The 60,948-nt window shown below is 56.6% G+C and overlaps 3 protein-coding genes across 4 annotated transcripts; 1 reads left to right on the top strand and 2 right to left on the bottom strand.

Annotated features, from left to right (window-relative positions):
* Positions 1–1,574: 1,574 nt before the first annotated feature.
* Positions 1,575–20,998, bottom strand: GGA1 (golgi associated, gamma adaptin ear containing, ARF binding protein 1). Of its 2 annotated transcripts, none has more exons than XM_030320563.1 (17): positions 20,588–20,998; positions 16,801–16,885; positions 15,508–15,583; positions 13,987–14,085; positions 12,801–12,924; positions 12,276–12,376; positions 11,509–11,589; positions 10,499–10,639; positions 10,339–10,420; positions 8,994–9,101; positions 8,112–8,264; positions 5,230–5,294; positions 4,612–4,778; positions 4,011–4,204; positions 3,000–3,169; positions 2,670–2,780; positions 1,575–2,576 (listed from the first exon to the last, which is right to left on the bottom strand). In XM_030320563.1, the coding sequence occupies exons 1-17, from the start codon at positions 20,628–20,630 to the stop codon at positions 2,466–2,468; spliced, it is 1,911 nt and encodes a 636-aa protein (XP_030176423.1). In that variant the 5' UTR covers positions 20,631–20,998; the 3' UTR covers positions 1,575–2,465. The 2 variants fall into 2 exon arrangements, with proteins under 2 accessions (XP_030176423.1, XP_030176424.1); XM_030320564.1 differs by lacking the exon at positions 20,588–20,998 and adding an exon at positions 18,050–18,138.
* Positions 20,999–41,963: 20,965 nt separating this feature from the next.
* Positions 41,964–47,889, top strand: LGALS2 (galectin 2). The gene is made up of 4 exons (XM_030320562.1): positions 41,964–42,076; positions 46,001–46,083; positions 47,226–47,382; positions 47,557–47,889. Exons 1-4 carry the CDS (start codon positions 42,071–42,073, stop codon positions 47,701–47,703), a joined length of 393 nt encoding a protein of 130 aa, XP_030176422.1. The 5' UTR covers positions 41,964–42,070; the 3' UTR covers positions 47,704–47,889.
* A 469-nt stretch (positions 47,890–48,358) lies between these two features.
* Positions 48,359–56,175, bottom strand: CDC42EP1 (CDC42 effector protein 1). The gene is made up of 3 exons (XM_030320561.1): positions 56,143–56,175; positions 50,874–51,603; positions 48,359–49,568 (listed from the first exon to the last, which is right to left on the bottom strand). Exons 2-3 carry the CDS (start codon positions 51,334–51,336, stop codon positions 48,970–48,972), a joined length of 1,062 nt encoding a protein of 353 aa, XP_030176421.1. The 5' UTR covers positions 51,337–51,603; positions 56,143–56,175; the 3' UTR covers positions 48,359–48,969.
* Between the last annotated feature and the right edge of the window lie 4,773 nt (positions 56,176–60,948).

Raw genomic sequence — 60,948 nt, 5'->3', positions numbered from 1 at the left:
TCCAGAAGACCTCAGCAGGGCCTTGTAGTTCACTGGGCCCCTCCCCACTATCACAAAGGAACCTAAAGGGGGCGCCTGGGTGGCTCCGCTGTTTGAGCGTCTGGCTCTTGGTTTCAGCTCAGGGCACGATCTCAGGGTTCATGGGTTTGAGCCCCACATCGGGCTCTGTGCTGACAGCACGGAGCCTGCTTGGGATTCTCTCTCCCTTTCTCTCTCTCTCTCTGACCCTTCCCAGCTTGCACTCTCTCTCTTGAAAAAGAAATAAATTTTAAAAATTCTGTTAAAAAAAAAAAAAAAAAAAGGAACCCAAAGGCCAGAAATGGAAGCACCTTGCTCAAAAATCACACAGCAAGCCAGGGACCCCGCTGAGAGCAGGCCCAGACTCCCAGCTCGAAGCTGCACACATTCCCACCCCAACCAGCAGCCCTTCCACAGCTGGTAAGAGACGGTACTCCAGGTGGTGCCCCTGGGACGCCAGGGCATTACAGGGAGTAAAGTTTTGTTTCATTTAGAAGAACCTTCCTACTAGACACTGTCGTTCAGAGACCTCACAACTGTCCGCGCAGAGTCTGGCCTGGTGGGGAAGGATCAGGAACCAGGCCGTGTGGCTGGGGTGGGGGTGGGGGGGCGGAGGGTCAGGGCGTCTGGAAGCCTTGCTGCAGGAGGGCTGTGTGTGTGTGTGTGTGTGTGTGTTGGGCGGGGGGGGGGGGGCCTCCATAGGGATCTGCGCCGATGGAAAGCTCTCACCCTGTGCGTCCAGTGAGGCCTGGCACAGAGAAACATGCCTCATTTGCTCAACGGAAAAAAGCGCCCAGGCTGTTCTCCAGCGCGTCCCGATGGTATCCATGGGCAAGGGGTTCAGCCCGGGAAAGACAAGGTTGGGCAAAGTGAAACCGGCTTGTTAAATGCAGGCCTTCCCATCATCTGCTAGGGAGGACAAACGACAGGCAGCCTTGCCCAGACTTTTCGAAACGGGAACCCTCTCCTGCAGAGCAGCATGTGGGGCCGGCTCCACATCACGCGGCAATCCCCGGGGCTAACTCCCCCTTGCTCTGCTCCGCGGTGGCCACGCCATTCCCCCCTGCGCCTGGACCGGGGCCTAAACTCCGCTCACACCAGGGGTAAGTGTGCTGCAGCTGGGGTTGGCGGGGGGCCCAGCGCAGCATCCCCGGGGCCTGTCTAGAAACCAGCTGCAATTAGCACCCTGCTTCCTGGGAGCAGTCTCTGGGGAAGCCGAGGCAAGGCCCTCCGGGGCGGTGCTGCGCCACAGTTGTGCGCGGAGGGCCGAGAAGCGGCAGGAGGAAGTTGTGAGCAACCGGGGGCCTCCCAGCCAGCGTCTGCAGCAGCTGGAGCTCCTGGCGGGTCTGAGCGGCCGGCCGCTCACTTCCAGCTGGGACGGCTCTCTGGTGACTCAGCACCACCTCTTCCGGTGAAGGGCTCGGGGGTGGTGAGGACAGGAACCACAGCTTGATGGCCACAGACAGAGCCGGAGAGGTCTACAGGGCGGCCCCAGGGACCTCCCACTCCTGGCCCCCCATCACCCTCCACCTCAGAAGGGCCAGGAGAGCAGCTGGTCCAGGAAAAAGGACGTTTTATTTCCATAAATACTCCTGCTCTCACTCACACGCGGACCCCACTCTGCCCACAGACAGACGGACAGGCAGAGGTGAGCTGCCCACAGGAGGCCCCGGCAGAGGCCAGGGACTGAAGGGGACGCACCGGGAACCCCAGTGGCCCTGAGCCTCCAGCTGGGGCCACCCGGCTCTGGCGTGACCTTCGGAGGGCCAGCAGTCACAGCCCCCACAGCCCCGCAAGAAGCCTGATGGCCAAGGGGGCGGGCGGGTGGAGCGAAAGCCCCACGAGGAGTGGGGGACGGGTGGGGCTCCCCCAACCGGGCCCCCTGAGATGGTGACCACAGGGCCACTGAGAAAGAAAAGCAAAGAGAGTCAAACCACACAGCAGAGAGTGCAAAGAGCTGGGGGTGCAGGCGTCACCCCCCCGCCAGTCACCCGGTTCCTACGGAGGAGGCCTGAGCTGGTTCCCGCTCCAGCATGGCCCCCAAGTTATGGCTGGGCCTTCCCATAAGGCATAAGAGACGGGTGGGGATGACCCCACCCCAGGCTGGGGTCAGGGCCGGGCCTGAGGTCCTGGCCCCTGCCCGACAGCCATGCTTCTCCCCCATGACCCCAAGTCCTTCCAGGGCCAGACAGCCGTTCCCTGCTCTAGGCTCTCCCCTGTGGCCAAGGTCCCCAGCAGTGCAAACCCAGGCCCAGTCTTCGGCTGGGTCCATCTGCGCAGGGGAGGAGACGAGTAAGGAGAGGGCCGCAGGGGTGAGGGGAGAAGCACCAGGCCCAGGGAATGTCGCCGTGGGAACATAGGGTGTCCTAGGCCACCACGGCCTTCCCCCCGCAGGCCAGACAATGGCCAGTCCTGTTCCCCCCTCCTCTCCCCCGCCCCTCCCTGTTCTAGAGGCTTCCCCAGGTCTCAGGTGGGGGGAACTGGTCCACATCCCCCATCTCGTTGTAGGTCTGGTCGCCCATGGTGAAGAGAAGCTTGTAGCGGAGGCGAACCTTCTCCTGGGGCAGAGACAGTGAACGCAGAGGGTCAGAGCGAGAGAAGGGGCCGCCCCCACCCCCACAGCGGCGCGTCGTCACAGCCGGGCCCCTCACCTTCTGGGGGTTGGCGAGAAGCAGGACCTGGGTGATAGCCGAGGGGTGGACGATGGGGTTAAATGCCGGCAGCTCCGTGCCTGAGGGCGGCTGCAGCTTTACTCTCATGACCTGCGGACAGCAGGGCGGGACGGGGCCCAGCTGAGCCCCCGGCTTCTTGTCCCCACCCTCTGAGGGACCAGGCCCAGTCTCCCTGCCAGCTCCTCTAGGGGGCCAGGGGCTCTGTCCTTGGGTTCCCGTCCATCCCCTGCCCCCTGCCCCCCACCGGCTGGCTCCCCGTCCAGCCCCGGGTCACCCTGCCTTGAGAGGAAGGAGGCACGCTCCTGTCACCTTGGGGACAGCCGACTGGAAAACGATGTTGCGAATGGGCTGGGGGGCGGTGCTCAGCATGGACACCACCACCACCAGCACGTCCGAGCGTCCGGGCAGCGGGTCGCGGGCAAAGTGGAAGAGGACCCGGAAGCCATGCTGGTCATACACCGTCACTGGCAAGATGCTGCCTGGCAGGGGAAAGGGGACCGGGTGATGGGGGGGAGGGGTGCCAGGCCCGAGCCCAAGCATGTCCAGCCGGCTCCCAGCAGGCACTCGAATCCACAAACTCAGGTCCTCGCCTTTACCCCGGAAGCAGTGGGGCCACTGGTACAGACCGGCACCCGGACGGGGCGGGCGATCTTCTACCGTGTCGGTGGAGGCAAGACACGCACGCCCCGGGCTGAGTGACGGCGGGGGATCCCCCAGGGCCGTGGGACTATGCCCTGGAGTACTGGAGTGAAGGCCTATGGGTGAGCTGGAGTCAAGCTCTCACCGTGTGACTCTAGCACAGTCACTCCGGTGTTCGGGGCCTTCCCTACTGGTAAGAGAGGGGCACCACTGGCCACTTCTTGGGGACACTGAAGGGGCGATGCCCTCGGTCAAGGTGCACCCACAAGACGGACAAGGCCGAGACGACCGGCCAGTCTTCGTCCGGCTGACCTGGGCTGTGAGTGGTCCCCAGCTGCCCCTGGGCAGCAGAAGCTCGGACTTAGACCTACATCCTTATCCTGGCTCGGTTTCGTGACCTGGGAGAGACCCGGGACCTCTATGTCCTGGTCCTGCCTTCTTGGGGAGGGAGCACCCGGCAGCCAGCGTAAGGAGTCGTCTTGCCTGTGGAGGCCTGGACCGTCGCTCTGGGAAGGATGAAGCAGGGGGCCCGCGAAGGACAAGCGTCTTGCCCAGAGCTCCTCCCTGGGTCACGCAGTGGCACGCGCTCCCAACGGGACAACGGGGGTGGGGGTGGGGTGCTGCTGGGCGGCGTGCTGACCCGGCCCAGCCTCGACCCGCTCGCACCCCCGGCCCACTCACTGGGTTTGATGGACTCCAGGGGCACAGTGATGTTGGCCAGCGACAGCTCGGTCGTCGTGGGCTGCTGCGGAGGCCCAGGGGGCTCGGGGGACGCCGCGTGGAGGAGGCCGGCGGCACTGGAGCTGGTTGAGCTGCAGTTGCTTTTATTCTGTAGGTCCCGGAGTGTGAGCCGGGGGGCTGGCTGCTGCTTCTCCCTTGTTGGGGGACGTGGCATTGGCGGGGGGTGAATCTTCGGGGGCCGAGAGATCGGGGGCACAGGAGAGGCCGGGCTTCCCGGCTGTCCCCGGTGGCCGGCTCAGAGGCCTCCCTGTCTCTCTGGCCTTGGTCTCCTCACCTTGGAACAGGCAGCTCCTGTCCCCCGCCCCTGCCCGGTGGGACGCGGCTCTGTGCTCCGCGGGATGGGCCCTGCACCTGCCTCGGGCACCGCTGCCTCCCTCAAGACCAGTGCAGTGCTGGGCACGCAGTGGTCCGTTAGCCACGGCTGCCCACGGGAGCACGCGGGCACCGGGCCTCTGGCCGCGGGGCCTGGGAGAGCCCGGAAGCGGATGCTGTTGGGGGCGGGGGACACTCCCACCCCACCCCAGCCAAGCTGTGCCCTCACCACCGCACTTGTTGGGACTCCGGGGGCAGGGACTGCTGCAGGAGGGTCTTCCCCAGGAGGTCCAGGTCGTCCAGACCGCTGCTCGCCGGCAGAGACGTCGGTGCCGGGGGCTGGCTGTCCGCGCTGGGGACCCGAGGCGGGGCGGGGGGTTCTGCGCCATCAGACGACTGTTGGGCACACAAAGCACGCAGGTGGGTAGGGCGGTGCCGAAGAGGGGTCGGGGTCGCCTGGCGCTGCCCTGAGGCCCCTGCCCCTCCCTGCGGGTGACATCTGGGGAAGCAGCAGCAGGGAAGGGGACGACACTCCTGCTGGCCTGCGCCCGTCTCATGGGCCGGCCTGGTCTGCGGGGTCTACTCTAGAAACCAGCACGTTCCAGGGACCTTAAAGTCACCACCAGGAGAAAAGGAACGGGAACCTCATCTCATCTCCACGCTGACTCGCAAGGAGAGCGTGTGGAGCTGGGGAGAGAATGCCTGCCCGGGGACCCCCAGGTCAGGACAGGAGCGGCAGCCCCGGGGCCCCCCGCCCCGGGGCCCTCTTTCTGCACTGCCCGCTGCAGGCTGCCTGTCCCAGCCACCCTACCTCAGGATGGGTCGTGCTGGTTCCTGGCCCTCCTACCTGGAAGCTATTCCATCCAGCACCATCCGAGCCTGGGCCCGAAGGGGGTGTGGGATCGCTTAGGCCTGAAGGGAAGCAAGACAGACGTAAAGGAGCTGGAGGTCTTCCGAAGCAAGGGAGCTGGGGGGCTGCGTGCTGGCCTGGGGTCCGTGGCTCCCGCCCTCCCCCCCGTATCGCCCCAAGAGGCTTAGGTCAGACGAGAAAACCCACTTTCAGAGGGAACCGGCGGCAGAGCAGAAGCAGGAACCAAAGATCCTGAAGGCCCATTCCCCACGCCCACTTATGCTTCCACTCCTGCACTCCGAAGCCACCTCAACTACGGACGGCGGGACTTCTGTCTTCGCGGTCAGCCGGCGCCGGGGACCCAGGGGTGGCAGGAAGAGAGGACGGAGTGGGAGACGCCGGGGGAGGGTCCACGGGCAGGGGTCGGCATTCTGCCCCCACGCGGCCACGGCCTCCGAGCGCCAGGGGGCAGGCGGCGCCCCAGACTCTGAGCAGCCAGGCCGGGCTGGGCTGCCGCGTCCCCGGGGACACGGCTGCAGGGCTGAACGGGGGCAGGCTCTAAAGGCCCCATCTGCCCCGGCCGCGCCGACAGGGCTGGCCGGCTGGCGCCAAGGACAGCCGTGGGCCCTCTGGATGGCTCCGCTCGTTAGCCTGCCGACTCGCAGAGGGCAGGGGGTCACCCACCCGGTCTGACCCGAAGCACGCCCTGGGCCAAGTCCGCCATAGGTTTTATCCACAGAAGACAAGTTAGCCCGTGGCCAGCGAATCCCGAATCGGTGAGGTGCAGCCTGAAGAGCCGAGAGGCACCGGCCAGGCACCGGAGGCTCTGATTGCCGGGCCTCTTCCTCTGGGCACACCTCTCCGAGAGCAGGGACAACCGAGCGGTGACTGTTGTCACACGCCCGGAAGCGTCGGGCACCTCAGACGCGGGGCTCACTCGATCCTCAAACAATCCTGACGAGTGCGCGTGGGGCTGTCATCCCTCTTTCGGGGCTGACAAAGCGGATACTGAGGCCGGTGAGTAACCTGCCCAAGGCCACACAGCCGGCAAGTGGCAGCATCCGGCCCCGGACAGAACGTGGCCTCGCTGCTGGAGTCTGAACACAGCTCTGCCGCTTGGCCGTGTGACCTCGGGCGGGTGCCCACCTCCCTGGGCCTCATCTGTAAGACTTGAGGGGACCGTCTTGACTAATAAAGGAGGCCGATGTGATGAAGTGCCTCAACAGTGGCGGACGGGAAGTCCCCGCTGCCTGCCCCGCCCCCACCCTTCGCCCTTCCTGCCACAAAGAGCCGGTTAGGACGAGCCCCCCCCGACCCTGTGGTCCCAGGGCTTCCTCTATTCCCCCAGGCTGGGCGGGTGCTGCCCTGGCCCTTCTGGTTCCTGTTCCCACATTTCCTTTCCCTTTGAGTAGAAACCAACAGATGCCGGAGGCTCAGGGCTCTGCTGAAGCAACTTGGGGACAGGAAGTACGAAGCACACCTTGCTTCTCGTGAGAAGGTGGCTTTGCGGCAGCCGCTCGCTGGGGGCCGGGCCCAGTCGGGCAGCTGCTGCCCGGTCCCGGCTCTGCTGGGGAAGATGAGCCCGCGTGCGCTCTGTCACCAGACCATCCTTCCCTCTCTGTAAGACAGGTCAGGCCTCCCTCTCCCTGAGGCACCCCCAGCTCGGAACGGAAAGGGGGCAGGCGGATGGGATGCGTACGCGGGCCCACGGACACGCTGTGGGCAGACCCCCTTGGAGAGGGCGCCAGCCACGGGGCCCAGAGGGGAGCTCGTCCTGCTCTGCCGTCCCCTCATCCCTCACGATGCGCTCCTGGTCCTTATGTCCCTTTCCTGGCCGCCGAGTAGAGTCAGAGCAGCAAAGAGGCTCAGAGGAAGACGTCAGAAACCGAGCGCTTCGTCCTGACTCGCGTGCCCCCCTTTGGGCACGTCACCTAGCCTTCCTAAAGCCTTGGGAGCCGTCCTTTCGCGTCTGGAAAGCGGGGACGCTGGTGGCACCCACTCCCGTGGTGGGAGGAGGGTGGTCTGCGTTCAGACGGTGCGGCAGCAGGGGTGAGGGAAGCTGCTCGCCCGGCATGCGGGAGCACCGACGCTTCTGGTCCGTCGGGTCTGGTTTTTACCTCAGAACTGGCTCACGGTCTGACTCCTGGCTTCCAAGTCAGTTCCCCAACGTAACTTTCGAGATTCTTTTGACAGACCTCAACCTCTCTCTCTTTTTTTTTAAGTAACTTCAGGGCCCTTGTGAAGAGGCTGTCACCGCGTCCTCCCGCTTCAAGCTCTCAGAGGGGGCTGTGCTGGAAGCTGGAATCCTGAGAACTGCCTGGCCGGCTGGGTGCCCCCTGCGTCCTCCCCAGGCGTGCGCCTGGTTCCCTGTGGCTCTGGAACCTGTAGTCCGGGACCGGCTGGAGGCGCGGGGCGCCTGGTGCTCTGGCACCGGCTTCCCTGGAGCTTCTGGAGCTACGGGGCCTGGCCTCTTCCTCTTTGCCCCTCTCCCTCTCAAGTGGGGGTGGGGGGGGGAACCGTCTGCCGGGCGGCTCCCAATTCTAGGCTCTAACCTGCCGCGGAGACATCTCGCCGGCTTTCCCTCAGGCCACCAGAGCCGAGGTGTGGCGGGCTTGGCAGAGGTCGGTTTAGAGGCTGGCCGGTCTCACCCTCTGACTGGAAGATCTGGTGACAACTCCTTAACTTCCCTGAGCCTCAGCCTCCTGGGCTGTGAAATGGGCCTAACGCCCAGAACACCCTCCACGGGACTCGTGGGATCCAGGCTGCCTCACATGCTGCGGGCATGTCCCCCCCATCCCCCCCATTCCCCGCCACCCCCCCCCCCCCCCCCCGCCGCCTGCAGCCAGCCCGCCCTCCTCTGGGCCCAGCCCCCTCCTCACCCAGAGACATGAGCTCATCGTCGAGCAGGGAAACGGAGGTGCTAGGCTGCTCGGGGCTGGCCGGGTCACCGGGGCGGGTGGGCATGACTGGGTAGGTGGTGCCCGCGGGAGGGAGATCCAGGCCTGAGAGGTCCAGCAGGGCCGAGGTGCTCCCTGGGAGGAAAGGAGAGTCAGGCCCGTCCTGCGTGGAGGACGCTCAGGCTCTTGGAGGCCAGCCTGCTGCCCCCCCTCACCCCCGCTCACAGCCCTCCTGTTTCTTTCCCCCTCCTTGGCCAGGCTGCCCTGCCCCCGAAATCTGCCACCAGGCCCTTTCTCTAGCACAGGGAGTTCCTTCTGTCCAGAACCTATTCGCTCCTTCTCTCCACTTGGCGAACTGCCTCCCATCCTTTGAAGCCTCACTTACACGCGGCTGCTTCCGTGGTAGCGTCCACCCCCACTGCAACCCAACTGGGCCCGTTCGAACCCTTTCTGTGCGTCCCCAGGGCTGTCGCTTTACCCTTACTGGGGCCGAGCCTGCCACGTTTAGGTGTCAACCCCTCCCTCGCACCTCGTGGTAAGGAAACCAAGCATGGAGGGTGCCATCCAGCCCCGCACAACAGGTGCCAGATTTATCAAGTGAAAGAAAGGCCTTCCTTCTTCTACTCGTCCTTGCCAAACCCTGCCTCCCTCCCCCTCTGCCCCATGTTCACTTCCTCCCCCCACAGCTGCAGCCCTGGCAGAGACTCCCCCCAAGCTCTGTCCCCGGGGGCCTTCCTCATCTTAAGGGGCCAGGGTCACCCTGGCACTCCCAGCCCCCAGCTCTGGAGCCAGTGCTCCACCCTGGGCTCTGTGCCACTCCCGCCTGGCAGCCCCCCCGCCCCCCGCCCCCAGCTGTCTCCTCACCCGGAATGGAGCCCACTGCGGCGTCACCGTTGACCTCCTCGCCCCTCACCAGCTGCTTGTACAGGTTGATGACCTGGGTAAGGTTGTCGTTGGCCTGCAGGATCTCAGCTGGAAGGGGCAGGAGGGGAGACACTAGGCTGAGGGAACACGGGGGCCTCTGGGGGGAGAGGAGGTCCCTGCGTCTACCGCAGCCCTGGCGAGGGGCTGGGGGCGTCCCATCTGCTCGACTCACTCAGAACCTCTACTGCCCGTCCTCGTCCACCGTCCCCACCACCCCGAACATGGCGGCATGCTCTGGCCTCAGCCTCCACACTGGTTCTGCCGTGCGGATGCCCCTCGCATCTCTGCGTGGCTTCGTTCCTTCCTGCCTTGGGGTCTTTGGAGGCCTTTCCTCACCCCCACTCCCCAGTCCCCTCCCTGCCGGCTGTTCTCCATGTCACTGACCACCATCTGACAAACGGTCACTGCCCGCTGCCTCTCTCCTCTCGTTAGGCTACAAGCTCCATGGAGAATATGGTTTTTGCCGATTTTTGTTTAAAAGATTTTAAAGTAATCTCTACACCCACCGCGGGGCTCGAACTTACAACCCCGAGACCAAGAGTTGCATGCTCTACTGACTGAGCCAGCCAGACGCCCCTGGCGTTTTTTGATTTTAATCACTGCCGTGCCCCCAGGGCCTTCAATAGTGCCTGGCACAATAGGGCTTCAATAGGCCCTTACCAATATTATCCCTTTAGGGGCCAAGGCTTAGAGGAGTCTGGGCAGTAAGTCTCCTGGGCAAGGACCAGGTGCCTGGCACCTGGGAGGCACTCAGTGAACTCCCACCGAATCAAGGGCTAATATGGTTCCCAGACTGCTGCCCCAGAGACTGGCTGACATGGTAGCAGAGAATAAGGATGACAACCCGATATGTGGCTGTGACAGAGTCATGGGGCCCCGCGCTGGAACCGTTGAGGCCTGTGGGATTTGCCCTCAGTTTCTAGCCCTTAGCAGGGAGGGAGGCAGTGTCCGGAGAGAGTCCCTGGTCCACCCTGGCTCGGCCACTGTTATGCTCTGTGATCTGGGCAAGTCCCTTCCCTCCCAGAGCCCCAGCTGTGAAATGGGGACAATTCTTCCCCTTTCAGCTTGTTCAGCTCCTGGGCTTGAGTAGAGGTTTGGCCTGTAGGGTCTTATGACCGTATCAGCCCCTGCTCTCCGCTTCCTCGATGTGGAGAAACCCAAGGTCGGGGCTGGAGGAGGGGGGGGCCCCCTGGTGGTGGGTCCTGCCAACTGCAGATAATTAGCAAGTCCTGGGAAGGGAGCAGGGGAGGGGTCGGAGGGACAGGGCTGACCGCCCAGCGCTCACCTAGGGCCTCATCATTGTCTTCTGTGTCACTCGCCAGTCGGAAGAGCGTGGGCCGCATCCGCTCACAGCGCTGGTACAGCTCCTGGGGACAGGAGGGCGGGTGGGTCAAGCCGGCGGGGACCCGGACAGGGTGGGGGCTGGGCGGCAGAGGCAGGCGTACCTTCATGAGGTCCTCACTGCTGCGGGCAGAGGCGCCGCCCTGGCTGTGGCTCATCACCATCTCCGTCAGTAGCTTCACGTTGTTGTTCACCTCCTCGATGGCACTCACCCGCTTTGAGATCTTCTCCATCCGCTTCTGGTCCTAGGGAGGCATCAGCCCCAGAAAGCCCAGCTCATGTCTGCTCTCAGCCAGGCACTGCCTACAGCACTCCAGAGTCTCCTGGCTCGGTGTGAGATCACACCCTGCCACGAGGCGCTCGTGCCCAGGCCAGGGCATTCCAGTCCAAGAAGCCCTCTGCCGACCCTGCGCTCACGTCCTCTCCTCCTGCCGACGCCCTCAGGTCCCAGGCCTCTGCACGGGCCTGTCAGAATCTCCGGGGCCCTCAGACACCATCTCCAGTGACCCCACCGTCCCGTGCCCCTGGGCTTACCATGCACGTCCCTCCCTCGCGGGACGAGAGGTGGGCTTGTGCTGCGCCATTGGACACAATCACCCTCCTCGAAAGGGGCCACCCTTGACTTTCCCTGTGCTATGAGGACACGCAGCTTGCCCTTCAGAACACCGCCTAGGACTTCCTCCCTGTAGGTCTCTAGACTGAAGCTTTGATGGCCTACCCTCATCAAATAAAAAAGTTTCAGCCCGTACCCACGACATACGCGTACTTGCTTGGATATTAAGTGCGCGGCGTTCCCTCTTTATGATAAGTAAGCACATATGCATACGTTTCACTTAGCAAGGCCTGATTTCTATTTCCTTATCACAGAAGAGGCAGTCAGCCTCGCAGAAGCCCAACCTGAGCAGGTCAGCTCAGCTGCTGGGACATTCTCCCCCCTACACCGGTCCTGGCTCTGTCCCCTGGGGTCCCCCAATCTGTCAGCTCCTTCTTGGCTGTGACAGCCCTCTGGCTGGGTCGCCGCAGGGTTCGGGTAGGCGTACACACAACCCCGCCTCGGCGGCCCCGCTCCAGTCCCCACTCTGCCTCCTCCCTGCACTGCGGGCTTGGCGATCACCTCCTGAACCATCTCCTTGATGAGTTTGTTGGCTGCTCGGAGGTCCTCGGGGTGGGAGCTCTTCAGCAAGCGGGCCAGCATCTGCAGGGACACGGGGGGCATGACAGTGACCCCAGTACCGGGCCCGGGGTCATGTGCCGGTTCCCCACTTCCTGGCCGAGGGACATAAGGCACTTATTAAGCTCTACATGAAACAGTGAGCCTCCACCGACACCTGATGGGGTGGCCGTCAGGACAACCGAGGCATTGCACGCGAGTGCTCCCCAAAGAAGTTCTTGATGGATGGCACCAGATGTGGGAGTACCATCGTGAGGGAATCTTTCCCAAAGGATGTGCCAGAAACTCAACGGCACGAGCCCTCTGGGGGTTGGGACTAGGTGGATAGGAGCTTTTACTTTTTATCTTACCTCCTCTGGGCTGTTTAATTTCTTGCCCGTGAGCACATGATTTCTTTAACACGAAGTTAATAAAATTATCATTGAAAAGGTCAAAGACAAAAATACACGAACTCCTGCCCAGCCTATAAAATGCCCTCAGACCAATCCCAGGGACACCAGACACGCTCTTGTGTTTATTAAATGCAGGGGCACTGGACGGGAGGTACTCAGCACACACAAGTGCTGGATAAACCGTGCCTGTTACCCGCTGCATGACTGTGCTCAGCACGAGCCTCTGCTTCAGGGCAGGGCCTGGAATTCGTGGCCGGGCCTGGAATTCATGGCCAAGTGGGCCTAAAGGTACTCATCTCCCCCTCCCTGGAAGCTCACCTTAGACTTCTCCTCATCTTCAAAGATCACATTCTTGGGTCGTGGAGGAGGAAGGGGAAAGGCAGCATCATCTGGAAGCTTGGGGTCTGACTTCACGATCCCTGGAGTAGACGGTGGTGGGAAGGCCGTCAACCGTGCCCAGGGCCAGAGTGTGGAATGGAACTGGGGGGGGGGGGGGGCAGGGTAGAATGGAGGGTGGAGGACAGTCTCTCCTGCATGCTGGCTCTGGACTCCAGTGGGTCACGATTGGCTCCTGAACTACAATGTCAAACTGCGTGGTGGCATTTAGGCACCCACATTTTGAGGCCACTCCATGGGGGCCACTCTCTGAGGGGAGGTTTGACCCACACTCACCTTCTCTCCACCCAACCTAGCTTCAGACAGAGCCATAAAAAGGCCCCATAGCTCTATGTTGTTGAGAAGGTAAAGGGCAGAGCCATGACCTTGCCGCCAGAAGCTGCTGGAGCCCCAGCTTGGGGAGGAGGGAAGGGGGCGCTGGTCACAGCCCCCCCTCTGGTGCCTCACCCTGCTTCTTCAGCATCTGGTAGGCCTCTGCAATCTTCACCTCCTCGGGCAGGCCGACTGTCCAGCTGTAAAGGAGCTCCAAGATCTTGTTCTTCACCTTCTCTGATGTCCGAGAGCCCAGGTACTTCAGAGACCAAGGGGAGGGCAGGCCTTTGCCGTCGTCCGGCCCCAAAACCTGTCGCCCCAACCCCAGCCGCAACCTGGCTGCCTCCCCAGGACTCCCTTGGGAGCCTCGGCCTGCGGGGCCCTTCCGTCCCACCCAACCAGCCTGGCGGACTGAGCTCACCTCCCAGCTCTGCTGCGCACTAGCCGGGCCAGCCCTGAGTGTCTGTTTCCCCACCTGTCAGGTGGGGATGTCGGCGGTGGCATCACGGTAAGGATGCAGGGCTGACACAGGTAAGGCGCAGAGCCCAGCACCTGCCTCCGGCCAGTCCGCTATGGCTTAACTCTGTGACCTCAGGAAGGAGCCACCTGGCTTGGGGATGGCCAGGGAAGGGGCAGGTGTGGAACCGAGCTCAGCCCTGGGCCCCACGCACAGTCTCTCTCAGCAGCAAACTAGGCTGAGGGAACTGGATCTCACACTAGTCGCCTCCTGGGAAGAGAATGGGGGGCCAGCTGGGACACTCAGCTGCTCTGGTCAGGAGAGGGGTGTGACAAGGAAGAGCATAGGGGGTGGGATCTCACCCAAGGGGCATCGAATATGTGCATGCCCTAAGGGAGGACGCCCCGCCCCAAACGGGCCAAGTCCATCAGCAGGCTCCGCCACTCAGATTTGGGTCCTCAGCATCCAAGGCCTCAAGGAGGCCACTCTTGAGGGGTGGGGACAGGGAGACCCTCCAGTGGAGACCCAGGTGGGGAGAGGTCACGGGCAGAGTGGCCGTGCTGGGGAAGCTGGCCCAGCAGCTGCGCGTTATGTCCTACGGTCATTCCTCACTAAGCCTGAGCGGCCCCAAGAGTGGCTCCACAGCCACCAGCCACCGGGTGGCCTGGTAGCCCTCCTTCTGGACACCCCGCTGTCCCGGACTCAAGGGTCTGTGTTTATGCCAGGCAGAGTTCCAACTAAGCAGAAGTGGGAACCCCAGTGGGAGCCCCCAGGATGAGGGCAGTCAGTTGCCTCCCACAGGGGGTCCTTCTTCCTCAATGCGCCCCCATTGATGGCGCAGGCCTGAGCTCAGGGAGCACCCACCTTGGGAGACACAACCTTGATGAGCTCGTTGAGGAAGCGGAACTTGCCCACCTCATCGTGGAACCTCTTGCCGCAGCTCTTCATGCACGTTTCCAGTACCTGGGTGGGGGGGAACCCCAGGGAGGGTCAGAGGAGGCAGCCCCCCCCCCAAACCATGACCAGGGCATGGAAGCCCAGGGATGGGCATTCGGAGGGAGAGAATGACTCCTGAGGACACGAGGCGGGGCGGGTGCCCTCGAGGGCCGGTGACAGCAGCATTGAGGGGGCCCCTCCACAGCCTGGCCACATCTGAGCACCACTTGTGAATGATTTTCCTATTATTTTTCTTTGGTAGTTAAAAAAAAAATTTGTTTTTTAACATTAATTCATTTTTGAAAGACAGAGGGAGACAGAGCGCAAATGGGGGAGGGCTAGAGAGGGAGACACAGAACCCGAAGAAGGCTCCAGTCTGAGCTGTCAGCACAGAGCCCGACGCGGGGCTAGAACTCACGGACCGTGAGATCATGACCTGAGCCAAGTCAGCCGCCCGAATGACTGAGCCACCCAGGTGCCCCTTTGGTAGTTTTTTAAACTTCAACAGGCACCATTTACCTTGCCTTACAGTACATATTCGTGGAATCGTAGGACTAGCCCATAGTCGAGAAAACAAAAAACAAAAACAACAACCCTATCTTGTTAAAACAAATACATAACCACTAAAAGAAAAACGTTTACCCTCTGAGTTCAGCCTTGCTTTATGGTGAGCTGCTATGTGGCCCGTGCCTGGGGGCCACAGACAGCGCACCATCCCCCCCCCCCCCACTCTTCTGCTGACCTAGCTTCAAAAACTCTGGCCTGAGTCCAGCGTCAGCCCTTGAACCGCCTTTGGGGAGGACGGCACTGTCCTGGGGCTGGAGACCAGTGATGGGCTGAGTTAACTCTACAAGGCACCTGGGGAGCTTTACAGGCATGCAGATTCCTGGGTGCAGATGCCAAAGGAACTCAGATTCAGCAGGCCTGGGGGGGGGGGGCCCTCATTCAGTAGGTTAACTGGCCTCCCAGCGATCTGACGCAGAGCTGGAGCAGGGAACCCGTGGGCCAGATGATCCTAAGGGGCTTCTTCCCCACGCAAGGCCTAACTGTGCAGGGCTGGGGTGGGAGGCTGTGAGCCCCTAGGGGCCAGCCCAGACCCCCAATCTAGGCCATTTTGGCACCCTTCCCTTGGGCTCTAAAGAAGAGCCTGATGTGGGGGCGCCTGGCTGGCTCAGTCAAGAGTGTCCAATTCTTGACTTCAGCTCAGGTCATGATCCCAGGGTTGTGGGACCGAGCCCTGTGTCGGGCTCCACGCGGAGCGTGGAGCCTGCTTAAGTGCTTAAGATTCTCTCCCTCTCTCCGCACTCTCCCCGCTCTCCCCTGCTCAAGCACTCTCTAAAAAAAAAAAAAAAAACAAAACAAACCAACCAAAAACCTCAGTCTTGGCCTCCCTGGGGGGCCACCCACGTGGTCTGGGGACAGCCGGCACACCCTTTCTCCCCTTCTCACCGTCAGCGCCTGGATCGCTTCCCACTCCTGCGGTGACTGGATCTTGTGAGCCAACAGCCGGGTGGCAAGAGGGGGCCTGGGCGAGAGGAACAGCACAAAGCCCAAACGGCTGGAGCCCTGGAGCCCGAGGCAACCCAGGGGAGGGCAGCCACACCCCCCTGCTGGGAGCACAGCCCTTGGTGGCTTCGGTGGGGTAGATGCAAAGGCCCTGCCCCTTCTCCGACTGGAGAGGCCTGGAGGCTGTAGCAGGACAGGGCAGGGGCAGACTGGGAGTAGGGGCCAGGGACCCTCAAAAGGTATGAGCTCAGTCCCTCTCCTGGCGTTACCGAGAACTGTGAGCGGGAGAGGGGACCACGGCCTTCTCAAGGGTCCCGTCTGGGAGCACAACACGACAATGTGCCATGAAGGAAGGGCGGACACGGCTCCCTGGGAATTTGAGGGGGCACAGGATGTTCTGCTGGGAGAAATCAGAGCACCTTCGCGGTGAAGGTAGTGACATCGTCCGCTGGATCGTAAGAGGCCTGTCACCGGTGACGGTGACAACTAACACGGAGTGCTTATGATGTACGAGGTGCCTCACGTGCATCTTCGTGCCCGACCTTCATTCCGGCCCTCCAAAGCAGGCCAGACTATCGCCCCCACGTGACAGGAGAAGGGACGGAGGCTTGCCCAGCTGACCCAGCCAACGGAGGGGCGGGATTCGCACCCGGGCGGCTGCACTCTGGATCACACGTGTCGCACCGTGTGCGTGGCCTCCCGGAGCGGAGCGCCCGCACTGGTGGCGGTGCGGTGGAGGGAAAGCCGCGCTCCTCAAACTTCACCACCTGGGGAGCCTGCCAGCAAATCTACCCCAAGCCCTCTGCCAGTCTAGTCCCCCCGTCTGCGCACAGCCCCCCAAGGGGCGTTTTTGACAAGTAATTCTAACGCAGGCGGTTCTCGTTCTTCCTGGAGCAAAGGGCCTACTGGCTTCCTCCCAGCTGGGGAGCATGTCCCAACAAAGCTTTGGCCGGGGCTCAGGGAGGTGTGGCCTTAAGGCCAGAACTACCGTTTCCTTTGTGGGGAACCCGAGTCCCCTGGGCCTCAGCTTCTTCACCTGTAAAATGGGTTCGGTTAGCGGGTGGCCCACCGGTGGTACAGAAGGACCACTACTATCGTTCATTTGTGAGCACATTAGGAATGGAAGTGGAGTCTCGACCCACTGAGGTCTCTGCCCGGGGGCCAGGGTCTGGCGTGGGCGCGGCAGGTGCGGGGCAGATTCTGTTGCGTAGGTGAGCAAAAGCGGAGGCCACCTACCCCTCAAAGTCCTCGTTGAGCTGTTCACAGAAGCCGTTGATGCTGGCCCAATTCAGCTCCTTGTTCAGGGGGTTTGTGGCTCTGTCTGTAGGAGAGAGGACCGTCGTGGCCTGGGGGAGGCGTCCCTGCCTCTCCCACTTCCTCTCTGGCAAGACAGTTGGTCAATAGGGAATAGAGGGGATGACCGAACAGGCAAAAAGAGTCCCCTTGACCTCCTGCTCCAATAGCTTCAAGACCTGAGGGATGATGTTTCAGCGGCGTCAACGGACAGATGAGCTCCCGTCCACGGGCTTTTCCTTGCAGCCTCTCCCTGAATAGCCCCACTTTTAGAGATGGTGCTCAGGGGCTGTTCCCCTACTCCCTAGTGCCCCCGCCTCTGCAGCTGCGCGTCTGTCTGCCTACCTGACCGCACCTCCTCTAGTTCTGCTCCTGAAAAGTATTCCCACAATTCTCAGGGAATTTACACTCAGATCCAGAGGTTAAGGGGCGGGGGGGGGGGGGGGGGGGGGGGAAGCCACAGTTTCGCTCTCAAGGAGCCATGTGGCTGGGAAGTGAGCCAAGGGAAGCTAGGTTCGCAATACAGCGTGACAGAGGGAGGCAAAGGAGCCACGAGCAGGGGACTCGGGTTGGGCTCGGGGCCAGGGAGGCTGCCCGGAAGAGGCAACACTCAAGCGGGAGCTAACCAGGCTGGGGGGGATGGCATGCCTCGGAACAGCACGGGGCCGTGTGTGAGGAGGAGAGACGCGGATCACTGAGCACAGGGCAGAGCGTGAAGGACCTTGGAAGGAGTGCGGCTCAGGTATCACCTCCTCCACGAAGTCTTCCCTAACCCTGGCTCCTGCCCAGGGCGGCCCTGCTGGATCAGCTCTCTCTTCTTTGTCCCCCAGCTCTGACCTTCATCGTGGGCCCAAGCCTGCTGTCGCACCGCATCCCAGCCTCTTGTGCACACGCCCATTTCCCCTTGGCAAACAAATGAAGGAAGGAGGGCTCAGCGGCCGGCACAGGTTGTGGGGGAGTCTGAGTCCAGGGGTGGGTAGTGGCCGGGAAAGGGCAAACAGCTCGACAGGAGGGGGCGACACACAAGCCCAGTCACCTCCCTGACACCCAACGCCGGTTAAAAAACAATCACGTAAGTCACGTAACTTCCCTGAACCTCTGTCTCCCCATCTGTAAAGCTGGAGCGAAAGGTGGACCGATTTAGATGACAAGATACTTTACGCAAGGTGAGAGCTGGATCTCCACCACCTACCTCCCCGGAGCCGGTCTCTAAGCTTCACCCTCTCTGGCCTGTTCTGCCTCAAGCCTGATACTGAGCAGGGGGTGTGGCGGAAACACAGCCTAGGAGGTGGGACAGAGAAGGATCTGTGGCCAGAAGGAGGCTGGGACCCAACATGTGGTGCCTGCCCGCTTGGGTCCTATGCTGTGGTGGGAGGTCGAGTTCTGGGATCCCGGCGCCTGGCAGTATTTATTCACTTCGTATTTATTCATAAATATTTTGAGTGCTGGGGCCACAGGAGTGAACAAGGCAAGATCCCTGCCCTCCTGGAGCTGGCAGCCCAGCAAGAGAAACACCAACTACTCAGATAAACAAACACATAACGCTGTATACTCTTGTGAAGTATAAAGAAACTCAAAGCAAGGAGAAGGTATAGAAAGTGTTTGGGGGGGGGGGCGCTTCTCTCTCTGGGAGAGCTCTCAGAGGAGGTACAGCTGAGCAGAGATGTGAATGAAGCATTTTCTCTCTGGATAGAAACCTCTGTTCCAGGAGCCTTGCAAAGCCCTCTAGTCCCTCAGAGAAATGAAAGCCCCTGTTGACCACCCAGGAATAACCATCACCCCCCCACCAAGGGAAAGTGTGGCTGTCTACTCTGTCTCCCGCCCCCCCCCCCAACATGGCCAGAGGCTGGGGAACACCAGTCTGGAGTTAGAAAGATAGAATGGGGTTAGAGCTGGCCCTCTCAATGACATCTGCCTGGGGGACCCTAAAACAGGAAGTCTTTTAAAAATGTCAGACACATGAGTCTGAGTGAGGATAGAGAAGCTAGTTCTAGAAACTGTCCTGAGTCAGAAGCCAGTGAGGAAAAAGCGGTGGCATCATGAGACATCAGCTTTCTCCCTTGCATCTGGCTCCGAGTAAGAGCCGCTGGGTCCAAGGAGAGCTGACCAACCTCGCTGGCCTGAGCCCCAAATCCCCAGCAGGCAGTAAGGGAGAACACCCAGGGAGGGCAAGGGGGAAGTGTTTCACAATAGAGCATGACTGTCCCCTGTCACTACACAGCGGTGACAATATCGTCGTTTACCTACAAGAAGCTACTCTTTACCTCCAACCACTGCAAGGGAAGAGCTTACGATTTTGCTAGTGCAGAAAGGGGAAGAAAAAGAGAAAACAATCTTGGCCTCAGTCTATTAGAGTCCAGCCCTACGGCCAAACCCAGGGGTCCTGGCTCCTGTTTCTCAGATCGGACTCCCTCTGGACTCTCGGAAAATCCCGTTCTTTGCTAAACATGAGACAGTTCTGCATCACCCTCAAGTCCTGAGATACGTCGGATCTGTCAGCCAGGGCCCTGCCCGTCCTCCCAAGTTGCTGCTGACACCTGGGCATTCTGGAACAGTCTCCATGGCTTTTGAGTGCCTCCTCTCCATGCCCTCCCCCTCCACTGGCCAGACGGGACTCTGAAACACGCCTGGAAATGTTGTTGTTCTGGGGCCAACCTCAGAGTTCAATTCTGCTCGAGACTGGCTCAAAAAGGGCTGGCCATGACCCCAAACCACCCTGTGCAGCTCCCTGGTGTGCTGGGGGCCAAGGGGCTGAGCTGAAGGCAGACCGAGGTCTCCCTGAGGCCCTGGCAGAGACGCAGCCCAAGGAGAGGAAAGACTTGGGAGGGAGCGGTCACTAGCCTAGGGAGAGAGAGTCCAGTAGGAAAGCTGTGAGAGCCGAGGAGCTCCATCAGCAGTGTGGGATAGGGAGGTCAGGTGGTTATGGAGATTCAGAAGCCTGAGTAATAGGAACCCGCGCCTGAGAAGCCACAGAGAAAGGGGTTCAGGAGCCTCTGGAGGAAGGTCAGCAAGAGCTGGGAAGACTCTTGGGTGGAGGTACAGAATCTGAGGGGCTGGGCCGAGGCTAGTGATACAGAGCTTGATACTACTTCTGGAGTCTCAAACGGGACCCTGTCCAGCCTATAGGGTTTGAAGGTTTCTCGTTGTACGGCCAGAGCTTAGAGGATCAGATGGGCCAGTGAGTCCTCCCCTCCTGGCCGAGGAAACGAGCAAATCTGAGAGGAGCTGCAGACTCAAGGAACGGCTAGGAGGGAATCACGCCATGCAGAGCCAGAGTGGACGATCTGGGGCCCGCGGAGAGTAGGAGCCCTCCCGCCCAGGTCTGAGTTGCAGCCTTGGGGGCCGCTGGCTTGCTCCCTCCCGGGCCCAAGAGAATGGCTCGGAGGGCCCGCTCTTCAGGGGAGAAGTGTGGGCCTCGGGGCTTTGGGGACCACGGTCTTCGTCCTGGGGGTTCTACGGACAGAGCCGGGCGCAGCTCACTGCTCCCCGAGGGTCCCGGCCCGAGGATCGGATAGGTGGGCGGCGCCCGCTCCCAGCGACGGTCCCCGCAGCTGCCGGGGGTCTTCCTTCGCCCCAGGGTCGGAGGGACCGGCTCAGGGCGCCGCCTCTCCTGGGCCGGAGGCGGAGCGTGGGGAGGGGGCGCCGCGTACCCCGCCCCCGCCGGGAAGGGGCCCGCCTCGTGCCCCCGGTTCCGGTTCCGGTCCGGCCCGCGCCCCTCCCGGACACTCACTGATTCGCGCCTCCAGAGTCTCCGGCTCCATCGCGGGCTCCATCCGCCACAGGCCCCCAGCCTCGGCACCGCCCCCCGCCCCCCGCCGCTCTCGCGGGACCTCCTCGGCACCGCCCTCCGCCGATTAAAGGGGCAACGTCCGCCCGGACTCGCGGGAGCGGCGCACAGGAGCGCTCGGCACCATAGAGACTCGTACGAGCTCGCCTAGAGCGTCACCTGCTCTCCCAACCCCTCCCCCCCGGTGGTGTCTACGTCGCGGGCAGGACCCGACGCCCGCCTTCCCGTTCCCGGCGCTCAGGCGGGAGAGGAAGCGGAGAGAATGGGGGCTGAGAGCTGCACCATGGTAACCCCACGGGACGCTCTAACTCGTTCTGCGTCACGAAGATGCCCGTGACGGCTTCCGGAAGAATGCTCTGCGGCCATGTTTCTGAGGGGCTCTGAGGTCACTTCCGGAACCCTCACTGCGTACTTCCGCTTATATGGAAAGTGGGAGGGTCCCTTAAAAGGGCAATGACGGACGTTGGCCGCTGGGAAAAGAAGTCAAAGTTTGTTGGGTGCTTACAATGTTCCAGGCATTTTCTAAGCACTTTCTATGCATTAATGTATTTACTCCCCCCACAACAAACCCACGAGCCAGATAGTTTGAGGTCACATGAGTGGCAGAGCCTCAACCCCGTGCTATATCTCTGCTTTGATTCTGCGATCGTTTAATGAACACTACGTTTGCTTTGCCCTGTGACGGGCGCTGGAGGAGAAAGGCAAGGCCGGATATTCATTACAGTGTGGTAGGGGAAGCCTATGCGGTGGTGGCAACTCAGAAGGGGCCCCGACTCCAAACTGAAGTTGAGGGGTAGAGGGGATGAGGGAAGGGCTCTTGTCTGGGAAGATGTCCCAGAGGTGACGTGTAGCTGAAAGACAGACGTAGTTCTCCGTAAACCTGGTGCGAACAGTATTTCAGGTGGAGTGAACCAAAGGTTTCAGGGTTCAAAGGGTAGAGAGAATGTGATGAATTTAGAGAACTGAAAGTATTTCAGTAGGGCTCCAGGGGACGTTGGCCTGGAATTAGGCCGCGGCAAGATCATGCAGGTCTGTGTTTAGATTTTTTTTTTTTCTGTAAGCTATGTTGATGTCCTTAACAGTGTTTCATGGGTGGCGACAGTCAGGCTTTTGTTTTAGAGCTGTCCAGGCGGCAACAGTGGGAATCCGAAATCAGGGAAGGCCGAATGGACCGACGTCCTAGCCTCGGTGTCTTTTCTCTTGCCGTTTCTCCCTTCATCAGAAAGCTCCCTCATCTGACTTTCGCATCCGCGGCCCGGGATCGCCAGATGACGTCACTCCCAGGGGGAGTCGGTCCCCGTCTCACCTAGGTCGGTTGCAGTCTATCGCCCCCTGGCGGTCCTCTGGGGAACCAGTCTATAGCGCCCTCTGGAGCCACCAAGTGCCCCGTACTGTCAAAGCGACAAAGACAGGGGAATCTGGTGTAGCCGGTTCGGCATGGTGATCGCCTTGGTGAACGACCTCGAGTCACCTTGCCCAACTGCAGTGACCTCATCTGGGGGGATGAGGGGTTTGTGCTGAGTCAGTTTTTTCCCTAAACTCATCATTCAGCCGACTGAGATGCTTTTCTAAAATTCTCTCCCGCAGGCCATTAAAATTATACAGGAAAATGATATGTGTGTTTATTGCATTCCTCAATAAAAGCTGTAACGTAATGTGTACTTAGATCTCTTCTGTTTGTTTCTTTTATTACTGAAAGAATTGTCCCAGAAATAAAAGGCAACTGTATTTACCGCACAGATTCAGAGGCATATACATTGTCAGGAATCACTTTTTAAAGATACCATAGGTTTGACCTAGATTCAAATTCTGACTTCACTGCTTTCCAAACCGCATGACCTTGGACAAATCACCTGGCTTCTCTAGATCTCAGGCTTCTCCACTGAAACGTGGTTGTGAGAATTCAAAGAAATTGTGTCTGCCAAGTGAACCCCCCCAACACATGCTCCCCACCCAACCACTTTCCTTGCTGAATGTTTCTATTATATTTTTTATTATATATTTTCTTTTTTTTTTTTCAGTGTGTGTGTGTGTGTGTGTGTGTGTGTGTGTGTCTTCCCCCCACCAGAATGTAAGCTCCAGGAGAGCAAGGAATTTCATCTGTTTGGTTCACCGATGTATCCCCAAAGCTTAAAAGAATTGTGGCACATATCCACACAGATATGGATTGAAGAAGTGAATGAGTAGGAACTATTATTCGTAAGTTTCATGGATGGGGGGGAGTGCAGGAATGTGTCCCACATTGCAAAGTACATGTGTGGGGGGCTGGGGGGAGTCAGGCTGTGCTCTTAAGGAAAGCTCTAGGCTGTACCGCAGTGGGTCCCAAAGAATAGGGCTTGGTGAGGGAGACCCAGGAGCTGTGGCCACTGCAGGTAGGATCTGGTTGAGACTGGAGGTCATAGTAGGAGGTGCAGGAGGAAGAAAGCCTGAGGATGGTGAAAAGAAGGGGGCCAGCACAGGAGACAGGGAATGCAGGAATTTGGCCTTTGAAAGCAGTTTCCATTTCCATGCCTTGCTCTGGGTGCCTTGGGAACCCTGGGGTCAGGGGTGGGGGAGGGGAGATGACAAGTAAAGCAGGGCTCTCCCTGAAGCACCTGTAATGAACCAACCCATGCTGACCTCCAAAGGCTTCATGCCTCATCTCCTTCCCAGGAAAACCCCTTCCAACCCTGGGAAGCCTGGTGAGGATGGGTGGGGGAGGGAAAAAAAAGAGGAAATGGGAGAGACCTTGGAGGGCAAGTAGGAGGGCACCCAATCATTTCTTGGGGGAACTGTAGGAGGTCCAGGAACAAGCTGAGACATGGCCTCGTTTCTAGCCCCTGTGACTCCAGCCAGATCCGGGATCACATCCGTCTCCCTTCCTGGCTGACCTCTGGGGGCGGAGGCACAAAGAACCGCAGGTGTCATTGTGTCCTGTAATCCTCACACAGACCTCAGGCCTGGGGATTTTTATCCCTCTTTTACAGATGAGATTTCTGAGGCCCCATGTATGGACGTGACTGGCCAACATGCCCACACAGCCTCCATCACAAGAGCCTACGTAAGACCAAGCCCTTGCCTTCAAAGGACAGAAAACACAAAAGGAAACAGAATATGGTGAATTAATTATAAAAGTACTGAAATGAGCTGATGTGAGGAGTGGAGACTGTGTATGGAGAAGCCAGGCTGACCTTTCTGATGAGTTCATGTTTTAGCTGAGAAGGACCTAGCTGTAGGAAGGGTGTCCAAGAGAACGGCAAGTGCAAAAAGGTCCTGAGGTCTTACAGCTAAGCACAGCAGAGTCAGAATTTGAATGGAAGCTTGAGTCTCTGCGCCCAAAGTCTGTGCTTGTCTCCAGGAATCACGATTCCAGGTTCTACTGCTGACTGAGGAGAAAGCAGGAATCAGAAAGATGATTGGGTACATGCAACATATAGCATTCAACCTCTTATGTATGTGAAAAGGACAAGGGATAGGGGCTCATATTTCCTGAATCAGTACTAGGCCATGTGGTATAAGGAAGATGATTGCACTGATGTATATTCGAATTTACACCAGTGAAAAGCCTCATAAAGTATTAAAATTCAGCCCTGTTTCCCTGTACGTTTAGTAAATTATCTTTATGAAAAAGAATGACCTTTTAGCTGGAAGGAAAGATCAATTCGGTGCAAATATAAAGCCTATATTATGGAAAATGATCTAATTGGTTGTTTGCGATTAAAGCTTTCCCAGAAAATCTGGATTGCCTGAAACAATAGGTCAGTAAACAAGATGTGGTTCATGGGGAACTGGGTCATTTCTAGTGTGTAGAGGGAGAGGCCTGAGGCCACCAGGGCAAGGAACTTGTTCATTGAACTTTTCCATGTCCTGGGGGGGTTGGCCAGCGGATGAGCATCTCCTGTGTGACAGTTTGTTTCACCGTCTTTGCTTTGATTCCATGACAAAGATAATTTGCTACTAGTTATTGACTCGCCTCTTGTGTGCCCTGACTTTTACATGTCTATATATCTTTGAGGTGGGGATTAGTCTCCCCGTTTTACAGAGGAGGAAACTGAGGTCCAGAGAGGTTAAAGAAAATCTTGACTGAGGCCGCAAGTTAATGGGGTGCTGCCACCAACTTCTGTTTGATTCCTTTTTTTTTTATGTTTATTTATTTTTGAGAGAGAGAAAGAAAGCGAGCGAGCAGGGGAGGGGCAGAGCGAGAAACATAGACACAGAATCCGAAGCAGGCTCCAGGCTCTGAGCTGTCATCACGGAGCCCAACACTGGGCTCGAACTCACAAACCGCCAGATCATGACCTGAGCCGAAGGCAGATGCTTAACCCACTGAGCCACCCAGGCGCCTCTCTGCTGATCTTCTCTGAGGTGACTACTGTGTCAAAATCCCCCAGGGAGCTGATTAAGAACACAGGCTTCTGGACAACCTCGTATTCAGCTTGGACTCGCTGGGGGTGGGGGGTGGCCCAGGAATTTGCAGCCCATACCCTGAGCTTTACTCTGTGTACAGTCCACCCCGTGCTCCCTGAGCCCTCCTGCACCTGCCCGATCTAGATCCCCAAGGATCCCAGATCCGAGATGGTGTTACACAGACTCACCCCAAAGGTCTGACCCCACAATGTGGCCGATCTCTGCAGCATAGTAGGACCCTGGTTCCTGGCCTCCCTCTGCCCCAGCTCGTTGTAACATCAATCCTTCCCCGCTCTGGTTCTCAGATGTACCAAGTGAAGTCACCCTTTCCAGTGACTAGATTGTGTGCCAACCCCAGGGGTAGGGAGGAAGGAAAGGCTGGGGAATGAAGGGTCCTTCCCCCACCCCCACCCCCATCCCGACCCGCACCCTTTTCCAGTGGGTAGGAAGAGCTGGTTTACAGGAAGTGTGGCCACAGATGCCAACCCTCTGACCCTCACCCTACTGGCTGGGAGGAAACTAGAAACTACGAGATTCACCAATCAGAAGGCAATATGCAAATATAGTCCTTTGTTAATTGCTGATGGACGGATGCATTCATTCATGCGCCCTGGTGGAATTTACTTTCTACTAAACTGATAAACCCAGAAATGAACAATAGAATTTCAAGCGGGGTGAGGCCAAAAGGACAATGCACCAGGGAGCTGTGAGCCCGCACTATCAACATCCTCTGCGGGTATATTCTAAGTGCTGCAGGGGAGGGCAAGGCCAATTATCCTGGTGGTGAACTGAGGGGTGAGAGAGAGGAGGTGCCCGTGAACAGGAAACCAAAGTAGGAGCAGGAATTTCCTCCCCAAGAGAAGACAGTATGTGGGAAGTAGGACTTGGCTGGAGGGAAGGGTGTGCAGGGCAGGAGAGAGCAAGAGCCGGGCGACTTCGGGCAAGTCACTTCACCTCAAGTCCTGGCTGGCAGAGGATTAGAGATTACGTGTACCACACCTAGCGTACCGTAAGCACTCAGTAAATGCTAAATTAAAGAAAGCTCTAAATGGTAACTATTGCTGTTATATGGGGAGAGGCTGTTATATCAGTTCTCTACGTTTAGGGTTTGGGTCCTATCCGTTTGCCCTTTCTTTCCCCCCAAAGCTTGGACCTTCAAGGTATCTGTCTTCACCTCTCCCTCCGGAGCTCTGCACATCCGTGCTTTTGTCTCCCTGCCGGAAATGGACTCCAAGTACAGCAGGAAAGACTCGGATAAGCTCCAAGACAGGACTTCCTTGTCTTTCTGTTGGAGTCACAGCTGTTGGGAGGAGGGGGGCAGGGCACATTTCCCACAGAGAGAATTCTGGAGCTGGAAGAAGTGTCTGAGGTCATTTATCTAATCCAGGCTTTTTCTTTTTCTCTTCTCTTCTCTTCTCTTCTCTTCTCTTTTATTCCTTTCTTTCTTTCTGGGACAGATACCCAAAGTAAGCAATGCATGTTACATCAGGACAGGGTGAACTCGAGTTTTATGGAGCCTGAAGTTTATAAAAATTTGGAGACCTCATTAAAATAAAAGAACATAAAATTAGGTATTCATGGAGACTGAAAAAACGCATTCTTATAAATGACAAACTTTAAAAAGCTGACAAATACCATAATCGTAAAGTCAGAGCAGTAAGACATTTTTTCTTAACTGCCTGACATTCCATGTAATACTTTGTTTTTCTTTTTCTTTTCTACAATTTGGGCTACATGCTCTTCAGAGAGCAGTGACTTTATTATATTTTCTTTTTTTTTTTAAATTTTTTTTCAACGTTTTTATTTATTTTTGGGACAGAGAGAGACAGAGCATGAACGGGGGAGGGGCAGAGAGAGAGGGAGACACAGAATCGGAAACAGGCTCCAGGCTCCGAGCCATCCGCCCAGAGCCCGACACGGGGCTCGAACTCACGGACCGCGAGATCGTGACCTGGCTGAAGTCGGACGCTTAACCGACTGCGCCACCCAGGCGCCCCTATTATATTTTCTATAAGGAGAAAGTAAGGTCAGGCTTCCATCATGTTTGATCGAAAAAAAGTTTTTCATTTTATTATGTTGGAAAAGTTTTTCTCGGGGCGCCTGGGTGGCTCAGTCGGTTAAGCGTCTGACTTCCGCTTGGGCCATGATCTCACGGTTTGTGGGTCAAGCCCCGAGTCAGGCTCTGTGTTGACAGCTCAGAGCCCGGAGCCTGCTTCGGATTCTGTGTCTCCCTCTCTCTCTGCCCCTCCCTGGCAGCTCGCACTCTGTCTCTCTGAAAAATAAATAAACATTAAAGAAATTTAAAGAAAAATTTCCCAGCTTTATAATCTGTTATTGGTAATGTCACATACATCTCAAAGTTTTTTTAAATTAAAAAAATTTTTAATGTTAATTTTTGAGAGAGAGTGCAAGCAGGGGAAGGGCAGAGAGTGGGGACAGAGGATCCGAAGGGCTCTGTGCTGACAGCAGCGAGCCCAATGTGGGGCTCGAACCCACGAACCCCGAGATCATGACCTGAGCTGAAGGCAGACACTCAACCGACTGAGCCACCCAGGTGTCCCAAAAGAGTTTTTAAAAAAGTAATCTCTACACCCAATGTGGGGCTCGAACTTACAACTCTAAGATCAAGAGTCGTATGCTCTACCGACTAAGCCAGCCAGCGCCCCACCCCCCCCCCCAAATCTTACATTTTTAATATTGTCACATTTGGGGAAGCCAAATTTTCTGTGCTGTTTCATCAGGAGCTGCAAAATTTTGTCAGAACAAAATGTGTCCTGCTATAGAAAACGTCTGGCATGACACACGGACGCACTCGCTGTTTGCACTGCTACGGGCGTGTGTCCTACGACAGAGGTGTTCTGATCCATTCTCTTCCGCGGGATTCCCAGCAAAGAAGAAAATCGTGCGTGGCACATTTACAGTTACCTATGCTGTGTGGTCGACTGTCCTCCCAATGGTGCCGAGTTCTCTTGCAACCAGGCATCGGGGGAACTGAAACCACCCCCCCCCCCTTGTGATTCCACACATCTGAAAATTGGAAGAGTTTTCCATACACTCGCTTCTGGCTCTGCACAATGCAGACCTTGGTTCTCCTCCATTGTCCACCTTCTTCCCACATTGGGTGCCAAGGGTACATATCGTGGTGACGTGGTGATATGACCTCTTTCCCTGCCCCTTTGTGTCAGGACACCAGCTGAATCTGGAGCATGGGTATGGGTGATAGGAGTGTTTCTGGAAACCGTTGTCTATACTAGGACAGCTAGCAATCACCTAACTCTTCCTAGAAGTGACTGTGAGCATTATGATTATAACCCACTAGGGGCGCCCGGGTGGCTCAGTCCGTTGGGCGGCCGACTTCGGCTCAGGTCATGATCTCATGGTCCGTGAGTTCCAGCCCCGCGTCGAGCTCTGTGCTGATGGCTCAGAGCCTGGAGCCTGCTTCAGATTCTGTGTCTCCCTCTCTCTCTGCCCCTCCCCTGCTTGCACTCTCTCTCTCTCTTTCTCTCTCTCAAAAATAAATAAACATCGAAAAAATTAAAAAGAAAAAAGAATTTTAGTTACACGGAACAATCTCCAAGATATATTGTTAAGAGAATAAAACCAAAGTGTGGGACAGTATGTATGGCAGGCTCTCACCTGAGAGGCATGGAACATATTTCTGGAAGGAAGTAGGAGAATGGTATCCTCCTCTGGGTGGTTGTGGGAACTTGGGTAGGAGGAAGACTCGCTTTTCCCTGCACAACCCTCTCAAGCTCTATGAAGTATTTTATTTATTTATTTTTATTTTTGAGAGAGAGAGAAAATGCACGAGTTGGGGGAGGGACAGAGGGCAAGGGAGAGAGAGAATCTTAAGCGGGTTTCACCCTGAGCACAGACCCTAACTCGGGGCTCAATGTCAAGACCGAAATCAAGAGTCAGATGCTTAAGGGACTGAGCTACCTGGGCGCCCCTATGAAGTATTTTTTAAATCACATGTATGTCTTAATTGTTCATTTTTCTGAGATAGATGCTTAACAACTGACAAGCTATTTTTCTTGGTAATTAAAAAAAATTTTTTTAATGTTTATTTTTGAGAGAGAGAGAGAGAGCATGAATGGGGAAGGAGGGGGGGGGGGGGGACACAAAATCCGAAGCAGGCTCCAGGCTCTGAGATGTCATCGTAGAGCCCGACATGGGGCTCAAACCTACAAACTGCGAGATCGTGACCTGAGTCGAAGTTGGGCATTCAACTGACTGAGCCACCCAGGCGCCCCTCTTGCTAATTTAGATTGTTCTTTTAGTGGCCAGCAGGAGGAGGCAAATTCTTTCTCTCCTGGAGAGAGGTTACCCCCTTCCACAACCTCCTAAAAACACAGTGGCTGTGCCCTGTGGCTGGAGCTCAGACGCCAGGTGGGGCCTTAGGAGGAAAATAAATTAAATAAGTTGCCATTATGAAGTCCAGGGAAGCTCTGATTTTAAAATAACTCAATTGTCGGGCACTCTGCTGGCTCGGTTCGTGGAGCATGTGACTCTTGATCTCGGGGTCGTGAGTTTGAGCCCCACGTTGGATGTAGAGGTTACTTAAAAATAAAATCTTTTTTTTTTTAATTTTTTTTTTCAACGTTTATTTATTTTTGGGACAGAGAGAGACAGAGCATGAACGGGGGAGGGGCAGAGAGAGAGGGAGACACAGAATCGGAAGCAGGCTCCAGGCTCTGAGCCATCAGCCCAGAGCCCGACGCGGGGCTCGAACTCACGGACCGCGAGATCGTGACCTGGCTGAAGTCGGACGCTTAGCCGACTGCGCCACCCAGGCGCCCCTAAAAATAAAATCTTAAAAAAAATAGCTCTATCGATATATAATTCACATACCCTATGACTCAGCCATTTAAAATGTACAGTTCAAGGGGCGTCTGGGTGGCTCAGTTGGTTGAGTGTCCCATTCTCTTTAAAAAAAAAAAATTTTTTTAACGTTTATTTATTTTTGAGGCAGAGAGAGACAGAGCATGAAGGGGGGAGGGGCAGAGAGAGAGGGAGACACAGAATCCAAAGCAGGCTCCAGGGCTCTGAGCCGTCGGCCCAGAGCCCGACGAGGGGCTCGAACTCACAGACCGTGAGATCGTGACCTGAGCTGAAGTCAGACGCTCAACCCACTGAGCCACCCAGGCGTCCCGAGTGTCCCACTCTTGATGTCAGCTCAGGTCACGATCCCAGGGTTGTGGGATCGAGCTCAGTGTTGGGCCCCGTGCTGCATGTGGGGCCTGCTTAAGATTCTCTCTCTCCCTCTCTCCTTCTGCCCTTCTCCCCCACTCTCATGCTCTGTCTCAAAGATTAAAAAAAAGTGTACAGTTCAATGTTTTTTTGGTATGTTACTAATTTTTAAAAATTGTAGCAACTCATGTATAACATAAAATTTCCATTGTAGCCATTTAAACATTTTTTTAAAGTTTATTTATTTATTTTGAGAGAGAGCAAGCATGAACGGGCGAGGGGCAGAGAGAGAGGGAGAGAGAGAATCCCAAGCAGGCTCTGCACGGTCAGCATGAACCTGATGGGGGGGGGGGGCTCAAATTCACAAACCGTGAGATCACGACCTGAGCCCAAATCGAGAGTCCGACGCTTAACCGACTGAGCCACCCAGGCGCCCCGAAATCTGGATATTGAAAACCAATGGGTTGATTGTCTGCCGCTTGCCAGGAAATGGACAGACTCTCGTGAGCAATCCCTTATCCTCTTTGCAAATCAACTCCTGGGGGCTGGGCTGAATGTGACCTGGGGCCTGAAGGCTGGGGAGGGCGGGGCTGGGGGGGGCCCCAGATATCTGCAGGGGAGAAGGGCATGTGAGTCTACAGGCAGGCCCCTGGAACCTCCAGCTGACAGGTGGGTGGCCAGGGCAGGGAGGAGCAGCAGAGGGAGAAACCAAGACCCAGAGGTCTCTGGACATTGAGCTGGAAGGTCATCGCTCCCAGCCCCTCCTGCCGCAGCTGGGGACACCGAGGTTGGGGGCTGTCCTGTGTTCACTGGAGAGGAGGGTTGTCTGTAGAGCTTCTGCCCTGTGAAGGCCCCTGAACACCTCACAGTGAATCTAATGATGTAGGTGAGGGGCCTCGCAATGGCCCGAAGCGTGGAAAACACTCAGTGAAATGCCAGCCATTAGCTATTAATTACAGAATCATAATAGCCGAGCTCCTCTGATGTGCCAGATTCTGTATGTGAAGCCCACCCCATATGTCCTCTCGTTTAGCCCCGTGGCAATCCTGTGAAGTAGAAATCTTTAAAACGACTTCTTAGGAGCGCCCGGGTGGCTCAGTTGGTCCGAGTCCGACTCTTGGTTCCGGCTCAGGCCATCATCTCACGATTCGTGGGGTCGAGCCCCGTGTTGGGTTCCGCACTGACAGCACGGAGCCAGATTGGGATTCTCTCTCTCCCTCTCTCTCTCTCTCTTTGCCCCTTCCCTGCTCATGCTCTCTCTCTTTCTCTCAAAATAAATAGATAAACTTAAAAAAATAGAATAAAATACCTTTCTAGGTGAGGAAGCCGAGGCCACCTGGCCAGCCCAAGATCACACCGTAAGAGGCAGGGTCAGGACTGGAGGGTGATGTCATCCCACTGAGGCCCCAGGGCAGGGCAGCTGTTCTGGACTTGGGGCCACCGTCCCCGCTGGTGTCCTCAAGTGGTCTCCTCTAGTGCTGGCAGCTAGTGGTCCTCTGAGAGGCCTCTGGGAGTTGCACGAGGGCCCACGACTGCTCTGGGTGGTGCCTCTCTGAATTGTGAAGTTGACCGTAGAAGTAGGGTGGGGCCCAGGTTCTATACTCCTTCTGTCCCCCTGGGAGGCAGAGCATAGTGCCCGGGTGCCCAAGGGTCTCCATGGATTCTGACTAAGGGATGGGCACAGAGCCGAGCTCTCTGTCAAAGTAAATAAACATTAAAAAAATTTTAATACAAAAAGAAAAAAAAAAAAAAGAGCAGCGGTGGGAGTGAGGGCTGCTCCCCCTGGAGAGAAGCGGCTGCAGGACAGGCATTGTTAGGGTGGTTGAGCAGGTGTTCCGCGTGGCCCGGGGCAGATCCGGGGCCAGCTGGGCATGGGGAGGAGATTGTCCCCGGGGAAGATGTTGGCTCCACAGGAGGGAGGTCTGTCTAGCGGCTTCGTGGGTTCAAAGTGGACTGCAGGCCTTGGGAGGGGGTGAGCTTGCTCCGGTGGGGGGGCTTCCTCTGCCATTTACCACATCAGGGCAGATAAATGCCTGTCCCCCTTCCCTTACAGACACAAAGACTGCCCATCTGCCCCGAGGCAGATATCGTCCTGCCCTAGAGTTTGCCAGCAGCTCTAGAGCAGGCTGGGAATGCCAGGTTGGGGGTTATGATCCAAATGTTTCTGTCCCCCAGGGATCTGCCCCATCAGCTGTGACCAGGAATCAGAGCGGACCAGACTCCATTGTCCACAGGAAGATTGAGTGGCCCCGGGGAAAAGGGGGGATGGGGCACAGGGCTGGGGTCTCCTCTCCCCCAGGAAGAGCCCTGCAGGACCACCCCAGGAACAGAAACAGTTTGATTTACTTGTTTAATTTCTAGAGAGACTTTCTGTATGGAAAATGTCCCTCTTGCTGCTTGTATGAAGCCAAACACAGAACATGATGGCCTCTTCTGTAAATCCTTCCAGCCCCGTGTGTGCATAGGTGGGTGTGAGCCTGAGAAGGAGCCTCCCTGGTCCAAAGGGCCTGGATAGTATTCTGGGTGTGTGTTGGGGGGGAGGGGAGGGAGGAGGTGATGGGGCCGTGCGCCACGAGACTGGAGCCCTTGCAAATACCCATCTGCTGAGGATTCGCCATCCAGCCACCCATCCACCCGGCACCCCCGTCCCCACCTTTGAGCTGAGATGGACACGTTAAGGCCCATCCAAAAACTGGGGAGGAGTTCTAGGTGGGGGGAAAAAGGCAAGGACAAACACTTGAGGGTGGAATGAGCTTGGTGAATTCAACGGTCAGCCTGGCCAGGGGACGTGGGGGGGTGACTCAAGGCAGCAAGGTGGACAGGACCAGGTCAGGTGGGCCTCATCGGCCAAGAGGCGAATTTGGATTTTGTTCTAAATGCCGGAAGAAGCCGCTGGAGGGTTTAGACCAGGAGAGTGGGGGTGTTTTCACTTCCATTTGTAAAGATGGCAGGGGAGGGGGAAAGGGTTGTGGGGCAGGAGTGGAGGACGGGGGCGGGGAGGGGTAGTTAAGTGGCTGCAGCCCATCCCCCAGTTTGCCAAACTCCTTCCTCCTTCAAGGTTCCTCCCCAATTCCAGGTGAGGCGGGGATGATCCAAGGGCTTCAGTGGACCTAGGTGATCCCGGAGGGACGCCAGCCAGGCGTGTGGCCAGGAACAGCCGGCAGCTGGGCTCAGAGTGGAGCCGGAGAAACTGGTGGTCAGGTTAAATAAAGAAGATCTCTGAGCCAGAGGAGGCAAGAGCTCTGTGGAAGTTTCTTGAAGGACAGACGGTCAGCTGGTCAGAACTGGAGAAGCAAGACTGGACATCCGCTGGGGCAGAGCCCGAACACCCCAGCAGGCCTAAAAACTAATATTTAATAACAGCAAACGCTTACTCAGCTCTGAACACGGCTCAGGACTGCGTTTAGCACTTTGCGTACATTCTCCCTTAAGGTTCACGTATGCCCCGTGAGGTGTGACAGTTCCCATACTACGGATGGACAAACGGAAGCCCAGCAAGGTTACGGGACTTGCCCAAGGTCACACAGCTCGAGAAGAGCTTCCCTGTGCCTGAGGCTAACACATCTGAAGGAAGACTGTTGGGGCACCTGGGTGGCTCCGTCGGTTGAGCGTCTGACTTCGGCTCAGGTCATGATCTCCCGGTTCGTGGGTTCGAGCCCCGCATCGGGCTCTGTGCTGACCGCCTGGAGCCTGCTTCGGATTCTGTGTCTCCGTCTCTCTCTGTCCCTCCCCCACTCACACTTTGTCTGTCTCTCTCTCACAAATAAATAAAAATTTAAAAAAAAGAAAGAAAGAAAGACTGAGGCTAGGAGGGCTTTGTTCTATATGGAGACCAGAAAGCATACATCATGAGCCCCCAGCGCCGTCCGGGAGATGGAACCCCTAACCTGGTGCCGTGAGCTCCTGGCCACCTGGTGGTGGTACATCTGGCTGTCACCAGCATCTTTCCCCTCACCCGCCACGTGTTCCTGTCCAAGCTTCCCAGGCTCTGGGAGAAGGGACATGGCTTCCCAGGGAGGGCTGTCCTCCCGAGGGGGCAGAGGAGGGAGTACGCTCACCAGCCACAATCCATGTTGTTCGGTGCTGCTCACTGCAAATTCACCCAAGCCTCTTCTCTGTCCTCTCTCCTCCTGGACACTGGGGTCGGCAGCACAGGTGGAACTGTCACCCATTTAGGAAGTCTTCCAAGGGAAGGAAGACATCTGTTTATTTATCTTCTTAGCATCTATTATGTGCCCACATGCTACATAGGTTAAGGCTTTAAAACAATTTTTAATGTTTATTTATTTTTGAGAGACAGAGCACGAGTGGGGCAGGGGAAGAGAGAGAGAGAGACACACACAGAATCTGAAGCAGGCTCCAGGCTCTGAGCTGTCAGCACAGAGCCCGGCGCGGGGCTCGAACCCACGAACCGTGAGATCATGACCTGAGCCGAAGTCGGCCGCTTAACCGACTGAGCCACCCAGGCGCCCCAGGATAAGTTTTTAAATTAAATTAAAACACTTTCACGGTCACCCTGAGAAGAAGGTGCTATCAGCTCCCTTTCACAGATTAAGAAACTGCAGCTCAGAGTGATTTGCCATGGCGACTCAGCTTGTAGGTGACACAGCCAGGACACTTACCCATCTGATACCGGTACCTCTGTGCCCCCGCCCTGTTCCCTCTGCCATCCGAAGGAGGATGTTGGGGAGGGGGTGAGCAGGGAGGGAAGCAGGATGTGTTGGGCTGTTTGTTCTTTAGGAGGAGAAGGACAGGACAGGAGATAGACAGGGATCTCACAGGCCTCGGGATCAAAGTCTCCCAACAGCAGAAGGGCCAGTGGGCAACAGTCACCAGAAACCGGGGGCTGACTCCCCACCAGGCACCCAACGCACTCCAGAGGCTCACCGAAAGGTTTTGATTTCTTATAAAATCGGAAGAAAATGAACTTTCAGGTAGAAAAAAGTGTGGGGTTTTTTGCTTTTGTTTTTGATTGAGGTATAATGGACGTGTCATATCATGTTAGTTTCAGGCATGCTACTTAACGATTTGATACTTGCATATGTTGGGAAATGCCCACCATGGTTAAGTCCGGTGACCATCCAGCGCTGTGCAGAGTCGCGCAATTTGTTTTTCTTTCTCTTTTCTTGCATGAGGACTTTAAAGAGCTACTCTGTTAGCAGCTCTCAAATATGCAAGAGTATTATTAAATATAGTTACCATGCTGTACCTCCCATAGTTTATTTATTTTATAAGTGAAAGTTCATACCTTTTTTTAATTAAAAAAATTTTTTTTAATGTTTATTTTTGAGAGAGAGAGAGAGAGAGAGAGAGAGAGACAGAATGTGAACAGGGGAGGAGCAGGGAGACAGGGAGACACAGAGTCAGAAGCAGGCTCCAGGCTCCAAGCCGTCAGCACAGAGCCTGACGAAGGGTTCCAACTCACAAACTGTGAGATCATGACCTGAGCTGAAGTCCGACGCTCAGCTGACTGAGCCACCCAGGTGCCCCTGAAAGTTCATACCTTTTGACCCCTTCACCCATCTCACCCACCCCTGAGAAAAAATGTTTAATATATAACATTTTTTAAAAGTTCCATTATAGGGGCGCCTGGGTGGCGCAGTCGGTTGAGCGTCCGACTTCAGCCAGGTCACGATCTCGCGGTCCGTGAGTTCGAGCCCCGCGTCGGGCTCTGGGCTGATGGCTCAGAGCCTGGAGCCTGTTTCCGATTCTGTGTCTCCCTCTCTCTCTGCCCCCCCCCCCGTTCATGCTCTGTCTCTCTCTGTCCCCAAAATAAATAAACGTTGAAAAAAAAAATTAAAAAAAAAAAGTTCCATTATAGCTAACATACAGTGTTATGGTAGTTTCAGGTATATTAATATATAATATATAATTTATTATATAGGTAATATATAATATACCTATATAATATATAATTTAAATATAATAATTATAATATAATTTACATATTATTATAAATTAAATATAATATATTACATATTATACATTATATATAGGTATAATATATTATATATTATATATAGGTACATTGATAGATTCATTCAGTGCAGTTGTAAAATATAATTATATATATGTGTATATAAAAATATATGTGCATATATATATATATGGGGCCCATGAAGGCAGAAGTGCCTTGAACCCGCAAAAGTCATAATGGGGCCCTGGGGGGTTGCCAGAACATTCCCACAGGCCTGGGGACTCAGATGCACCTGCCGGGTAGGGGCGAGCCACCTTCCTCACAGCCAACACAGGTGGGGCACTGGGCTCCTGGTCATAATAATAAATAGTATCTGTTAACTATTAACAAAGCTCCAGGCTCTATCTCCCTTAATCCTTATAACACGTGTGGTCTCATTTTACAGAGGAAGAGATCGATCTGAGAGGTTAAATAACTGGTCCCGAGGTCACATAGCTGGGAAGTGATGGCACCCAGATTCCAGTTCCAAATGATATCCGAGGACCTCTTCCTGCCCCAGGATCCTGGAACTTTCTGCAGCCTTTCATTGGTGGGGGTGGGGGGTGGTTTGTAATTAATCGTGTTTTGGTGGTTTCCCGTGCTCAAGCTCGTCTCCCCTCTTAGGCTTGGTCTCTTTAAAATTTTTTTTTTTCAACGTTTTTATTTATTTTTGGGACAGAGAGAGACAGAGCATGAACGGGGAAGGGGCAGAGAGAGAGGGAGACACAGAATCGGAAGCAGGCTCCAGGCTCTGAGCCGTCAGCCCAGAGCCCGACGCGGGGCTCGAACTCACGGACCGCGAGATCGTGACCTGAGCCGAAGTCAGACGCTTAACCGACTGAGCCACCCAGGCGCCCCAGGCTTGGTCTCTTTAAGGCCCGGCTGTGTTTCTACTTTTCTTCTTGGAAGCTCTCAATCCCATGCATTGAACAAAGTCCTATGTACCCTGTGTGACCAGCTCGGCGATGTCCTTCTTGGCACCCTGGAGGGGCGCACGCTGGCAGTTTGGCTGTGGCTGCTCCTTGCTGCTGCCTCTCAGGGCAGCCTGATGGCCTCCTGCACAATTCAGGGAGGGCAGCTCTGTAAGGCCCGTCGCGTAGCCTGGGAACCCGCTTCCATTGCCACTTCATTCACTTAGCGCTGTACCACGAGCAAGTAACCGTGGCCATGGAGGGTCTCCAAAAAGTGTGATTTAGAAACAATTTTTTTAAGTTCATTTATTTATATTGAGAGACACAGAGAGAGCATGTGAGCAGGGGAGGGGCAGAGAGAGAGAGAGAGAGCGAAGGAGAGAGAGAGAATCCCAAGCAGCCTCCATGCTGTTAGCGCAGAGCCCGGTGTGGGGCTTGAACTCACAAACTGTGAGATCATGACCTGAGCAGAAATCAAGAGTCAGACGCTTCACTGACTGAGCCACCCAGGCACCCCCAAAAATGTGATTAAAAATTAAAAAAAATTTTTTTTAATGTTTATTTATTTTTGAGACAGAGAGAGACAGAGCATGAATGGGGGAGGGTTAGAGAAAGGGAGACACAGAATCTGAAGAAGGCTCCAGGCTCTGAGCTGTCAGCACAGAGCCCGATGCGGGGCACAAACCCACAAACTGTGAGATCATGACCTGAGCCGAAGTCGGATGCTTAACCGACTGAGCCACGCAGGCGCCCCCAAAATGCGATTTTTTTTAACTTTCTTTCTTTCTTTATTTTCAGAGAGAGAGACAGAGCACAAGTGGGGGAGAGTCAGAGGGAGAGGGAGACACAGAATCCAAAGTAGGCTTCAGGCTCTGAGCTGTCAGTACGGAGCCCGATGTGGGGCTCGAACTCACAAACCGTGAGATCATAACCTGAGCCAAAGTGGGACGCTGAACTGCCTAAGCCACCCAGGTGCCCTGGAAGGTAAGCAATTTTATTTTTTTAACGTTTATTGATTTTTGAGAGACAGAGAGAGACAGAGAACGAGCAGGGGAGGAACAGAGAGAGAGGGAGACACAGAATCTGAGGCAGGCTCCACGCTCTGAGCTGTCAGTACGGAGACCAATGCGGGGCTCGAACCCACGAACTGCGAGATCATGACTTGAGCCAGTCAGTTGCTTAACCGACTGAGTTACCCAGGCGCCCCAGGAAGGTAAGCGTTTTTAAGAGAACCGGGCTGGAGATACAAATGTGGGTGATTTTGATTTTTTGTTTCTTTTCTTTCTTTCCTTCTTTCCTCCCTCCCTTCCTTCCTTCCTCCCCGCCCCCCTTACTTTCCTTCTTTCTTTCTTTTAAAATATCTTTCACTCATATCACACACATACGCAGAAAAGCGTCCGATTCAGAATGTGGTCGTGTTCCCCCGCCTTTAAACATTCTCCCAAAACAAGTGAACGTGTCCGTTCTTTCTACTTTGTGCATTCTCTGAAACCTTCCACAGTGAGCCAGGGTGACTATTATAATCAGAAAAATACCACCTTTACAAGGGGTAGTTTCTGTTGATTAGGGAGTTTCCGTTTCAAAAGCACTTGGAGACTCCTTATCTCGCTTGGGCTTTTTACCGCAGCCCCGGGAGAAAAGCCGAGAAGGGATTGATTTCCCTGTGGCTTAAGAGGAGGAAATCACCCTCCTCCGGGGGGCGGGCAGGGGACTGGAGGTGGTGTCCCGTGTAAGCACTGGGCAGCAAGCCACCCATCAGCTCCTGGCACCAGAGGGTTCTGAGCAGGGCTCGCCTCCTCCCCACCCCTTCCAAAGTGGCCATTGCCAGCTCTGATGGAAACCGCTCTGGCTTGGCCAAACCAGGGCTCTAGAAAAATCCCGCTTCTGGGAGTCCACCCTCAGTAAGTTGTCAGGAGGCAGTCAGATTTTATACGCAAATAGATTTAATGCAGCAGGACTTTTAACGGCATCCGTTGAGAATTAATGTAAGTGTTCAGCGGGAGGAAATTGGGCCAATAAATTGAGTCATTGAAAAATGGCATATTTCACTGCCATTAAAATCTAGTTCTGAAATATAGATTTGTGGGTTTAATGTTTCCTGAACGCAGCAGAATAAACAATTGCACAGACAGAGGGATAAAAATCCACTGAAAACCGTGAGGAGTGAGTGAAGTGTGCCATAAACAGAACAGGTGCCCTCCGGGCGGTAAGGTTATGAATGTTTGCTTCTTTTTTTTTTTTTTTTTTAATTTTTAAAATGTTTTTTTATTTATTTTTGACAGAGAGAGACGGAGCATGAGTGGGGGAGGGGCAGAGAAGAGGGAGACACAGAATCCGAAGCAGGCGTCGCCGGCTCCAGGCTCCGAGCTGTCAGCACAGAGCCCGGTGTGGGGCTCGAACCCACAGACCGTGAGATCATGACCTGAGCTGAAGTCAGACGCTCAAGCGACTAAGCCACCCAGGTGCTCCTAAAAGAAATTTTTTTAATGCCTATTTAATCTTGAGAAAGAGAGACAGAGTGCAATTGGGGGAGGGGCAGAGAGAGACAGAGACACAGAATCGGAAGCAGGCTCCCGGCTCCCAGCTGTCAGCACAGAGCCCGATGCGGGGCTCGAACACATGAACGGTGAGATCATGACCGAAGCTGAAGTCAGATGCTTAACTGACTGAGCCACCCAGGCGCCCCTATTTTTTTTTTTTTAAGTTTATTTATTTATTTTTGAGGGAAAGAGAGAGAGGCAGAGAGAAAGGAAGAGAATCTCAAGCAGGGCCCGTGCTGTCAGCACAGAGCCCGACTCGGGGATCATTCTCACAAATTGTGAGATCAAAACCTGAGCCGAAATCAAGAGTTGGACCCTTAACCGATGAAGCCCCCCAGGGGCCCCAACCGTGTACCGTTTTTATTTTTATTTTAGTTTTATTTTTTCACACCTTTTAATGTTTATTTTTGAGAGAGAGAGAGAGAGAGAGAGAGAGAGAGAGAGAGCGCGCGCACAGTTGGGGGAGGGGCAGAGAGAGAGGGAGACACAGAATCCGAAGCGGGCTCCAGGCTCCGAGCTGTCAGCACAGAGCCCGACGCGGGGCTCGAACTCACAAACTGTGAGAACATGACCCGAGCTGAAGTTGGACGCTTAACCGACTGAGCCACCCAGGCACCCTTATTTTATTTGATTTTTAAAATATTTTTATTTATTTTTGAGACAGAGAGAGACAGAGCAAGAGCAGGGGAGGAGCAGAGAGAGAGGGAGACACAGACTCCCGAAGCAGGCTCCTGGCTCTGAGCTGTCAGCACAGAGCCCAACGTGGGGCTTGAACTCATGGACCCAGCCGTGAGATCGTGACCTGAGCCGAAGTCGGACGCCCAACCGACTGAGCCCCCCAGGCGCCCCAACTGTGTATCGTTTTTAAGACTTACACGTACAATCAGAAAAACCATTGGGTGACGGGAGATGACAAAACAGAAGTCTCTCAAAACGAATCTCGACATCGCAGAGAACGAGAAGCTTCGAGCTTTTTTAAAAAAATTTTTAATTATTGTTATTATTTTAAAATTTATTTTATTTATTACTTATTATTATTATTTATTTATTTATTTTTAAGATTTTATTTTTTTAAAAGCTTCGAGCTTTTTTAAATTTTTAATTATTATTTTAAAATTTATTTTATTTATTACTTATTATTTAATTTATTTATTTTTAAGTTTTTTTTTTAACGTTTATTTATTTTTGAGACAGAGAGAGACAGAGAATGAACGGGGGAGGGGCAGAGAGAGAGGGAGACACAGAATCGGAAGCAGGCTCCAGGCTCTGAGCCATCAGCCCAGAGCCCGACACAGGGGTCGAACTCACGAACCGCGAGATCGTGACCTGAGCTGAAGTCGGACGCTCAACCGACTGAGCCACCCAGGCGCCCCCAAATTTTATTTTTTTTAAAAGCTTTGAGCTTTTGTAAAATTTTTAAATATTATCATTTTAAAATTTATTTTATTTACTTATTATTTATTTATTTTTAAGATTTTATTTTTTTTAAAGCTTCGAGCTTTTTAAAAAATTTTTAGGGGCGCCTGGGTGGCTCAGTCGGTTGAGCGTCCGGCTTCGGCTCAGGTCATGATCTCGCAGTCTGTGAGTTCGAGCCCCGCGTTGGGCGCTGTGCTGACAGCTCGGAGCCTGGAGCCTGCTTCGGATTCTGTGTCCCCCTCTCTCTCTGCCCCTCCCCCACTCATGCTCTGTCTCTGTCTCAGAAATAAATAAACATTAAAAAAAATTAAAAAAAAATTTTAATTATTATTATTTTAACGTTTATTTTATTATTTACTTATTTATTTGTTTTTAAGATTTTATTATTTTTATTTTTATTTATTTATTTATTTATTTTTTTAATTTTTTTCAACGTTTATTTATTTATTTGGGACAGAGAGAGACAGAGCATGAACGGGGGAGGGGCAGAGAGAGAGGGAGACACAGAATCGGAAACAGGCTCCAGGCTCTGAGCCATCAGCCCAGAGCCTGACGCGGGGCTCGAACTCACGGACCGCGAGATCGTGACCTGGCTGAAGTCGGACGCTTAACCGACTGCGCCTCCCAGGCGCCCCAAGATTTTATTTTTTTTAAAAGCTTCGAGCTTTTCACACAGCAAGTCTCCCTGTTCGAGGATGAGGAAGTGGGGCTCAGGACCTTGGGTGGCTTGCCAAGCTCACCTGCTGGTTGTGCTGGCTTCCGATGCCCGGCTGGGCGCTGGTCCTGTGCTGGGCCGGGCACGGGGCAGGTGGCTCCGGGCTGGGCTGGGTGTGCCCGGACGGGGAGCCTCTCATCCGTCCTGGGAGATGTGAGGGGGGCAGACACCCGGGCAGGAGGGACCAAAGTCCTCATGTACGGCCTTGGGGGAGTTAATGTGTAATATTCTAGAATATAAACTGGGCTGTGAAGCGTGATCTTGAGCGCAGACCTCCAGGAGTCACCGGGAGCCGCACCGGGAGCTGCTACCATGTCGGTGAGGATGCCAGCTTGCCCACTGCCCACCTCCTCCGTTTCCCACATCTGTGCTTCAGTGGGGCAGCTGGTGGGGGGCGGGGGGAGCGCAGCTGGAGGAAAGCCACTGCCCCTCTCCGGGCCTCGGTTTCCCTGTCCGTAGACTGACCAAGTCGGACAGACGGTGTCCACAGCCCTCTAGGGTAGATGTTCTCCGCTCCCTCCACCACCACCCTGCAGGGGGAGCCGAAACCTACCTCTTCCCCTCTCTAGACTCCGTTTCTCATCCGTAATAATAACTGCCAACATCTACTGGGCTTTAACGTTTTTTTTTTTTAAACGTTTATTTGTTTTTGAGAGACAGAGAATGAACAGGGGAGGGCCAGAGAGAGAGGGAGACAGAATCTGAAGGAAGCTCCAGGCTCTGAGCTGTCAGCACAGAGCCCGACGCGGGGCTCGAACTCACAGACCGTGAGATCATGACCGGAGCCGAAGTCGGATGCTTAACCGACCGACCCACCCAGGCGCCCCTATTGCGCTTTATAAAGATGAAGAAACTGAGGCTCAGAGGTTAAACCACCCAACATTACGACCCGTACGTTGCAGGCGTTTGAGTGGATCCTCTTTGCAATCTTTGATTCCAAACCTGGCGCTATCATAGCTTGCTGTGTGGCTTCAGATAAGTCACTCTACCTCTCTGAGCCTCAATCTCCCGCATTTGTGGAATTGGATCACAATTCCTCTGAGGATTAGACAGTGTCTTAATTTCCGGTGGCTACTGTAACAATATTCCCTTACAGTTTTGGGGGGTGGAGGCCTGAAATCAAGTGGTTGGCAGGGCATGCTTGCTCTGAAGTCTCCAGGGGAGGATTCTTTCTTGTCTCTTCCAGCTTCTGGTGGCTGCCGGGAGTCTGTGGCATTCCTTGGCTGTAGCTGCACGACTCCGATCTCTGCCTCTGTCTTCGCATGGCCTCTTCTTCTGTGTGTCTGTGCTTCCGGGTCCACGTTTCCCTTTTCTTTTTCTTTCTTTCTTTTTTTTTTTTTTGAGTGTATTTATTTTGAGAGAGCGCGCGCGCACAAGCGAGCAGAGCGAGCATGAGTTGGGGAGGGGCAGAGAATCCCAAGCAGGCTCTGCGCTGTCGGCTCAGGCCCCGATGAGGGGCCCGAACCCGAGAACTGTGAGATCGTGACCGGAGCCGAAGTCAAGAGTTGGACGCTCAACGGACTGAGCCACCCAGGGGCCCCTCTCTTCCCTTTTCTTATAAGGACGCCAGTCACATTGGATTGAAGGCCCACCCTAAACAAATCTTAAGTTGATTACATCTGCAAAGACCCTCTTTCCAGATAGGTCGCATCCGTAAGTTTCAGGTGGACGTGACTTTTTGGGAGACGCTGTTCAAGCCAGTCCCTGTAAGGTGCAGGATGTGACCGTGACTGGAGGGGTCAGTGTGGCGGGGATGATGCACTCCCCACCCCCTGCCTCCCAAGGGCAACTTTGTGGCCCAGAGACCTTCCCGTCTTTCCCCTTCTCTGGTCGTCCCATCCCTGCCCTCTCTTTCCTCCTTCTCCAGAGATCACCTAGTCCAAATATCCTACATTAATGATGGGAGAACCGAGGCCCAGAAAGGGAGGCAGCTGGCCCCAGGTCACTCAGCCAACCAGGGGCAGGGTCAGGACTCGATCCCTGACCACCGACTCCTGCCCCACTCCCCAAACTGGCTTTGCCCCCCGTCGTCTGTCTCAGACTTTGCTGAGTGAGGACGGGGATCCCGGGTCTGCACGCTCCCAGCGGCACCCTTCTCTGTCCAGAGGCCCCTGTCCCTGGCCTTTCTGGTGCTCCCGTCCCGTAGCAACCCCCACCTCTATCCTTGGGGGCTCTGCTCCTTCTGTTTCAGCCAGCCAGCTCCCAGGAGGTGGTAAGGGAATGGGGGTGCTCCTCCCTACACGGGCCCCAGCCTGACTGGTCCAGGGTCCTGGGGGGAGTGGGTGGGCAACTGGGGGGAGACGAGAAGACTCAGCCCGCTCACGATGTCTGGTTGTAGCCGTGTATGCGTCTCAGAGCGCCCATCTGTGACAGCTTGCTTTGTGGCAGGACATCTATGTTTCTGGTAACGTCTGAACATCTTTGGGAGGGGACCGGATAACCTTGTCTCTGAGCGGCAAACTTGTCTATCTGTGAGACGCTGGAGGAGAATTTTAACCCAGCCTGTCTGGTTCTCAAGACGGCAATCCAGCTGTCACACCAAGCGTCCCTCGGACGGGTGAGGCTCTCCTGCCTCTAACCCCCGTTTTCTCAAGGGTGGGGAGATTTTTCCCACCAGGGGGCATTTGGCCACATCTGGGGACATTTGCGCTTGTCACAACTGGCGGGGAGGGTGCTCCTGGCATCTGGTGGATACAGACTGCCAGTTCCACACCCTCGGATGCACGGGCCATCCCCACGACAAAGAGTCATCCCGCCTCACCGGTGTGGGGGCTGCTGGCTCCACTCTCCTGGGCTGCGCACAGCCTCTTTTCAGACCTGCCTTTTGAAATGTCCCGCCCCTGGGACAGCCGGGCAAGCCCGCCGTGTGTGTGTGCACACTGGATCGCCTTCCCCCTTGGTAAAAAGAAGACAGCTGCCGGGGGGGGGGGGGAGCATTGACTGTCCTCCCAAGGACGCTGCCCTTGGCTGTCAGCAAAGCGCCCCAGGCCTGTGAGTTTCAGGCGTGCGGGCTCCAGGAAAAAACCCAAAAATCTGTGAACAGAAATTGCACAACGTAAACGTGTTCTCCCACGGGATGTTTGAGATCTTCGGTACCTGCTGCGTGTGTCCTCTCCCTCCCACCCCCCACCACACGCCTTCCGAGCATGGATGTGGAAAAAGGGACATTTTGTAAGTGTTGGGTAATGAGCTTTGAAAATAGCTTCAAGGGGCGCCTGGGTGGCTCCGTCGGTTGGGTGTCTGACTCCCGCTCAGGTCGAGATCTCACGGTCTGTGGGTCTGAGCAAACCCACCCCGCCCCCCTCCCCGGGCTCTGCGCTGACAGCTCAGAGCCTGGAGCCTGTTTCCGATTCTGTGTCTCCCTCTCTCTCTGCCCCTCCCCCGTTCATGCTCTGTCTCTCTCTGTCCCAAAAATAAATAAACGTTGAAAAAAAAATAATTAAAAAAAAGAAATCTAGGCGCTGTTAAGGTCCTATGGAAAAAGGAGTGAGTTGATCATAACAGCAAGTAATCATAATGGTATCCGTCCCTCGATTTGCCTGTAGTTCATGCCAGCCTCTATGTCTGGGGCTCTGCAAACGTGACCTTGCCCGTCCCAACGGCCTGAAGGTGGGTGCTATTAACCTCAGGGCCCCTGGCAGTGTCTATCACAGAAGGGGCGGCTTAGCACTGGTTGTGAATGGATAAATCAAATGAGCCCATTTTATAGATGAGGAAAGTAAGGTCTGGAGAGGGACTTTGATAGGACATGTCAAGACATGTGACTTACAGAGCTTTATAGTTCCTGGTTTTGGATGGGCCAAGCCCTGCATGCCTCTGATACAATCACTTTCTGTTAGTGAAATGGCTCCAAGGTTTTGCAGAAGCTGAACACATCCTCATTTGGGGGGTTCTGCTAAGGGTGCCTTCATCACCTGAACCTATTTGGGAACTGTAAGGTCAGCACGGACCACAGTACCCACTTCACAGATGGGCATACTGAGGATCCCCCAGCTGGGCCCCATGTGTCCACATTCAGCTGTTCTCATCAGGCTGGGTGGATGAGAGTGAAGCAAAGCAGGGAAGAGGGAGTTCTAGAAGGCTCTGACCAGCGCACTCTAGCTTTTTCCCTTCCCAGCTCAGTGCCCTCGAGGGTGCAGAGGGTGAACGAGACCTGAGGCCCCGTGAGAAGGTGCCGGTGAATGGGGGCCGCCAGCAGAAGGGCTCTGGGCATGTGCGTGATGTGCTTCTCCGTTGGCACAGGGAAATTTTGAGATCGTGAACATGGACATGAAGTTGGGCTCAACCCTGAAGATCAAGGGCAAGATCGCCAGTGACGCCGTTGGGTGAGCAAGGGGAGAGGCCGGGTGGGCCCGACCCCGGGGAGGGGGGCTGTCCACAGGCCTGGAAGGTGGGGGCAGGCAGGGCAGCCTTGTGAGATGGTCACAAGGGAGAGCGACCTCAGGGGCCTTTTTTTTTTTTTTAAATCCTTTGCTCGTGCTCACATCCCTGCCATGCCCCCCGCTGGCTCCCCTCCTGTTAGGGGCCTGCCTTCACCTCCGAGGCTAGGTTTGGGGACCCCCAGAATTTCACAACTCGTGCTATTTGCTCAACTCCGTGGCCCCCAAAGACACTGAAGGGGGTAGGTAGGGAAGCCCCTAGAGATCTGCCCAGCCCCCTGTGGGTCAGGTGTCTCTAGGGAAAGCACAATTCCCCGCCCCCCCCCACCCAGCTGAATGGGCAGAGGCCAGCCTTTCACACACGTTACACCAGAGAAAGCCACCAGGGGGCGCCAAGTGGTCTCTTTTGTATCTTCTCCCTTAGAACTAGCCGCACTTCTAATTCCGTTGTTAACAGCTCGGCACTCTGGCTCTCCCGTGGGCAGAACACGGTTACAGAATTTCTTGGGACTGATCCGCAACCGCTTTTGGTTGAGGAGAGGCGGGCAGAGGCGTAGGGTAGGAGCCAAGAGGAAAATCACTCCTTTCTCCTACTTGGGTTCCCTAAGTATACGGTCATGATCTGAGCCCTCCCAGTGAAGGCACCCTATTCATGACTCAGAATGTTCTACCCTCAGGGACCTTGGCGGTCTGACCCAGGCTGTAGGGATCCTGTCAAAAGGTCACACGGCCCCTGATTGAATACCTGGAATGACAGGGAGCTCGCCACTTGAGGTTAGCCGTTCATGGCCAAACTCAGCGGATCTTCAGATACCTAAGGACAATTCTCTCCCCCAAGGACAGGTCCCCCGAACTCCTGAGATTGTCACTATCAGTCACCCTCCTGTCGAGAGCCTTAGTCCCTGTGCCAAATGGAATGACGCTCCAGTGCTGAGTCCGAGCAGGTTGTCACCTCCTTTGTTTTAAGGCACAGGCCTCTGTTAACACTTTTCTTTTGTGATTTCAGCTTGTGGTCAGCCAAGACCCCGCGACCCGAGCAGCTTTACCCAGGGCTGGCCCCTAATCCTTGTTACCCCCTTTCCCTGCAGATTTGCCCTTAATCTGGGCCAGGGGTCATCTAAAGTGGACCTGCATTTCAACCCACGCTTCCGTGAATCTGTCATCGTCTGTAACTCACTGGATGGCACCTGGGGGGAGGAGCAGAAGGATGGTCACATGTGCTTCAGCCCAGGGTCAGAGGTCAAGGTGAGGTCAGAGGGGAGAGGCGCCCGAGGAGGATGTCAAAGAGAGAGCCCAGGTGGGGGGGGGGAGCACCCTGGCCTAGACATGGGGTTTGGCACTGTTGAGGCCAACCCCGGGGCTGCCGTGGCCCATTTTCCAGGGCCTCCGGCCTCCCTGACACCCTCCCTCCTGCCGCAGTTCACCGTGACCTTTGACAATGACGGATTCAAAGTGAAGTTGTCAGACGGGCACCAGTTGACCTTTCCCAACAGAATGGGCCACAGCCACCTGAGCTACCTGAGCATACAGGGTGGGTTGAGCATCACCTCCTTCAAGATCGACTGAGCGGAGAGCACCTCACCGGAGTCAAAGAGCCCATTGCGGATTCCTGATCCTGAGCTCCCGCTCCGTCACAGATCAGCGGCCGCTGAGTCCCGGCTGCTGGCCAGCAGTTCCGGCCCCTGGGACCCTACTTCCCTCCCCTGAGGCTAAGACCAGACAAAAGAAGCCACCTTTACCTAGTCTTCCTGCGTCAGTGCTTGTGGTGATTTCCATAGTGCTCCCAGCAGCCTCATGCGACAGGGAAGGAAACTGAGGCATAAGGTCAGAGGGCTGCGAGGTGGGGGTTGGGACACGCTCCCAAACACCTCTAAGCACCCGCTGCAGCCTCTCGGTCCCCAGTTATCACCGGGGCAAGTGATTCGTGATTACGGAGGGGGGATTACGGAGCAGGCCCCCCGTTCCGGGCACCTGGGCCAGGGGCTGTTCCAGGAACTGTAGATAAGGGCTTCCACCTGGGCCTCTTATCGCTGGAACATTCATTCCAGCCTGGTTACTCATTACCCCCTACTTTGGCCCCTCCCCTCGCTGGGGGCCCTGGGGGTGTGGGTTTGAGGGGGGGGAAGAGATTCTTTGGTTTTCCAAACCCGATACTGAAAGTATTTTAAGCAGGTGGAGCTGACTTTGTTCTCCCAAGTCCCCAAGCATCTTGCAGGACGCCTTTTATCAAAAAGCCTTTTTTAATCAGGACCCAGAAGCAGGTCTGGGGTGCACAGGAAGGTGGGATTCCTCCCCTGTGAGGTCGCACCTGACTTTTCTCTGGGGTTGGAATGTTGGGGAAGCAGCCTTAGCAAGGGCTGGGGCTCTGAGGGGTGCAGGAGGGACCCTGCTGGGGGCAGCTCTGGGATGAGCTGGGGCAGGACGTCCCTTAGGGAGAGGAGACAAAGGCCCTGTGTGGTATGCTCCCCGCCCCCCCCCCCCTCAGCAAGGACAGCTTTTCCAGCACAAAGGCTATACTGTGAGGTTGGGCTCTCCAGCCAGTGGGGTTGGCAGAGGGTGGGGGGTGAGCCTAAGGAACGGCCCTGGGTCCAGAGTGGCAAGGGGCTAGGTAATGCAGCCCAGCAGGGCCCACGGGAACACCCAGATCCCAGAACAAGCCTGGTCTCCTCCGGCCTCCCTCCCATGTCTGTCCTGCAGAGGCGTGGAGGGGCTTGGGGGCAACTGGGTTCTCCCATCTATCGTGGGCAGGACCTAGCTATTCGGTGCTGGCTCTGCACTGTTCATGGGCAGTGCCCTGAGCCCTGGCAGGGTCCTGAGCCCACGGCCAGCTGGTCACACCTTGACTTCATCGTCCTCCTCAGCATCAGCAAACTCAAAGGTGTTTGCTTGCACCGTGCTGGGCACGGGGGCCCTGCTGCCCGCCTGGGGTGCCCCCCACTCTTCGTCCAGGCTCTCCCAAGAAGCCCGAGCCTGGGGCAGGACCCCCGCTAGCTCTCGCCGGGTATCGATCTCAGTATAGCGGTGGCTACCCTGGCCGCCCCCCCAGCCTGCTCCCCAGTGCCTGCTAGGGGCCGTGTCAGCAGGTATACGGGGACACTCGCCCACCACACTGGCCCTCACCTCAGCCAGAGGGCTCAATCCAGCAGTCACCCCATTGGGGCAGTGTCCACGTGGTTGGGGGTTTGAGGCAGGGGCTGGTGAACTTGAAGCAGGGGCTGGGGTCGTCTCAGCTGCAGAGGCTTCCGAAAGGCTCATGACCCCCAGCAGCTCGCTGAGGAGAGATGGCCCCAGGTCGAGGTCCAGGCGGAAGGACAGGAGGGAGTCAGAGCGGCGAAGCTCGGGCTCGGAGGGGAAGGCACTATCACGTTCTCGGTCACGAGGCTTTTCCGGGCGAGGCAGGCGGGAGATAGTGCAGAACCCGGAGTCCGGGCCTAGAAGAATGGGGAGAAGGGTCATAGCTGGGGTCCCTAACCAGGAATCGGGGCAGGGAGGGCCAGGACCGACCCTAGCTTGCTGTGTGGCCTCTAACACGTCACTCTCTCATCCGGCCTCAGATTCTCCCATCTTTCCAATATAGCGAACCCTGAAGTTTCTCACGGGATCTTTCTATCAACCCAGAAGCTGAAAATGGACACAATTCTCATTCCCACTTTGCAGACGTAGAAAGGGAAGGCTCAGTCTGGGACCAGGGGAGAGGCTTGCCCAGGGTCATAGGGTCTGAAGGGGGCAGAGGCAAGCCTGGAGCTCAAAACGTCCTGACTCGCAGTCCCAACTGATGGCCACGGTCCTCTTGCATGACAGTGGCCGATGGCTGCAGGCGAACCCATAGTGGACGGGTTTGTGGGCACGGGGACGGAACTAGCAAGCTGGGGTCTGACTGCACAGAAATCACAGACTCAAAGGACAGGCGGATGCCCTGCAAAGGACCTCTGGTCCAGCCTCTGGCTCCAAAACTACCATGCCTGAGGCACAGTGTGGTCACTGTGGACCAGCCCTCAGCGGAGTTTTGAGCTGCGTTGCTGGGGGCGGAGCACCCGCGGAAGCCCCTGGCAGTGGGGCAAAGCCACAGGGCAGAGAACGGCCACCAGGTGGCAGCAGGGGCCCTGCTTCCCAAGGCGAGCTGTCCAGCGGAGCTAAGGTTGCACCTGCCAGTCCCCCACCACGGCCGGGAGGGCCCCCTGGCTTCTGTCCGCGTGAGTGGTTTTTCCAAATTTGTCAGGTTCTGTCCAAATAACAAAAACACAGCAACAGCCCCGATGTCCTGTCGCTGAGTCTTAGCAATGACCCTAATGGACCCATTACACATACAGGCCAGGATTGAGCCTGCAGAGGTCAGCCGGCATGCTGGAAACCGGGTAGAACCAGGATTCTAATCCAGAGCCCAGACTCTCAGTCTCGCCACCGTGTCATTCTGACACGAGGGGGCTGCTTCCGTGGAAGGGGACGGGCTGGTTCAGCCATGGGCCCGGACACAGGGAGGCGAGTTAGAGTCGGGGAGAGCTGGACCGCCCTCCCCTCCCCTCTCAACCTCAGCGCGCTTTGCGGAGTGAGCTGGTTTGCGACCCTTGTCCCCGCCCCACCCCCCCCAACCCCTTCCACGGTCTGGGGTTCGGGCCTGACCTCCACGGTGGGACCAAACTAACGCGGGGCAAAGAGCTCACTTGGTGGCTCGGCCGTCCCACCGAACACCCTGGGCCTCGGCACCTGACGAACGAGTGGCCAGCCCGGGCCCTCACCGTAACCGGAGTGGCCGTCTGTGGAGCTGGCAGGGTTGCGGTCGAAGGTGAGTTTGCCGACCACGAGGCTGTCGTAGGCGGCCTGGTTGAGCTGGGGCAGGGAGATGGCGTTCTTGATGATGGGGGACACGGCGGGCGGAGCAGGCGAGGGTGCGGGTGGGGAAGCCATCCGCCGGGGCGGTGCCCCTACCCTCCGCACCTGCTGTAGCTTCTTGGCCAGGAAGCTGCGGGGTGAGCGGTGAGTGCTCCCCGAGCTGCCACCGTGGTTGCTGAGGAAGGACGTGTCGCCGAAGACGTCCCCGCCGCGGCCCACGTGCATGGTGTGGCGGAAGTCGCCGAGTGGGGGGCTGATCATGTCTGCCGTCAGCCGCCTCTTCCCCTGCGAGCCGGACACCCAGCCAACCGGCGAGAGCTTGCCCAGGCTCATGGCAGGGGCTCCTCCGGCCCCCTGGGGGCCTGGCATCAGCTCCCGCTCTTCACGGTGGATGGTCCGGGCCCCCCCCTCCCCGGGGCCGGGGCTCACGATCCACTTCTCAGCTCCTTCCTTCCCAGAGGAAGGGGGGTGGACGGAGGCTGCTCCTGTGTGCTCCTGAGGTGCTGCCCCCTCGCCTGTCCCTGAGGCCTGGCTCCCGGCCCCGTGGAAACCGCTACGGATGCCTGTCCCAACACAGAGAAGGTACCAGATGCACCCTCAAGCGCCAGCTGCCCCTCTCTGCCCGGCGGTGGAGACCTGAAAGAAAGACAATGATGGTGATCCTGGGTCACACAGCGAAAGGGAACAAGTGACTATACCCACCAACCCCGATGGGGGATACCGCCCACGTGCTGAGCGGGCGCGCAGACGACACGCCGGACAATTCCGGGAGGAGGACGACGTTTAGGACCAGGCAAAGCAAACAATAGTGACACAGTAGGAATTGTGGCTGTTGCCTGTGAACAGGTATGGACCGGAGGGGGGCACGAAACAATTCATCGGGCTGCCCGCTTGAGACGTCTCTCTGTAAAAAGCATGAATGGTCCTTCTACGGAGGCCATTTATGAAGCACCTACTAAGTGCCAAGAAATGACCTGTTACTCGTGTCATTCACACGACACCCCGGAGGGAGGCGCTATTTTATTTTGTATTCTTTTATTTTATTTTTTTAAAGTTAACTTATTTTGAGAGCGAGCGAGCAGCGAGGAACAGAGAGAGAGAGAGAGAGAGAGAGAGAGGGAATCCCAAGCAGGCTCGATGCCATCAGTGCAGAGCCCGATGCGGGGCTCAAACTCACAAACCGCGAGATCGTGACCGGAGCCGGCGTCGGGGGCGCTTAACCAACTGAGCTACCCAGCCGCCCCGGGAGGCACTATTTTAGGGAGGAGAAACTGAGGCACAGAGAAGTGAAGTGACTTGCTTGAGGCTACATAGTAAAAATGGTGAGGCAGAGCCCTCCCGACCCAGAGCCCTTGAGCCCCAAGCTACATTCTCTTCTGCGGGCGCGTTGAGCAAATCACCTCCCTTCTCTGTGGGTGAAGTTGTCTTTCACTCGGAGAGGCCAGGAGGGAGGAGGTGCCTTGCCACAGGCTTTGTGCACTGCTGTGTAAACAGCCTGCGCAGAGGTTCCTTAGAACCCTCCGCCTTCAAGGTGCTTCCTGGAAAAAGGATCCTGTGGTCAAAAGTGGCTTTTTCCAGCTGCCTACTACATGCCTGAGCAGATTCAAGGCTCTGAGAAGGCCCGCAGGAAAGGCCTTTACCATAATTTTTCAAATTGACGTAGGAGCCTTGTTGTCAGGGAACAAGTTTTGGAAAGAGCTCAGCAGGTGCCAAAAGCGATTCCTTCCCCACTCCGTCCCCTCGTGATCTCCCCCACCTCCTCCCCAGCCCCAACCTTCTCTAAGCTTCTTCTGGTCTGACCCCATCCCTTCTAGCATCATAGAAAGTGCAGTCTGGAGGACACCTATGAGCCTACGGTCTGACCTCTGGTTTTCCTGTGGCCCACAGAGGGTCCAAGTTTGCTCCAGGTCCTAGCAAGAGAGCTAGTTGAGACTCGAACTCAGAGCCTCTGACTCATGGCCCTTTGATCGGCCCCTGGAGCCCCGTCTTGTCTCCCTAGATTGGCAACACACTCTGAAGGTGGGGCGGCTGCCTGGATTTTCCTGCCTTCCCCCCTCCCAGCACCCAGCCTGGGCTCCGCACCGGCCAGGTGCCAAATCAACAGGGGTTCAATCACAGGGGATCTTAGTGATGACCTTCATACCAAAGGATCACCCTTTGCCACCTTCCCAGTGAGGGTAGGTGGGGGATTCAAAGGCCTCGCAGGGTGACCTTGAGCAAGTCACTTACCTCCACAGGTGTGGGGCCTCAGCTGATAAAAGCTGATAAGACCTAGATGCGTGCCTCAACTTTTTTTTTTTTTCCGCTTGTTTTTAAATACCGCTGCCACCTCCAACATACAAAATCTCAATACTGCCCTTTGAATGTTATTTGAAATTCAAAATCGGTTAAATAACAAGATAAAAAACAAAGAAAGCAATAAAACAAAGCTAGCTTTGTTCTCGGACTGCATTCTCGTCCCTTCCCACCATCTGATCCAACCCCCAGCCGTAACTCCTCCCCCTCGGGGGGGGGGTGTCTGAATCATCCCTTTCCCCGGCACCCCCAGCACCAAGAAGTCCTCGTGGAATGTTTGCTGAAGTTACGAAGCACTCTGCAGTCGGCCACCCATTACATGATGTCATCCGACTCCAAAGGCCCCGCTGTTGAGGTCATGAGGGTGAGCCCATTTTTACAAGCAGAGCCGAGGTTCCGAGGGAAGGGACTTGGCCAAGGTCACCTGGCAGGTGCATGGCATGGGCCAGGTTTCCTAGCTCTGCAGAGACGACGGATGAATCTCTGGGCGGGAAAGGAACGGGCCGGGGGTGGGGGCGTCACTCCGAATGCCACGTGAGGGGTCACCGTGTCTGCCATGTGGCTACACCCACCTCTCTCCCAGCGTCCACCTTGAAGGAGCCACTCTTCTCTCCACCGAGAGGACTCTGGCCCCCACCTAATCCCCACGGCCACCTTAACTCTCGAGACCAGCTTCTCCTCCAATCTTGCGACGCTCCCACCTCCCCGGTGCCCCTGGGCACCTCTGAAAGGTCTCTCCTTACCTCTCCACCTTGCCCTGCGACAGAGAGACACTGCCGGGTGGTGGGGCCAAGGACAGGGCAGTGCTACTGGGGACCCGTTTTCCCACGTGGGAAACAATAACAGCATCGAAATCTGGTTTTTTCCCAAAGGAGCGGGAAGAGCGGAAGGTGCTGTAATTAAACCCCCAGGTCCCGGAGTCAGGCGGCCCCGGTTCAAATCCAGCATATGAACACGAGCATCTCTGACTCTGGGCGTCCTTGGTGGGAGCTCTTTGGCACCTGACACTGACTTCAGGGTATCGCTGGCAATCAGGTGTGTCCCATCTGGCCCTGGAGGAAGAAGGGCTCCAGGCGTCCTGGTGCAAAGCCTACCTCCCCTTACCAACCCAGCATTACTGCCTGTTGATGCTCATGACACCCATTTTACAGGTGGAAACGATGAGGCGTAGAAAAGGGGACCGACTTGCCCCGAGTCACAGAGCAAGAAAAAAAAAAAAAGTGGTGTGGCTGGCAGCCTCCCCAGGATTCTGTCACCATCACTAGTAAATGCCAGGGGAGGGATAGGACCACAGCGGCGGGGCGAGGGAACGGGGGAACAGCTGTGGCAGGAGGCAGTGCCCAGCTGCCGAGTTCCAGAAGGGCAGGCCTGGGAAGCAGGAGACGGAGCTGTGCGGATTCGGTGCCCGTGACCAGGCAAGAGTGGTCACCAAACGGCCTGGGTGTCCTAGCAGTCCTCATATTTACCCTACAGAAGACAGTCAGGCGGGGGCACTTGGTAAGAGGTTACTCAATGGTGGTAATGACGCAAGGACAGGGTTTGAGGCCGAGGGCAGGGACCACGCGTTAGGAGAGGCCAACAGGGGCCGCTGTGGAGGCACCTGTGGTTCAGAGGAGGCTGGGGGCTGTCTGACATTGGGGGAGGGGGCAGAGGCTGGGGCGGCTGCACCCCTGCGCTCACCTGGGGGTCACCCGCAGGTACTGGTGCCTGCCGGCTCACCACCTGTCATCCAGGAGGCCACTCACACGCACACAGCCCCTTCCCCACCAGTGTCCAGCTGGTTAACATCCCAGACCGCTGGACAGCGTGACGGTGCCTGGATGAGGGCTGCTATGGCCCTGGAATAAAACGTCAAGTACCTGGGGCCTCTCATACCCCTGGAAGGCACACCCCATCCCCCAACCCGGTCACGGTGGAGACATGAGCAAAGTGAGGCCAGAAAGGGGCAGCAAGTTGTTTGCAGGGGCAGCGCGGACCCTGGGACAGGACTCTGAGGGGTTAGATGGGAGCACCAGGGGCCATGGGGGAGTAAGAGGAAAGCTGGTTAGAGCCCAAGCCCTCCACTCGGTGAGGCGGGCGGGCGGCGGCCCAAGTGTCGCACAGTCCTGGGTTCCAGCCCCCGCAACGCGTTTGCTGCAGCCTCGGGGGGGGGTAGTCCCGCCGCCTCTCTAGGCCTCAGTTTCCCGGGCTAGCAAATGGGCTTCAAGCTGGGCGGACCTTGCGTGGTCGAGGCAAGAACAGAACAATGTCGAGGCCGGTCGAGATTGGAAGTCCGGGAAAGACTTTGGCCAGAAAACGTTCCCTCTGGGAGGCAAGGAGTTCGGATGGGGAGGGTCGCTCCACGGGGGAGGGGAGAAGGGACAGCCGGCTGTCGTGGCCCGAGGGGAACCGGACGGGATGACCTCATCTCTGCTCGGCCTGGAATGCGGCGGTTGGGGAGGGGGCAGGGTGCCTGGTCCATCTCCCCTGCGGTCCCTCCCGCCCCCCACTTCCCGCTCTCCGCGCCGGCCTCGCCAAGGGGCCCGACATTCCGGCACTTTCGCCCCCTCCCCGTTCCTTCCCTTCCTTTCCCAGGGCAGGAAGGAGCGTAGACGGCCCTCCGCGCGCCCCCTCCTCCCGCAGCCGGCTTTACCGCTCGCCCGCTCCAGTGCTCTGCGCCCCTCGGCTCGCCCGGGACCTTGCAAAACCACCCCCAAACTCGGAGGGTCTCCGCGCCCTGCGCGACGGGCCTTCCTGTTGGCACCCGGGGCGCCTTGGGCAGGCTGGCCTCCTCCCTGCCCCCCCCCCCACTCCCCGCCCCGGTCCCCGGGAGCCTAAGAGGGTGCCGGGTCCCCGTCCCGCCGGCGTCCACGCCCACCCGGGGGAGGGGGGCGCTGTTACCTTCGCTCCGCGAGCCCCGGGGGCCCGGGGGGGGCCGGGGGCCGAGGGGCGGGCGCGTCGGCCCGGGCGGCGGCGGCGGCGCGTCCCGGCGCGCAGCCCGGGCGAGTGGCTGGGCCGGTCTGCGCCGCCCTGGCCGCGGGCTCCGCGGGCTGGCTCCGGGGGCGGGGGCGGGGTGTGGGCGCGCTCCCTCCCCGCGCCTCGCCCCTCCCGCCTGCGGGCGGGGCCGGGCCCCCTCCGGGGCACCGATCGGGCCGCCCCGAGTGGCGGCGGGAGCTGGAGGGGGGCGGCGGGGGCGCCGGGCTGGCGGGGCGGGGAGCCGCCGAACGTGCGGGGAAGCCCCGGCGAGGCGACTCGGGTCGTGTGCGGCCACCCCTCCCCCACCGGCGCCCCGCGTGGCCTTGGGGCTCCGGGACCTGACAACTCCGGCTTCTGCGCTCTCCAGCCGCTCCCTGTGGGAGTTTGGGAGAACCCAGAAGCCCGCCCGGGGCCTTGAATGCCGGAAAGACTCGCCTGGACCCTGAGCTCTCCACGCTGGGATGCCCGCTGTCTTTCTCCCGGTCCACCTGGCTCTCAATCCTCTACAGGCCACAGGGGTGTCGGGGGCGCAGACCACAGCAGGCTACTTCCGGAGTGGTGGGTGGTGTGGTGGTCAAGGACGGGGGCCCTAGAACCCCACAGCCTGGTTTCCCAGCCTGCCCTAGCCCCTGCTTAGCCTTGCTGTGCCTCGGTTTCCCATCCGAAAAATAAGATAGTAACAGTAGGCATCGGATGTCACGTTCTTAAGTGCTCTCTGCTCTGTCAGCACCTAGGAGGCTTGCGGAACAGGTAGATGAGACCACACCTCAGACGGATGGGTGCAGAAAGCATTATTGAGCACCCCCCCTCCCCGAAACCCCACCCAGGAGGGGCAGGGGACAGCTATGCACAGGCACCTGTGTCACCCTCAAGGAGGGGAGACAGGGCTCTGATCCCTGCCTCAGGTTTTTTTTTTGCCCTCCTCGGATACTCCCCTCAGACTGTGAGCTCCCTGGGGACAGGCAGAAAATCCTGGGGGCTGTCCTTGCCCGGAGACACCCCTAACAGCCTGCAGGGGAGTGGAGGGGCCCGACAAGTTTTCCCAGAGAAGGTGATACCTGACTTCAGCTGTAAAGGACACATAGGCAGGGGGAGGGCCGTAGGAGTGCACACGGCTGTGTCGTGTGGGGAGCCAACCCAAGCAAAGACTCAGAGCTAAGGATCCACATGGAGGAGGCAGGTGCGGCTGGCGGAAAGCCTCTGAATGCTGTCCTGGCTGGAGACGAGAGCCATATTGACACACAGGGGGAGGAGACAAGGTTTGGCTGCTCACGGAGCGCTGGGCCTCTTTCAGTGGTTCCCCGAATGCTCAGGCCACCCAGGGACGGGGTTATTTCCCCAGCTAGAGAGATGGACAGATGGGGAAACTGAGGCACAAAGAATTCCGGCACTTGTTCAAGTGGCACAGCTGTGGGACTGAGACGCCCGTCGGTCAGAGCTCAGGCTTGGAGGGGCTTTGTCCTGGAGAGAATCGGGGATGGTCTCAGGGGTGCTGCAGAGCATGGGTGAGGAAGAAGGGCAGGGATGGTGGGGAGCACAGTCAAGGGCTAGGAGAGAACTTGGGCCAGGTGTTGGGGGCTTAACCTTGGGCCAGGTGTTCAGCCTCTCCCCGGCCGGGATGGGGAAGCCAGCAGGCGGCATGAGTCCGATGTGTATTTGTTTTTTGTTTTTTAACATTTATTTTTGAGAGACAGAGAGAGACAGAGCAGAAGCAGGGGTGGGGCGGAGAGAGAGGGAGGGGACACAGAATCCGAAGCAGGCTCCAGGCTCCGAGCTGTCAGCACAGAGCCTGACGCGGGGCTCGAACTCACGGACCGCGAGATCGTGACCCGAGCCGAAGTCGGTCGCTTCACCGACTGAGCCACCCAGGGGCCCCTCAGATGTGTCCTTGGAAGGTCTTACTCTTAGCCAAGAATGGACTGGAAGGGCAGTGATGGAGGCAGAGACCAGTGGCCACTGTCACTAACAGCATTAGCAATAACCTGCCTTTACTGAACATCGAATGAACCCCGGGCCTTCCAGTCTCTTACCGGCACTGTGACATTTAGTCATCGTGAGAGCCCCATAGCGACAATCCTGCCCTCGTGTCCGCTTTGCAGAGAAGTGCAATGACTTGCCCAAAGCCTCCTGCTGTGGCAAGATGGCCACACTTCCCTGTTTGCCCAGGTCGGTCCCAGCACGATTATTAACAAGTCTTTCACTCTCGAAGGTGACCTGGTTAGACGATACATTACTTGGTGGTTCTAGTCAGAGGGTCCCCAGAACAGCTGGCCTTCAAGGAAGCCGTTTAGTGCCGTGTCAAAGGCCCTGACCTCAGATCTTGGCCCGGCGGCTTCCCGGGCATCGTGTGACTGTGGGCAAGTCACTTGGCCTCTCTGAGCCTCAAGTTTCTTCTGTCTATAAAATGGGTATAATGCCAGTGCGGGCATCTGCTAGTTGTTGCCAGCCCGGAGATGGTTGAGAAAGCAGTCTGAGTGGAAAGGGTTACCACCCACCGCACGCTCGCTCCGTCCTCTCCAACTTCCAGCCGGGGGCAGGGGACCAGTGCCTGAGAACCTTCCTACAAGGTGCCAGGCACTCTGTCTTCACTAACTCACGGTGGAGCAATCCATGAGTCAGGAATTCTTTGCCCCATTTTACAGACGGGTAAATTGACGCTATGAGCAGCTCGAGCAGCTCTCTCCCTTCATTCAAAGCCTCTCTCCAGACCGAAATACCCAGCTCAGTGTGTCCCTCTGGAAGATGGGAGGAGTGGAGGGGTCTTGGCACCCTTGTGAAGGCTGCAGGGATGGGCAGTCCCCCATTTCCCGTGCTTTGGTCCTCCACTGATTTCTCGTGGTCCCTTTCCCTTCCCTGTGGAGGGGCGGTGGCCAGGAGCGCAGGGGTTAACCCTGGGGAGCCATAATAACCGTGTAAAATGCAGAACAAATGTCTCCCAGCTAGTTACTGGGAGCCCCTAGCTCCTCCTCTGTCCTAGAGGAACCGGGCCCCTTCGGCCTAATCACAGAGCTCAGCTGCCCCCTCCACTCACCCCTGCAGACCGGGTGGGCTGAGGCTTAGGGCTTATGGGAAGGAGGCAGTTTCTGGGCAGAGAGACCTCTGTGGACTAGAGCAGGACACAGCTAGAGCGGGGCACTTCCCCCTTGGGGACTCAAGAATGCTGCCGGCTGTCCACCGGGCTCCAGGGAGGTCTGGAGTGGGATCCTTGAGCTGAGTGAGTTGGCTTGGCCGTATCTGTCAGCCCACATCCCGGCCTCTCCCTGGGGAGCGGAGCAGGTACCCTTTCCCTCCCGACGTCTGGGTGGGGGTCTGGGCAGTTTGAGCAGATGCTCACTGGCCCATTGATTGGTCTTCCCCGTCTTCTCTCTCCTGAGTGTTCAGGGGTCCGTCCACCCATGGATGCAATTACCAACCCATCTTTCCACACACTACCCACACTCTTACTTATGCGTCTACTCCCCCTCTACCCATCTATTTACCTACCCATTCGTTGACCTCCTACCCATGCCCATCCATCACCTAATTACTTCTTACTTCCGTTGACCCACTGCCTACACCCCCATCCGTTCATTCATCCACCCCTCCACCCGTCTGTCCTCACCCATGCATCCTTCCACCCCCGTCCATTTATACGCCTATGTGTCTACCCACCCATTCTATCCATCCAGCATCCTTTGACCCACACCTATTGGCTCACCCACCTGTCCCTTCATGCATTCACCCGTTCTTTTCCCTGTCCCTCCGATGAAGCGCTGGCCTTGACTCCCACCTGGCCTCTGTTGACCTTCACGGGTCTCTGGGCACGTCTTCCTTTCTCTCGCACTTACAGACCTCACTCACCTTCTTCAGTGGGTCACCCTTGGGCAAAACGTCCTTAAAGGCTCCTTTGAAATGTCCCCTCCTCCTGGAGATCCTCCTTCAGAGCGAGCCTCTCCTCTACACCTGCTCCAGCCTCCATGTTGGTATCTGTGAATCCTCCCACGAGATGGTGATGTCTGTACTCCTGGCGCGTTTGGGGAACGAATGGTCACGGCGTAGGAGAGGAGTCCTTGTCTAGGATTGCCGCCACCATCAGGGCAGGTGCCCTCCTCCTGGGACCACTCTAGGGAGAGTCCCTGTGGGCTAGACCCCTGGCAGGGGCTCGGACACACACAGGCATTGCAGGGGAAGGGGACAGCATTGGGTTCTCGAGGGAGTTTGTGAGGCAGATTGGTTTGTCAGCTAGGGTAGACCGGCAATGGGGCCAAGGAGACTATCGCCCACGCGATACCTGTATGACCCAGCGTGTATTTGCAAGTCACACAAACTGAGTCCAAACCCCGGCTTTGCCTCTCACTAGCAGAGTGACCTTGGACAGGCCACTTTGCCTGGGCCTCATCTGTGTCGTCTCTGATAAGCCATAAGTCTCACTGCCTGGCCTGTAACTAATGGTCAAGAAAGGGTAGCGAGATCACTATTGTTAACCATTCTCCTTTCCCCTGGAGGTGATTTCATTGAACACATATTAAGTAAATTCCCTCTGTGGGTCAGGCCCTAGGTTGAGGTACCTTGTGAGGATGCAGCAGTGAGTAAGGAGTGTAGTTCCTACTCTCCAGAGACTTCTGGTCTGGGAGGGAAGATATAGGCCAGGATCCTGGTGGGGATGAAGGGCCAAAACAGTGGTAGAAGGGGCCAGGGAGCCAGAGGACTGATGGAGGAGGTCTAGGGAGGCTTCCTGGAGGAGGTGCTATT

The sequence above is a fragment of the Lynx canadensis genome, chromosome B4 (genome assembly GCF_007474595.2).
Source record: "Lynx canadensis isolate LIC74 chromosome B4, mLynCan4.pri.v2, whole genome shotgun sequence".
NCBI lineage: Eukaryota > Metazoa > Chordata > Mammalia > Carnivora > Felidae > Lynx > Lynx canadensis.
The sequence above is the reverse complement of the archived record's forward strand: the minus strand, read 5'-3'. Positions and strand labels throughout refer to the sequence as shown.

Excerpts from the sequence above, each read along its gene's own strand:
- LGALS2 (XM_030320562.1), top strand. Across the intron at positions 46,084-47,225 it reads ATCGCCAGTGACGCCGTTGG|ATTTGCCCTTAATCTGGGCC; the intron begins GTGAGCAAGGGG and ends CTTTCCCTGCAG. Across the intron at positions 47,383-47,556 it reads GCCCAGGGTCAGAGGTCAAG|TTCACCGTGACCTTTGACAA; the intron begins GTGAGGTCAGAG and ends CTCCTGCCGCAG.
- GGA1 (XM_030320563.1), bottom strand. The coding sequence starts at position 20,630 with ATGGAGCCCGCGATGGAGCCGGAGACTCTGGAGGCGCGAATCA. Across the intron at positions 5,295-8,111 it reads CGATGAGCTCATGTCTCTGG|GCCTAAGCGATCCCACACCC; the intron begins GTGAGGAGGGGG and ends GCTTCCCTTCAG. Across the intron at positions 2,577-2,669 it reads TTCTCGCCAACCCCCAGAAG|GAGAAGGTTCGCCTCCGCTA; the intron begins GTGAGGGGCCCG and ends TCTCTGCCCCAG.
- CDC42EP1 (XM_030320561.1), bottom strand. The coding sequence starts at position 51,336 with ATGCCAGGCCCCCAGGGGGCCGGAGGAGCCCCTGCCATGAGCCTGGGC. Across the intron at positions 49,569-50,873 it reads AGACGGCCACTCCGGTTACG|GCCCGGACTCCGGGTTCTGC; the intron begins GTGAGGGCCCGG and ends CCATTCTTCTAG.